This window comes from Pleurodeles waltl, chromosome 5 (assembly GCF_031143425.1).
Source record: "Pleurodeles waltl isolate 20211129_DDA chromosome 5, aPleWal1.hap1.20221129, whole genome shotgun sequence".
NCBI classification, from domain to species: Eukaryota; Metazoa; Chordata; class Amphibia; order Caudata; family Salamandridae; genus Pleurodeles; species Pleurodeles waltl.
The window spans coordinates 1,289,493,439-1,289,565,527 of NC_090444.1; the positions used below are offsets into that span (position 1 = coordinate 1,289,493,439).

At 43.9% G+C, this 72,089-nt stretch overlaps 1 protein-coding gene across 1 annotated transcript; it reads right to left on the reverse strand.

Moving 5' to 3' along the window:
• Nucleotides 1-11,754: 11,754 nt before the first annotated feature.
• On the reverse strand, nucleotides 11,755-56,192 carry LOC138296418 (cystatin-like). Its single transcript, XM_069235523.1, has 3 exons — nucleotides 55,896-56,192; nucleotides 18,532-18,645; nucleotides 11,755-12,008 (listed from the first exon to the last, which is right to left on the reverse strand). Exons 1-3 carry the CDS (start codon nucleotides 56,118-56,120, stop codon nucleotides 11,928-11,930), a joined length of 420 nt encoding a protein of 139 aa, XP_069091624.1. The 5' UTR covers nucleotides 56,121-56,192; the 3' UTR covers nucleotides 11,755-11,927.
• Between the last annotated feature and the right edge of the window lie 15,897 nt (nucleotides 56,193-72,089).

Consider the following 72,089-nt stretch of genomic DNA (forward strand, 5'->3'; position numbering starts at 1 on the left):
GTAAAAACAGCTTCAGAGCAATCAGCACGCAGCTGGACCTTTTAACAAGCCACCTCTACCACATGAAGAAGTTGGTACGCATAAGGACAGATTAGACCACCTGGAAAACCGGGTATCGGATGCAGACGACACTCAGGCTGATTCCAGGGAACACCTCCTGTGCATGGAAAAAATACTAGACCTTATCAAAGGTTTGGAAGTGCATTTGTGACAACCTCTGGATCACAGGAGTCCCGGAGTCTACTGTGGAGGGCTTTGTCGAGTCCATGCTTCACAAGTTATTTGGGAAGGCCCAATTCCTGGTCTTCATCATGGTGCTTGTTCATTGCTCTCTCTGGGTGCGTCCCCCCCCAGGTACCCCTGCTCAACCCATAGTTGCAAGACTCCTCAACTATAGAGACAGTAATCTCATCCTGTGCCAGGCCCAACAGCGCTGTACTGTCTACTACCAGGGTAACACACTTTCATTTTACCTGACTTTACCCTATCATTACAGGCCACTCGGCGAGAGTTTCTACCAGCCTAGAGACTCCTTCAGAAAGCCAAAATCTAATATGCGCTCTTCTCTCCTGTTAAGCTGCGTATCTATCATGAAGAAAACCTCACTACTTTTAAGGATGCCAAGGTCACTCTCAAATTTGCCAAACATCACTGCCAGAAAAGCATCACCCCGGCTATTGCTGTGGAGCCGAGAAGAAACACACCTCAGCGACAAGGACTAGCATAATGTACATCAGGAGTTGCCGTGGGACTAGTTTACTACCACATAACTCCCCCACCTGGTGGGAATAACCCTGGCAATCACACATGTTCACTTGCATCATTGCAACATTGCATGCACTAATGACTGCCATGACTTTTGTTCAACATGATGACAGAAGGGAGCCCCCTGTCAGTACCCGGGGAGCCATACGCCTCCTCGGCGACCTGGCGTCAACTTGTTGTAATCAAAACAAATACCTAAAGCATTTCCTTTAGAAACTGTAAAAATGGGAGGGTCTTATTGCCATAGAAATGATGGTTAGTGCTCTAAAAAACTAACACGAGGGCATATCTTCCGAGTTCTCAAATAACGACAAAGCACTTTTAAATCATTAGCCATCTTAATGTTTTTTTATCTAGTTGATCCCTTAATTATTTGTTACACTTAGGAGAGAGAGGGTGTGGTGTTAGAGCCAGAATTGCAGGTTTTGCAACAGGAGAACCAAGTTCCAGTTTCGCATCAGCTGAACATCCTGTGATTCTGGGCAAATCACTTAGTCTCCTAAAATCAAAATGAATGTGTCCTTGTGTAATGTAGCTGATACTCATGTACAGCACTCCAGTAGCTTCGGGTCAGGTATGCGCTATATAACACTGCAAAAAACACAACAAAACAATTAAATGTTTTCCACAGTTCTGTCATTGGGCTATACTTGGGCTACATTTGAGTGATGTGTGCTACAGCTGGACTTTTTGTTTTCTCTGGGGGCTATCTTGAAAGACCTATGTGTTATAAAGCTCCATACTTTCCTTATTTAATGCAGAATCCTCAGGAGAAAAGGGTTTCAGTTTTCCACTTCAATTCCATCAAGATGGCGTTCAGATGTGCCACATTTTAGGCATAAATTCAGAATGTTGGCACTCTACTTGCTCATTAGAACGCTGTGAGCTGATGATCACAATGAAGTTAACTGATAGTCTGCTGCTGGTGTTGAAAGTGCATGTTTCAGTCCATATGTCAGAATGTTTTAATGAAACAGAAGAGAAAGATACTGGAGTACTCACTTAAAACATGTCCTAATTGTTCTATCTACAGCACTAACCATCATTTCTATGACAAAATGAACCGCCTTGTGTGGTTCTTTCTAAATTAAATGTTTCACATTTTAGCAGTTTGAGTCAATCAAGATGGCTTCAGGTGTGCCACACTTTTGTCATAGTAAGACTGTTAGCACGTTAGTTGTTCTCTAGAACACTCTGGGAGGCAGCAGCAGAACACAAGGGAATCAACTGACAGGCTGCTCCTGTTAAAAGTACATGTTTTACTGAAGATGTCAGACTTCATTCTCAAATGGCCAAGAAAGACAGTATGAATTTATAGAAAATATGCTCTCATTCTAGATTCTCGGGCATCTTCCATCACCTCTATGGGCAAAATCATGAGAAAACAGTTTTCTTGCAAAAATGATTCATGAAATTCCAGCAGAAGGCTTTTTCACAGGGTAAAAATCACCTTAGAACACACTGCAGTTCCTAAAATTATTATGGTATCATCAACAAATGATTTATATTGTAACTAAAATCTGTTTTCCTTTATATGTTCTCCTTTTTGTGACCCTCAAACTCTGGCATTCAGTACAATGCATTTCAAAGGGTGCTATCATGTATAATGGTTCCAAGATGGCTGCCAGCACTTCCTGGTTGAAGTGCTGACAGCCAAACATATCACCACAAGATCTGTGCTTAGACTCTGCCCAGATATCCAAATTTGGGTTTCTTTAAATATCTCAAAAACTACTGAACGGATCTATACCAAATAACAAAAGAAAGGGCGCTTTGTGGACCAAGAGCTGCCTTTCTGCCAAATCTGATGTAATAACGTCCAGAGGTTCGGGCTCTAGCAGTGTCTAAAATATGTATGGGAAACACACTCTTTTTGAGCCCCTCCCCCCCACTTTCCCCTCCCTCGGCTCCCGCTTGACAGACCACCCCGAATCTTTCTATGCACAATAGGTCCCTAGAGGACATCTTTTTTTGGGAAAATGTAATTAACATAATTAACATTCACCAGAAAGGGTCAAAGATTATAGCAAAGTCAAAAAACGATGTTCCTATGGAAACTAGGTCCTAACTATAACTACCCAAGAGTGACTGCCAGGAGGTGTATGTATGTGTATGTATATACACATACACTTATATAATTAAGATAGAGAAACTGCTTTTGGCTAAGCTTGTGCTATCTCAGCTGCCCCTATAGGTGTTCTACATGGCAGTTGCAGAGCACTCCACTTTTCCTATTTGTAAACCTTTGAAGGAACTCTTAGTTTTCAACAGAAAGGTCAATATTCCAGATTTTCTGTTTTCAGTGGCACTTGTGTCTTTACTGCAGAACTTGAAGATCTAGTTCTGCCCACTGTTCATGTATAAATGGGCAGCGCATCGTCCCTGGGCCTGCCCTCAGCACCTGGCTCGTGTGTCTTTTGGCTTCAGGGTGGTGTGGGGTGGGACGGACCAGGAGACGGTCATTTGCAATATAACTGCACGTAGAGCCATTCATACAGCGCAGGTCACAGCTTAAACGCAAACACTGTTAAGTATGAGTAGGCTCAATTTTTTTTTCTTATTTAGTCTCCACTGTTTTTTCTGTAGGTGCAGGAGCCCTCAATGCGGCTCTTCACACTGCTCTTTCTATGTTCTGGGCCATGACTGGAGTGAGCATCAGAATTCAAAAAGGGTATTCCATTCTTTAAACATGACACAACAAATCGCTTCAGCTTAGTACATAAACTGAAACAATCCATCACGTTTAGAGAAATAAATATCCTCTTTAGAATTTTGAAGACTGCCACCACGTTAATAATAATGGGTCTGAGGTCTTCGCAATGGCATGTGGCTCTTCTTTTTGTGACCAGAGCAGGTGTCAGAATTCAAATAGCCTATGCAAGAGCTATTGGCTTGGTCAATGCTTTAGCCAAGTTGTGCACCAGCGTGGCTAAAAGTTAGTGGTGTTAAGGAGAGTGTCGTGGAGTACAGTGGAGTGTTATGTAGTGGTGCTGAATGGCGTGGAGTTCACTGGAGTGGAGTAGTGTTGTGGAGGGAGTAGAGTATCAGGGTGGAAGGGAGTAGAGTATCATGAATAGGAGTGGTGTAGAGGAGAATGGCATAGGTGGAGTAGAGTGGAATGGCAGAGTGGTGTAATGGCATAGAATACTGTTGTGTAAAGCACTGTAGAGTGGAGTAGTGTTGTGGAACAGCACAGAGGAATACAGTGAAGTAGAGTGTCAGATTGGAGTAGAGTTTAATAGAGTAGAGTGTCAGAGTGGAGTATTGTGTAGTGTAATGGAATGAAGTAGAGTGGGCTATCGTGAAGTGGCATAAAGTACAGAATGGATTGGTGTACAGCCCAGTGGCACAGAGTGCATTGGTTTTGTGTAAAGTGGTGTTGAGCCCATTGGCGTAGAGTGCAGTGACAGAGTAGAGTGCAGGGGCACAGAGTAGAGTGCAGAAGGGTGGAGTGGAGTGGCACACTGTTTGGTGGTGCAGCAAGGAGTAGAGTGGCAAAGAGTGCAGTGGCCCAGATTATATATTTTTCAGAGTAGAGTGAAATGTCGTGGAGTGGTGCAGGATTGAGCGCAGAGGTGTAGAGTGGTGTTAGTGAGTGGAGTAATGCAGAGCAGAGTGGTGTAGAGTGGAGAGGCATATAGCACACTGTTGTAGAGTAGAGTGGTGCAGTGGCAGAGTTCAGTGGGCAGAGTAGAGTGGCAGAGTTCAGTAGTAGAAAGTGCAGTCTTGCAGAGTAGTGTGTCAGAGTGCAGTGGTGTAGAGTGCTGCAGAGTGGAGTGGTGCAGCACAGATTTCAGAGCAGTGGCATGGCGCAGAGCAGGTTGTTTCAGAGTTGAGTAACACAGAGTGGATTGGTACCTAGTAGAGTGGAGAGGCATAGAGTGCAGATGTATTGAGTGCACTGGTGTAGAAATGGTTAGAGTGGCGTATAGTGGATTGCCATAGAGTGCACTGGCAAAGGATGGAGTGATAAGGAGCAGAGTGCAGTGGTGTTGAGAAGAGTGGTTCAGAGTGGAGTGGTGCAGAGCAAAGGCGCAGAGTACAGTGGTGCAGAGAAGAATGGAGTGGCACAGAGTGCAGTGACAATGCAATGGCGTAGAGTGGCATAGCGCTCAGAGGCATAGAGTGTTGTACAGTAGAGTGTAATGGTGCAGAGTAGTTAGCATAGAGTGCTGGGGTTTCGAATAGTGTAGAGTGCATTGGCAGAGAGTACCGTGATTTCAAGTGGCATAGAGCGCAGCGATGTAGAGTAGAATGGTGCAAAGTAGTGTAGAGTGGAGCAGCATAGAATGCAGTGGCATAAAGTGCAGTGGTACTGAGTAGTGGCATAGAATGCATTGGTGTAGAGTGCAGTGGCATAGAATGCCGTGTTGCAGAGTAGCATAGAGTGGCGTGGCGTGGAGTGATGAAAAGTGGAATGGCTTAGACTGGATTTACATAGAGTGCAGTGACCGAGTGCAGTGATGTAGAGAAGAATGGAGTGGCACAGAGTGCAGTGACAGTTCAATGGTGTAGAGTGGCATAGCGCGCAGTGGCGTAGAGTGTTGTAGTGTAGAGCACAGAGGTGCAGAGTAGTTGGCATAGAGTGCAGTGGTTTTGAGTAGTGTAGAGTGCATTGGCAGAGTACTGTGGTTTCGAGTAGAGTGGCATAGAGAGCAGTGATGCAGAGTAGAATGGTGCAAAGTAGTGTAGAGTGCAGTGGCATAAAGTGCAGTGGCACTGAGTAGTGGCATAGAATGACTCAGACTAGAATGCATTGGTGTAGAGTGCAGTGGCATAGAGTGCAGTGCTGCAGAGTAGCGTGGAGTGTCGTAAAGTGGAGTGATGAAGAATGCAATGGCTTAGACTGGATTTGTGTAGAGTGCAGTGGCAAAGAGTGCAGAGGTGTAGAGAAGAGTGGGGTAGAGTGCATTGGCAGAGTAAAGTGGTGCAGACTAGAGAGGTGTAGAGTGTAGTGGCATAGAGTGCAGTAGAGTGGTGCAGAGTAGAGAGCAGTGGCATTGAGTGCAGTGGCACAGATTAGAGTGGCACAGAGTTCAGTGGCAGCGAGAGCAGCGTAGAACGTCAGAGTAGAGTGGCGTAGAGAGCAGTGGCATAGGATACAGTGGTGCAGAGCAGAATAGAGTGATATAGAATGTAGTGTCAGAGTACAATGGTGTAGAGTGAGGTGCAGAATTACCCAAAAAAATTGCTTCATTAGTGCTTCTCTAATTTGATTATATTCTGAAATATGTACAGTTCATTTACCAATATTTACATTTTGTTGTGTGCTAGAAAAAATAACATCGTACAGCCTTCCATTCCGGAACATCCCCAGAAGCCAGCATGATTGTCACATAAATCCCCTCATTTTGAAGTGAGAGAAAGAAAAATAAACAGCAAGCTCCCTGGTGGGAAGACAGAGCCTTACATTAGACTCTGCCTATGAATGCACAGCAAATGTAACAAGATAAGAACAAGAATTAAAGGCCTGTTTACAGAAATCAAGCACTAGTGGAGGGATCCAGTAAATATGAATCGGACAATGAAAGGGACAAACTCAAGCTGGACAGACTGAAACAAATGGAGCCAGCAAATAGAAACCAAGCACATGCAAGTTACAAACCATAAAGCCAATGGTCAGAATTGATTCCCAGGTAAGTTTCTCAAAGGTCTCAAAGATGTGTTAGCAAACTAGACAGCTGTGCTGTTTGTAGGTCTTCGACCTAAAAAGGGTATTTCTTTCCTTAAACATGACACATGAATTGCTTCAACTTAGTACATATGTTGAAGCGAATTTGCCTTCTCATGTTTAAAGAAAGAAATACTATTTTTTTTTAATTTTGAAGACCGTTTAGTAGATCCTGCATGAATCAGCCTATGGGTTGACAGTTTTGGGCCCCTCACATTAGCTGTTCTTGTTTTAAAGATGGGGCCTTCGTTAGTGACCAGAGGGGGTGGCAAATTCAAACAAGCATTTGAAATGCATTGGGTCTCGCATTTGTTCGACTTTGAGCGATTAGCATTGTGAAGTCCTAACCAGATTTTTCTTGCCACATAAATTGAAAATGAAAAGTAATACAGTTTTACATTACTGAAACGATTTAAAGCGCCATGACTGTGAAGAAGCACACAAAAGGAAACAGATGATCGCTCGCAGTCAAACATATCGGCAGTTATGCAATTATTTATGGAACAGGGCCGATGTCACGCAAAGTGCTTGACAACTGCCCAGCGAGATGGTGCTGTGCAGGAAAGAAAAAGAAAAAGTAATCCAGAAGCCATGCGGAAAACATGAAGCATCGTATCTTTTCAGTAGTTCACCGGTGCTGTCGAGGAGGGCTAAACACTGGAACAGGCATGACGTATGCATGCCTTTCAGTAATTAAATCAAGCAAATTGTAAAAGACAAGCCCACTAACCAATAAAACTGATGGCCGTGACATGGGCATGGTTAAAAGCCCACAGAGAGATTACAATAGGGGCCAGAGCACTTGTGTGCTTGATCCTAAAAGGGTGATTTTTTTATTCTTTAAACAGGACACTTGGAACCGCTTCAACTTAATAACTAAGTGTCAGTGATTTTGCGTATCATGATTAAAGAAAGAAATGACACTTATATTTTGACCACATTTTGGTGGATTCAGAAGTCGCTAGTCCATGCTACTGATACAGCATGCCTCCTAGTAACTGTCTGGCATCATCACACAAGAGAACAGTTTAACAACCTCTCAGACTACCACTAAATACATTTCATGTTTACACCTAATGAGCAAAGTGCTAGTGTTTTACAAGGAATTGTGGTTAGAGTCCTTCTGTCTTACTTTGTGTGACTTGCATTTGAACGTTTTATCAACTTGATCTTTATGAAATTGTGCAAATATGGTGCCTGGCTATTTGGTTAAATATCAATGGTTTGATTCTCTGCGTTTAAAGCACCGGATGTCTGCCATTTAAACTAACACTGCAGAATATAAAGCGGAGACAAAAATATGCGGATTCAAATCTGCATTCCTTCCACGTGCAAATTGCACAGCTCCATGAGGCACCCATCTTGCAGAGCACTTCACTTATCCGCTCTATTTCTAGACCACTGGAGGGAGTTTTTGCTTTGAACATAAAGGTCAACACTGCAGATTTCCTGCTATCAGTGACAAAGTTGTCTCCACTGCAGAGCTCAAAGGTACTTAAAATCGAAGACAATGAACGTAAACTGAATACCTTCATGTTTTCCAAAAAGCAGCATGCCATCCAAAATACATTTTCATTCCGGTATCCCTCTCATTAGGTCATGGTCTGCTCCTCCACCTCTGGCTGGTCCTTCTAGCTCCTTTCACAACACCTGACCTTCGCCTTCAGGAGAAGAAACTGTCCGCCCAATTGATGGACTGCCCCTAGAACTTTCAATCTTTTTCTACACCAACTTCCCTCGATATAGTTCATCCTTCTATCAACTACCAGTGACTAAAGCGCAGGCTTGCTTCTCCCTGGGGAGAAGAAATGGAGTTAAGAGTCAGAGCCTCATTCTTAGGAATTGTATAATGGGACCTCCTTTGCGTCGGTTCAGCATAGTGTGATTCTGGACAAATCAATTTATACAGCATGTGATCTTGTGTAATGTAACTGGAGCTCATGTAAAGTGCGCCAGTACCTTTGCATCATGTTCACGCTAAATAAAACTGCAACAAAAACAAACAAAAAACGCCTGCATTGTTCCACTATGACTAGTATGCAGGTGTCGGTGTAAAATTTAGAATAATCTTCAGTCTCTCTAGCAAACCTTTAGTACAATGTTTTCCAATGAAGCCTTTGCCCTGACAGGCACATCAAATCTCATTCAAACTTGCTTTTTGAATAAAAATAAAAAAAGGTGGTGTGAAAGAGGCGCAACAACTGTATTTTACAATTATAATCAGAGCCGCTAGAATTAGGTGCTTTGTGCAGTATAGTTATAGGTTTGCAACATTTACCGCAGAATCCATTTGCAGCATATTCTGCAGATTTTAACCAAAAAAAGTTTCTATCTCAAACAGTTCAAAAAGAAACGCCCATAGCAAAGGTTGACTGGTCACCTTTCTGTCATTACTGTATTAGGGTATTAAACTGGTACTAATGAGCTGCAACCAATCCCAGATAAAAAAAAAAAGACAAAATAATGAAGTAATTTTATTACAAAATTTGCAGCATTGTGCAGCATAATTTGCTTTTTTTTGCAGCGTAATTTACTCAACCCTCCTGCAAGACTCTCCCCGCCGCATAATTCCAGTAGCCCTAATTATAGTGAATGGGTATGTCTCAAGAGAATCCACAAGAAAACATCTATAGATAGGAATCAACCACAATTTTACTTGCACCCTCCTACTGTCATTCACACTTTCTCAAACTTTGTAAATAAATGATGTGACGATACTTCAGATTTAATCTTTATTGAATTATTGGCCTTTTGGTTTCGATATCCAGTCATGTCTTTTTCAGATTATGATTCCCTGATCACTGGCAGGAGACATTTTTCCTGCCTTTAAGCATGAGGTATGTAGTTCTATACATTATATTGCCCTGTAATAGTATCTACAGATCACTCCATACCATTGATGATGCGCCAAATTATATTTCCCTATGGGTAACATGCGGCTCCGTTGGACTGCTATATATGGATAAATGTGTTTTAGTCACATAAGTTATAAGGGTATTGTATGATATTGAGTGAGAAGATCAGAGTTGTGGTCTTAAAATGTGTTTTATGCTGCTCTGTGCATGAATTTTCAGCTAAAAGGAGTGAGGCACAGGATACTCACGTGTTAAGAGATGCATAGAAGTATGTAAGTGCATTGTCGCCTAAAAGAGCAGTGTTTAGGTGTCCGGCGTGTATGGCAGAGAATCCTCGGTGTTGCAACAATCATTAGCTGCATCTAGGTCTTAAAGCTGGGGAAAGTGACACAAAACGCAGTAATGGATATTACACGTCCAGCTATGGTATTCATGGTTAGGATTAGCCTTGGGTAGCAAATTAGCATTTTAAGAAAAATAGGGATTTAGTGCCACTTCCCAAGGCCTGAAAGCTTTAAAGGATATTAGAACACTGGAATGTCGAATGCTCCATTGAAGACAATTGAGTAGCTCCAGGCTTCTAATGGCTGGTTAAATCCCAAAGCTCCAACATTCCAATGTTTGTCTTTCACATCTGTAGCTGTGAACAAAGGCCTCAATGAGCCCGAGGGGAATTCAACCCCGTTGGGCTCCTTGAGGCCATTGTTTTTCTAATTAGAACATTCTGCCCTGATGGGACAGAATGTTCCAATAGCTTCATAGCCCGCCGTAGCTGGGCTATACTGGCCATTAAAGGCCCGCTCCTTTGTTAAAGGCCTCCACCTTCAGCTAAGGGCTTGAACGTAGGAGCGGACCTTTAATGGCCAGTATAGCATGCTACAGTGGGCTGTAGTCTTGTACATCATGGAACAATGTAGATTACCCTACACTCAGGTGGATACTGTGACCCAAACATAGGTAGTGTAAGGGAATAGTTCAATTCAGGTGAATCTGCAGTTTTATTACAGCAGAGTACATTTATGATAGTACTGATGTTCACACAGACATGGGCACGACAGGAATATATTAATTTCAAGTGGGTCTTGATGTGCCCACCCAGGTGTAAGGTAGCTTGATCAGATCGGTGTAGATCTGTTGCACTGTTTATACAAACAAGGCCAGTTTAAGAACGCACACCAATTCACGTGAGCATCAAATGTATTAATATAGATACACATGACCTCAGCTACAGTCACATCTGGAGAGTTGTAAGGAGATTACATAACGTAATACATTTTATGCCACTAGTCCTATTTACACCAATGTGAGAATTCCTTTGAATTTGAGTTAGCCTAAAACTAGTTAAATACACATACATCTGAGGCTGAAGTAGATTTTAGCTCAGGGGGCTCGAAAGCAGATTAGCTATTGTGAGTCTAACACTATTGACTGCATTTTAATTTAAATAGGTCTTAAACAGATAAAATATTGAAATCAGCACCAAGGAACAACCTACACAGCAGTCCAAGAACACTTCAAAGTCAGATTGCTGTAACCAGTTGTCCTTTTGGCAGATTAGGTAGTCCAGTAGCACCTATGCATTACTTATATGTTATGCTAGTGGAGCAACAACATTTTTGATTGCTTTCAGTTCCAGTGTACCAAAGCGACATGACTGATACAGATGTTATATAGTATTCATGCATTCCACATATTTCCCATCAATCCCAATTCTAGTTCAGACTATAAATTGCTTTAGTTATTTTTCAGTGATAATTAGTTCCCGAGACAATAGGACCACTCCATGGAATTGGTCTGATTGCTGCCTTAGTTAACCCACCTGCTCTTGATAAGAAGAATACAAGTTGAATAGGTTATATTTTTCTCACCTTCATGTTGGAACTTAGAAGAATGTCTGTGCTTTTCCATAAAATAAGCACGAATTATAAAGACATTTTATTACCTGCTGGAGTTTTCAAAATATACAGAATTTTCTGGCAGTGTGACAAAGTGGTAAGTGGTCTGCCTGGATCTTATGAGAGAGGCCCCTCATTTTATTTTGCGGGGGAGATGGACATCTGGTTTCGTTACACCCCCTACCTGCAAGAGTTAAATAAAGGGCCAGGGAGTGTCTGGTAGGGAATACAGAGGCATCAGGTGGATTCTAGCCTTGGTATGCAGGGTGTCAATGTGTATTTGCACCTGCCGTGGGCCTCTCAGCAGAGCTTCGGGACAGCAGCAATCTTTCTCTTAGAAATTAAGCACTGCATGTAGTACGCTGGCTGCCTATGACAATCAAGTGCTAAAAAATACAAATATTATGTGGTATGTAAAAAAAAAAAAAAAAAAAAAAAAAAAGCATTAAGCATTACATTGACCACAAACAGCTGGAAATGACAATTACGTAAAAACAGATACTAGTTAGTGAGTCTTTAAGGGTATTTCAAAAAGGTGCATTACACACAGCTTGCACAAACAAAGCCATTTTGTTAACACTTTTTATTATGCTTAAAACAAGAGTCTCATTAAGGAGTTATTTGCAGAGAAATAAGTAATTTTGTAAAAACTAAAAATAAGTCAGGAAAAAGTATTGCTATTTTTTTTAATTATCATTGATGAAGCGTGTTTATTGCAGTGTGGCTCTGGAAAGAAGGCATCTACTCCTCACACTGGCGTTTCAGCAGTGTAGTCGTGCTTTTCCAAGGGATAGTGTAAATTTCAAAATTACACTTTACGGTCTGGTGAAGAAAACATGAAACATGGTTAGAATATGCAGTTTTATATTCTGTTTACTAGAAAATGAACACTACAACTAGATGTATACAGTAAAATATTAAACAAGTTTAACTATGCCAAATTATATTCACATTTGTAGTGCATTCGTTAACAGCTCATAGCCCAATCGGAAATTAAACATTCAAAAAGTCAACAGGCTTGGCATGGTCATTGAGGTAGTACTCTGTAATCCACAGAAGAAAACTCTGAATGACAAGAGAGACCAGTGGATGAAGAGAGCTGGATGGAAGTCCCTCCAAGTATGTATAACTCAGTATTGCAACATCTGATAGAATGAGTGTATAACACCAGGACCAGAAGTGGATGGGTGTAGGGGTAAGGCAATTGTGAGGAGCCATGTCAGGTTTCAAATTACCTCATGAATATTACAAATTCTGAAGTAGGTCAGATGACCCATTGTGATTTGATGATCACTAATTTCTTAAACATAATCCTGGCAAGTCAGAGATATTGCTGACTACTTTGGAGTAGTGAACACCTATATATACATATATAGGTCCTAAATCACTAGAGTAATGATCCACCTCTTCTCAAGTCAAGAACTTTGTTATCCTTGTGGATGGCGCCCTTTCCACTCACTCTTAGATCTCAGCAGTTACCAAGTGCTCCTTCCTTCAGATTTGGGAGGTCATCATATCAAATGCACTGTCTGCCTGTCCATGCTGTCACTCAAACGAGATGCTTCGTGCCTCAATAGGGCCACAAAACTACTGAAGGATCCTATCAAGTAGCAACTTTAAGCATGTCTTATGTAAAATTGATTGCCTCCCTATAAAGAATCACGCTTTAAATCACTTTTAATATTCTTCTGGCCTGTCAATGCAACAAGGACTTAGCAGTGATAACGGAAGTAGTGTTTCATTGAAGAGGAGGGGTTCAAGGAGCTAAATATCAGCACAAGACTAAATCAGTAAGGATCCTTACAATGCGGACAGTAAAAAGCAGAACAACAAACAAGTGTAAAGCCAAGTCTCAAGCAGTGTGCTGAAATGTAAGTGGGTAGTTGAAACCCTAAAAGGCATGAGTTCACTGTTCATTAATAAGGCAACCAACATGGAGGAGGCGTAGACCCCTTTCTGCTGCTACAGGGACCACAAGTGGTCTTTGGCAAGATTCATGAAGTTAAGTTATTTTCTCAAATGCCGTCCTACTCACCAGCTGATATGTACCACATGTCTCCCTACTTAAGACTCCGTTATGCTAGGCCGGAGCAAGTGGCATAGCTGCCTGCATCCTGGCGGTAAAACCTCTGGATTCACATATCACTATCTCTAAGTGACGAGCTTAGCCATCTTAAGGTTGGGACAACCTTAAATTAATGGCAATTTATGTTTAGGTTTAATAACCGGACTGCCTGCCCTGTTCTGTATTTAAGATACCATGAAACCCCCAAGGGTGTAAAAACACTGTACACACAGTTTACATACAACATGTATTTTGTGGCCCTCCACAATTGTACTGCTATTCTTGCTCCATCCCAGCAATAATTATTATTATTTTTTTTTTTTAAACAGTTGAGGCAGTTGGTACTTATGTAGGGAAAAAAAGAAATCGGTGATGATTTATTCTGTTATTATTTTGTCCCAGTGGCTGATCTACAAAAGTAATATACCGGATCATCTGACAGACTTGTCTGGTCACATGGATAGTCAGTGTCTGTTTGTTGTCCAAAAATACAGAATACCCAGGGCCATCAACTGAGCTGCAGCTTATAAAGATGTTTGATTGTGCACTGACCATGCATACATTTATAAGATAAAATCTAATAAATAAAATATGGGTATGAAATAAAGCTATTTAACAAAATATATTCTGAACTGATGCTTTAAGAGGTTGCATTTATTTACGATGGACAAATCCCTTCCATTTTGATGCATAGCACATATGTAAGGTTGTCTTATGTGCCTCTCGCAGGATTTGCATAAACTTCTCAGATACTTTAAAAAGTCGGTTGCCAAATTGCTGGAATCCTCTCCCTGAGGTCGAGGTGTCTGAGCTTACTCTGATGCTACAAGAGGAGTTCTGATCCGATGAGAAGTTTATCATGAGGGAGAACAGACATCTCCAGCAGCATTAAATACCATTGCTGCTTTGCCCACTTTGGCACCCTGAAGAGGAGAGTGATGGATGTTTGCCTCATTTTCCTGACTACATATTTTATGAGAGGTAGTGCAGGAAAAGCACAAGCAAATATTTTTAACCACCTCACTAAAACTGCACTGCCCATTAACTGTGGATGTTGAAACCTGCAGGTGAAGGCAGGGGTTGAGGCCCAATGGCAGGATGGACTGATCCTCACCTCATTCTATTTTTTATTCTTTACAATACCTAGTGTTTTGTCTACTTGGTCACCAAGGAGGACAGAATGTAAATACATTGCTCCAAACAGCCCCTAGGGGTAGACATTTGGGTTGCCTTCCGGGGATGGGAAGATGGCCAATGCCAGGTAGGAGCAGCACCCAGCCCATACTTTTATACAAAATGGTTATCCATGTTGCCCTTTCTGAAAAGAGGCAGGCTCTTGCTATTGGCCATGCTGGGTTGTGCTGCCCTCCCCCTTGAAGCCATCCTTGGTGGCTTCCTGCTCAGAGCCTCCTTTTCTTGCCAATCCTTGAACAGTGATCCTCTAGAAATGTGTGGACATTTTGCAGCAGGACAAACATGACAAACCGTTGACACCGGTGTTAGCCCCACAGTAATTGCCATTTCTTTTTTAGGGTCGAGCCTGCGTCGCATGTGCTGGCGCATGCGTATCGCTTGAGAGAAACAGTAGTAGTTAGAAAAGGGCTCGGAGCCCCGCCCATGTCACATCAGTGTCTTTCATTCGTTCGTGGGCTTGCCTTTTAAAATCTGCTTGCTTTCACTAGTGGAAGGCATGCATATGTCATGCCTTTTCCGGTGGTTAGCCCTCCTCGAGCCCAGCAACCAAGTACTGAAAACATACGAGGCTCGCTGTTTTCCGTCCAGTTTGTGGAGTACTTCTTTTGCAGAGCGATCTCATTTGTTTAGCAACGCGATCGCCCTAGTTTTTTTTCCATTTATCGAGGCAAGAAAAGTCCGGTTGGGAGTTTACAACGGCTAATAGCTCAAACTCTGAGAAATACGAGACCTGTTGCATTGCAAATGCTTGTTGTTTTTATGGGATGGTGTCCCCCATTCCCCTACTGCCCCTTACCTCAGGCATTTCGTCACCCACAGTTGCAGTGCTGTTTAAGCTCTGCAGTGCAGGCAACGAAGAAATGCACATCTAACGCGGGCTAAATTCTGCATACTCTAGAGAGAGACCCGACTGGAAAGGGGAGAGTCTCCCCTTTCCAACATTACCTCTCTTAGCCAGATCGGTGCTCGGGGAGCTTCGACACCTGGCTTGCCCTTTGCTACCCCAGGCACTGTCTTAGTGACCTCTGGCCTCAGAGGTGGCAAATTCAGTGGCAGGAACACAGGGACAGCTCGTCCTTATAGAAGCTGGTTGGGACTCCACTTTATTTGTTTTCTGTAAAGGTATTACACTAATAGTGAATAATAAAATATTATTCACTATTAGTGTAATACAAATTGAGTCAAATTACCTGGAATATGCCCTTTAATAGCAGCTGAGGTAAGTAAAGAATACTTTTAAATGTATGTTGTGTGGGTGCTTGCGGGTGAGAGTGTGTTTATGTGAGAGACTAAGTGTGAATTTATGTGTATGTAGAAGTATATGTGTGTGCGCGTGCGTGTGAGAGAGAGAGAGAGAGAGAGAGAGAGAGAAAGTGGAGGTCAAAGGGCATGTGATGTCACTTCCGCTACCCATGGCACTTCGGTGAATTGATGTCCATGGCTGTAACACGGAGTGCCGACCAAACTGAAAACAGCCGGAGGCATTAAGCTCCTGCTGCTTTCAATTTCAATTATGTCAGCTCAGCTCCCATGGCATTGCTGCGCGTCGGTGAAGTTAAAAGAAAATGTATCTCGAGCTGCAAGAAAAACGCTTTCCATGCACCCCAAGTGGAGGCATGAAAACCGAATTCATCTGCTGCAAGTACCAGAGGGGTTTCTGCCCTTAGTGTGAAGATGTAACGTTCTCTTCAATTCAGAGCTAGTGTGGAGGATGTAAATGTCAGGTGGCCTGACTTAAGGCACCAAGACAAATAAAGCTACAAAGAGTTTAAAAACTCATTGTCACTGCTTACATTTTGCTATGCACCTCAGTGACCAAGGTATCAAAAAAATGTTATTCCATTTCATCGCACGTACATTATCAAGGTCACATGACATCACCAATAGCATATATACAGGGAGTGCAGAATTATTAGGCAAGTTGTATTTTTGAGGATTAATTTTATTATTGAACAACAACCATGTTCTCAATGAACCCAAAAAACTCATTAATATCAAAGCTGAATATTTTTGGAAGTAGTTTTTAGTTTGTTTTTAGTTTTAGCTATGTTAGGGGGATATCTGTGTGTGCAGGTGACTATTACTGTGCATAATTATTAGGCAACTTAACAAAAAAAAATATATACCCATTTCAATTATTTATTATTACCAGTGAAACCAATATAACATCTCAACATTCACAAATATACATTTCTGACATTCAAAAACAAAACAAAAACAAATCAGTGACCAATATAGCCACCTTTCTTTGCAAGGACACTCAAAAGCCTGCCATCCATGGATTCTGTCAGTGTTTTGATCTGTTCACCATCAACATTGCGTGCAGCAGCAACCACAGCCTCCCAGACACTGTTCAGAGAGGTGTACTGTTTTCCCTCCTTGTAAATCTCACATTTGATGATGGACCACAGGTTCTCAATGGGGTTCAGATCAGGTGAACAAGGAGGCCATGTCATTAGATTTCCTTCTTTTATACCCTTTCTTGCCAGCCACGCTGTGGAGTACTTGGACGCGTGTGATGGAGCATTGTCCTGCATGAAAATCATGTTTTTCTTGAAGGATGCAGACTTCTTCCTGTACCACTGCTTGAAGAAGGTGTCTTCCAGGAACTGGCAGTAGGACTGGGAGTTGAGCTTGACTCCATCCTCAACCCGAAAAGGCCCCACAAGCTCATCTTTGATGATACCAGCCCAAACCAGTACTCCACCTCCACCTCCACCTTGCTGGCGTCTGAGTCGGACTGGAGCTCTCTGCCCTTTACCAATCCAGCCACGGGCCCATCCATCTGGCCCATCAAGACTCACTCTCATTTCATCAGTCCATACAACCTTATAAAAATCAGTCTTGAGATATTTCTTGGCCCAGTCTTGACGTTTCAGCTTGTGTGTCTTGTTCAGTGGTGGTCGTCTTTCAGCCTTTCTTACCTTGGCCATGTCTCTGAGTATTGCACACCTTGTGCTTTTGGGCACTCCAGTGATGTTGCAGCTCTGAAATATGGCCAAACTGGTGGCAAGTGGCATCGTGGCAGCTGCACGCTTGACTTTTCTCAGTTCATGGGCAGTTATTTTGCGCCTTGGTTTTTCCACACGCTTCTTGCGACCCTGTTGACTATTTTGAATGAAACGCTTGATTGTTCGATGATCACGCTTCAGAAGCTTTGCAATTTTAAGAGTGCTGCATCCCTCTGCAAGATATCTCACTATTTTTGACTTTTCTGAGCCTGTCAAGTCCTTCTTTTGACCCATTTTGCCAAAGGAAAGGAAGTTACCTAATAATTATGCACACCTGATATAGGGTGTTGATGTCATTAGATCACACCCCTTCTCATTACAGAGATGCACATCACCTAATATGCTTAATTGGTAGTAGGCTTTCGAGCCTATACAGCTTGGAGTAAGACAACATGCATAAAGAGGATGATGTGGTCAAAATACTCATTTGCCTAATAATTCTGCACTCCCTGTATATATATATATATATATATATATATATATATATATATATACATACACATACATATATATATATACACACACATACATATAAATAAATATTACACAGAATCGTTTCAGTACCTTCCAATATGTGCTATTTAACCCTACCCTTTAATATAAGCCTAATGTATTAAAGTGCATATGAAGATATAGAGCAGAAGCTTGACAACTTTATTCCTTTTTTTATTTTTGGTAACGGTCTACAAATAGCTGAAGTTTGATGACAAATGAAACTTCAGACCGCATATCTATGTATCCAATGCATGTACAAAATAGCATCAAGGGGCTGTTTTTTTCAATCCCTAAAATGTTAAGAACTGAGGGCTTGACTAATTTATAATGGATCAACTTCCCCGTTGCTGCATTCGTCTATTTAATAGGCGTAACCAGAAATTGCATGATTCCAAATATTAATCATTTTACTGATCATAAAGATCTAATGGAAGTTGAAAATGACATCAGGCAAGATGGCAGAGTATATTTATATTTTCCAAAAATAGGCTACAGCTTTATCAGAAGGTAATTCTTATCTGAGAACAGCGGGTTTCTTCAATGCATTACCAAGGTATCAAAACAAAAGCATGCACAGTACCTTCAGCAACTCAGGTTCTTTGTGAAGCTCACAGTTTTCAACCACAACATACGAGTTGGTGCAGGTTGTCCGTGCCATATTAACTGTGATAAAGTATTTGAGCCCATTCACAACCTTGAAAAAAGGGAAACAAAAAACATCAATTACGATGACTTTTGTTGTGCCATTGACTTTATACATATCGTCTACTCTCCTCTGCGAGGTGGTTAGAAATGTTCACCCTGCCGGAAGGACAAATTCCATGTGTGCAGCATTGCTACTCACATCAAAACACGTTACACACAATCTTCGACATACTCGTTTAACCAGCAAGAAATCGAAGGAGTAGCAGCATGAATCGTATCTCAGACGACAGAAATGGGATTGGTTCGAGTGCTTTGCACACGTTAAGGTTTTTGAAGAAGGTAAAGCAAAGTTGCGTTTTCTGATTTCAAGGTGTATAAGGACCTCCAGGAGAAAGAATATCTGACCTAAATTGGCAATGGCTTGCACATGTTGAATACAGACACGGCACTTCAATTATATCTTTCCAATCAATGTAAAGTATATTTTTAAATTCTAAGGAGTTTCTACTGGCGAGACAAGAGAACAATCAACCTTTCACTACCTTGAAATACACCTCAATAGATGTATCTATCGAAACGAGCTAGTTATTGCAGGTGTTATGTGGATTCTGAGAAATGTGTTATCACACCATGTACTAATGCAATAAGAGTAGCACCCTCTACAATAACAAATGTGAGCTTATCCAGATAATAAAAGAAGGAGACAAAGAAAATTAGACAAGCAAGCAAAAACCGAGAAAGAAAACAGGATAAGGAGGGGGCAAGGAAGGAATTAAGGATAAGGTGCAGAATTTAAAAAAAAAACGCCGGGCCTGTTTTTGGTGTAGGGTAATGTTTACAGAGGGTTGATATTTTAGGTAAATGTCTAATTTTGATCTTAATAAATGAGAAGATTTGGTACTGAATTTACTGTTGTGTATAACGTTTTGCATGCTTCTGACAAATACCCACGGCCACTAGGAGTGATAGGAGATGTGGTTTTTAATTCAAGCGAGCAAGCTCTTTTCAACCTGTTGTAAGTATTCTGTGGCCTTTTAACCATGCCCATCACTTTCACTTGTTTATGGGCTTGCCTTTCAAAAATCCCTTCATGTCATTGGTAAAGGCTTTACATTTGTCCCCTGTGGGGCGGTTTTGTTACCGCCTTGCAAACTTACCCTGTTATATGGATTATTGCACGATTGCAGATATACTTCAGTGTGGGAGAACTATTTTTTCTTTTGTCGCTTCCCTTCATGCTCCATGGAGGCCATGGCGCTCACAGCGCAAACTCCATCGGAGGTATTGATGTGCTGGTCACATTGTTACCTAATCAGACTAATTTCTTTTGGATCTCCCCTTCACGTTCCATAGCTTTCACAAAAAGACTTGTAATTTATAAACGCTTTACGTAAAAAACATGTAAATCCTCGAAGTGGCTCTCCAGACGAAGCAGGAGAGACGATACTACAATATTCACTACACTCTGGAAACTCACCCCATAATGCTTTGCAAGGCATTACTTTTACAAACCACTTTTGCTCATAACTCAGCCTGTGGTGGTCCTGGGACAATGGTTCCACCACCAAAACAGTCACAACGTTCCCGGTCTACATCATCTCTGGGACCTCACACTAGGTTAGTGGGGACCCCAAAATAATAACCCCTCCCAATACAGTGTCTTTTTAAGCTCTCTCATGGCTGGAACTTTTGTCTTGCAACTGGGAGCAGTTTGTGATTTAAGGGCCCAGTTTGTAATAACATTGAAGTAGGCCTGTTACGCCTGAAACAATGTGTAATGCACTATGCCCTCCAAGGCCTAAATATATGGATACACTGCATTACTTTTCAGCCATTTTCTTTTCATGTGGTTATGCCCTCCAGGAGCTAACTGTATGATTACATGACCATGTTTCTTACAAATGTTATTTTTATTGTGGTGTCCTCTAGCATTATAATCTAGGCATTATAATCAACATAGAACAATATTCGGAGCAAGTAACTCGCCCCATAATGCTTTGCAAGGCATAACTCAGACTGGGGTGGTGCTAGGACAATGGAACAACCTTCAAAACATTCACCATGACATGCTCTGTTTACTTCATCTCTGGGCCCCACCTTCAAAACATTCACCATGACATTCTCTGTTTATGTCATCTCTGGGCCCCATACTTGGGCAACCTGAACAATATGTTTTACAAAGACTCAGAGACCTGATCCCTGTGTCCCACAAATTAAAAAATATTTAAGTGGGCAGGGTGACCACACCCAGACCCCAAAGGTCATATATGGTGGTCCCAAATGGACCCCCCACTGTCTGCCCATAACATGGACAACATGCTGTGGCATGGTCCCTACTGAAATGTGTGGTACTGAATGTAAGGTTTTTATAGTCACAAACAGGAGAATGTATAAAGGGTGGTAACAGATTATTTTAGTTACAGTATAAATCATTTGTTGATGATACCGTACTACTTTTAGGAATTGTGGTCTGTTCTAAGGTGATATTACCCTGTGCAAAAGCCTTCTGGTGGGATTTCATGAATCATGTTTGAGAGAAAAACAGTTTTCCTGTGATCTTGCCCATAGAGGTCATGGAATGTGCTCCAGAACCTAAAACAAGAGCATATTTTCTGTAAATTTACACTATCTTTCTCAACCATATCAGAATGAAGTCTCACATGTACTTCCAACAGGAGCAGCCTGTCAGTGGACTTCCTTGTGTTCTACTACAACTTCCCAGAGCGTTCTAAAGAGCAACTGGAGCACTAACATATTTACTTATGACAAATGTGTAGCAGACCTGAAGCCATCTTGATTGAATCAAACTGGTAAAACTTGAAACATTTCATTTAAAAAGGAACAGAATGAGGGAGTTCATTTTTTCATAGAAACTATGGTTAGAAAATTTAGGACACATTTTAAGACAGTTCTCAAATATCTTTCTAAGCTATTTCATTAAAACATTCTGACATGCAGACAGAGATGCACTTTTTACAACAGCAGCAGACTGCCAGTTAACTCCGTGGTAATCAGCAGCTTTACTACAATGCTCTAATAGCAACTAGAGTGCAAACATTCTGAATTTATTCAGAAAGTGTGGCACATCGGAAAGCCATCTTGATGGAATAAAAGTGGAAAATTGAAATCAGTTTCTACTGAGGACACTGCAGTAAATAAGGAAAGAAATCAGGGAGCATCATAACAAATAAGCCTCCGAAGATGGCCACAGGAGAAAACAAGAGGCCAAAAGTAGAATAAATATCAGTATAGCCCAATGACAGAAGTGAGAAAACACTTTGTTTTTTGTAATCCTATATAGTGCAGACTTGACCTGGTGGTATTGGAGTGCTTTACATGAGCATCAGTTACATTACACAAGGACACATTCATTTTAGTTTTAGGCATGGGGGAGGGAGTAAGTGATTTGCCCAGAAACACAGGATGTCGAAATGACGCCGAAACTCAAACCAGGGTGCCCAGTTGCAAAGTCTACAGCTCTGGCCGGAACGTCACATCCCCTCCCCTAAGTGTAATATAAAATCAAAGGAAAAAACGAAAAAATAAAAAGTAAAATACCAAACCTTTTAAAAGTGCTTTGGCGCTGAGAACTCAAAAACTATGTACTCATTTTAGTTTTTAGAGCACTAACCATAATTTCTAAAGGAAATGCTTTAGGTATTACAGTTTCAAATACATCAAGATGACATCGGGTGTGCCACACTTTTGTAATAAATATAGAATGTCAGCAATCTAGTTGTTCATTAGAATACTATGAGGAGGCAGAAGTCAGGGGTAAGGACTCGGATAAATGAGGGCAAGGATGAGGGTGCAGAGGGGACAAGTTGAGCACACTGGGCAGGCGGGTGGTGCAGTTGCAGCACAATGTACCATGGAGGGCAGGGGAAAGGAGGTAGAGACAACAAACCAACAATGCAGGACAGGAAAGAGAGGCTGTGGTAGTATAACAGACCACTGAGCGTATAAGAAAAAGGCAGTGGCAGTACAAGAATACATGCCAATAGATGTGATTCAGGCAGGAGACTCCCAATGTGTTCAAGCCCAACACAGCTTTATTTTATCTGTTTCCTGTCCAAAATCTCCTCTTTTTCCATGTACGTCAATGAGGAAAATCAATTCCCCAGGTTTCTTTTTTCAAAATCTCCCTCTAACCGAGTTCAAAATATGGGCAACTATGCTACATTGGATCACGCAGGGCAAGAGGAAAGGGGTAGAGGGATGGACTCTGATATCAGGGCGCAGGAGGGAGATGGGCAGGTGCACCTAACTGACCTGACAGGCGTTGGGGGTTGCAGCAGCACAATACACCACACAGGGGAAGCGGGATTGCAGTGCAGCACAACAGACCATTGAAAGTAATAATAGGAAGGGGACACGGCCATGCAGCACATGGACAACAGAGAGCGGAGGGTGAAGAGACAAAGGCAGCAAGGGAGCAAGCTGACCAGGCCAGACAGACAGGAGGGATAGTTGTAGCATAACGGACTATGAAAGTCAGGAGGGAGGGGTATGGGCACAACAACGGACCACACAAACCAGGAGGAAAGGGATGGAGGACAGCACATGGAAATACAGAGGGCAAGGGCAGCAAACAGGCCATGGAGGGCAGGCAGGATGGACACTGGAAGCACAACACACCATGGAAGACAACAGTGAGACTCTAATGGCATTCACAGACAATGGAGGGAAGGTGGGAGAGGGTTAGGAGCAGAAAGCTGATCACACAGGGCAGGGGAGAGGGGCTGTGGCAGCACAGAAGACCAGGCATAGCAGGCAAGTGGGTTAGTGGCAGCACAACGGCCAAGGTGGGAAAGAGGGAGGGGCAGAGTTATGCACAAAGGACGATGGAGGACAGGTGGGAGGAGTAGGGGTTCAACACAGACAAAAGAAGGCAGGGAAGGGGCTTCACAACAGACCATACAGGGCAGGCAGCAGGAGCAGTTGCAGCGCAATAGAGAATGGAGGGCAGGAGGGAGTGGCAGAAAAATGGACCATGGGACAGGATGGAGGGGATAGGAGCATAGAACGCAGACAGGCAGGGTAAAGGTGGCAAGGACAGGCAGCAGTCATTTGGCTGTGTTCAGTAGGCCGCAGAGGCAGTGACAGATCAGCAGAACACTCAGAGTAGATAGGATGGGCAGTGGCAAGTCCATGGTGGGCAAAAAGGAGGAAGCAGGAGCATGCACACAGACAATGGAGGGCTGGGGGAAGGAGGGTAGGAGCAGTAAGCTAAACACAGAGGCTAAGGAGGACAATAATGGCATATAGAATTGGGCAACAGAGGGCAGGAGTGGGCTGGAACATCAAGCTAAATGGAGGGCAGTGGCAGCACATGCAGGGCAGGAGGGAGGATGTCTGGTGCATGCACTCGGACAACAGAGGGTAGGGATGAGGCGGATGGGGCAGCATGCTAACAGTCAAGGGCAGGCGGGAAGAGCAATAGCGGAACAATGGTCACACAGGGCTGTATATGAGGGAGCAGGAGCATGGACCTGGACAATGAATAGCAAGGAGGAGGGGAGGCAGGAGCAGCAAGCTTGGGTTGGAGCAGCACAATGCCAGGCCTGAGTCCAACCCCCCACTCCCTTCCCCTCCCACCGTGCATTGAGATGGGCATCTTACTTAACATTTTTTTTTTTTTAAACGAGAAATTCACTGAGAAAATACAAAGGTTACAGGGATGTTATAGGTAGGAAATAGAATAAAACAAAAACCTTACAAATTCACCAAAAAAAAAAAAAAAAAGAAGGTTACAGGGGGGTTATAGTTAGGTTCAGATTTTACACACACAAAACCATAGAAATTCAGCTTCTACAGTTGAGTTATTTCATGTAACTATAATTTGTGACCTAAGAAAACTATAACTCGCACCCTTGCCATGCACTGCTAGTTATTCCATAAATTACATCACTCATGACATCTCCTATGACATCATTGATAATATCTCTAACATTTGAAGTAAAATTATTGATGAGAAAACTGTCCATGGTGAGGGCAACATGCCTCTCCACATGTTTAGCACTCCAGCCTGTACTTCTATGGGTGGACACCGCCATCTTGGTTTCACTCCACTTATTTATGTTTTTTAAATGGGGAATCCCTCAGTAACTACCACTACCCATCCTCTTCACCTTGTCCTTAGCTACACCAGTATCATCTTTGGTCTGTTGTACACACACACACAACCAATCACCACTACCCTTTCTCTTTCCCTGGTGCCCAGCTACACCCATGTTGTCTTTGCACCGGTTGTACACACGAAGCTTTTCATTCCCACTGTACAGTAGCACGTCACTCTTCTGCTTTGACTTGGTACAGCATTGCTAAGCTTTAGAATGATTGTTTAACCTTGCTGCTGCTGAATTTAACCTCTTTTTGAACTAAACAATGAAATATAAATCTTGTTCAAAGCTCTTTTTAAGAATGATTTTATAGTTAGTAGTTAAAATATTCTAAAATCACTGTTCTGCAAATAAAACGAAATGTACACTGTTGAAAAAAACTGCAATGGCACCACAGACTCAATCAGAACATAAATAGTGCTCCAAACTTTATGTGAAAGCTCAGCAATATACATTGGGTCAGAATCACAAAGGGGTCTACAGAGAAAGAATAAAAAGGGAGGAAACTGAACTAGAGTGGAAAAAAACACAAGCATTGGCAAAGCCAATAGGTTTGGGTCATGAAATCTATTGACTTTGCCAATAATTTTGTTTTATGGTGCATGTCTACAGTGAATGAACGTGACTACAAGGCGACCATCTTTGACCTGAATTTTTAGAAATAAGATGAATTGCACTCAAAGATGGCCACCATTAATCAGTCATTTCTGAATGGGATTTGCAAACAAAAAACAACTGAAAGACGCCAGTCAATCTTGCATGCACATGTGTACACATGGGCAACCATTTTGAAAGAAGCTCAAAGCCAATTAAATAAACTTCTCACTGCTAGTGGGGTGAGGAGACAAAACTTAACAAGGGGATGGGGCAAAGATGGGTCTGGGGGAAAGAGGACACTGAACTGGGGGCAGGAAAAGGGAGAGGGTCAATTAGAGAGAGAGAAGAAGGCATGGACAGAGAACAAGAAAGACAAAAAAAGTACCACAAATGCAATACAAAGTCTGATGTCAGCAGTACAAGGGTTTAGTAACCAACAAACGCCAAGTCTAAAATGGTCCTGGGTGGACAAGCACAAGGAGTTAAGCCACTGAATCAGGAGCAGGGAAGTAAGATACACAACAAAGCCATGCTATCATGAACAATGAGTCAAATCCCACTCTAAATATATATAATGTATTGGAAATAGTCGGTCTCCATACAGGTAGCTTAAGCTATCTTTATTTAAGACCCAAAAAGGTTTAGAGAGACATGGGTCCAGAAACTTAAATTCAAGATACTGAATTCAACACTCGTACATAGTAACAGCAAAAGTAAAGTGAGTGGTAACAAATTCATGCTAACCTTTAGGCCTCAGTCCCCAAAAGTTTTAGGTGTGTGTATGGTTAGCAACGGTGCTTGTCTGGTGAACTGATCTAGCACTCAGTTGTCTGATGAACCAAGTAGACAGGCAAAGGAATGCTTCTCTTTCAGCTGGCTACACACAAAACTGATGCCAACTTGGATTTAGAGACAGAAAAAGGAAGCTCTACAGAGGAACTTTAAGTTCACCACTAAAATAGCATAATCAGACCTGAAAATATGGGTTAGTCTGCATTAAAAACATCTAGTGTCTGGATTAGGCAATAAAAAATTGATGCCTAAGAAAGTTGACAATCACTCAAAGAATTTGTATTTACTTAAATCCCCCCCTCCAAAAGTACCTTCATGTAACTTCCTCTTGCTTAATCTTCTTTACCCCCTAAAATAATTTCAAAAACTAAATTCTTGGATACATGCAACTCTCTCAGCCCTCTTTCGGCCACATCAAAATTAAATGAAAATAGTTGGCATTCTCCATCCAAAACTATGTTCCACCTCACACTCTGAGGGACGATCTATCTGCTCTCAATAACAAAACAGAAAGGTGATACCATAGCGACAGAGCCACTGTAAACACAAAGAAAAGTCAACTGTCTGCCATGTTCTGCATTGAACAAGACGTCAGCATAAGAGAATCAATTGTAGTTACCCCTTTGTCCCCCTCGCTTACTTTCATTACTACATCAGGCAGTCATGCTTCCAGACACCACCAATCAGCATAACTTTTTCACCTTAAAAGGCCTGTTCCTTCCTTTTCACGTCCAGTTTGTCAAGTCTTTCTGGGTCAGACAACCCAGAATTTAGCCTTGCGTTGCATTGACTACGACTTCTGGAACATCCCCTGCACGGTGGGCAGCTGTATGCTTCAGTCCAGGTCCAGCAGAGAAGGGAGCAGCAGAGCACTCCTGTTAATGCTCCGACCAGCAACTTACTAGAGCATTTGAAGAGTGGGAAACAGTCACTTGTTAACTCCTTAGATTCTCACCCTGAAAGGTTAAGGATGCTTTTACATGAGGAAGAGCCCTATTTCTTCTGTAACTGGTCAATCTGGGGGAAAAAGGCAAAGTCTTTTGAAAATGAGAGAACATCAAAGAAAGTCAAGAGGTGGGATATCAGATTCCCAATCTCATTGGGATAATTCTTCAGGCCCTGACTCAGAGACCCCCTGAGCACCTCTTACACTGACAAATATGTGAGGAGGGAGAAGATTCCTCAGATACTGGTACATAAAAAGGGAGGATCTGGGTGTGATCCCATGCCTGTATCAGAAAATGCTGAGGGTCTCGCATAGGCAGAGTATGTGTTGTGTCTTCAAGACACTTGGTTTACAATTAGTGAGCTACAACCCGCCCATAGCTTACCATTGGTTAGTTTCAGCATTGCTCTCCTTTGCTTCCTTTCTATCTGCCAGAGCACGCATGCGCCATGTCGTCTCTTGAGTTTGTGCCACTCCTGGAGCATTGGCCAAGTACTTGTGGTCTTCCACTGCTCCCATTTTTAGAGCTATTTTTGTTTTTGTTTTCAAGCACTCCCTGTGAGTGCTTGTGTTTCCTAGCCCATCTGTTACTCTCCACCCCCTACCCGACCCAGTCCCTGTTTCATCTCTCTCGACCCCGCCCTCAGGTCTGTTTTCCTCTCCCCCATCTGCTCGTCCCAGTTTCATGCACGTGTCTCCGCCACACCTTGGCAAGTGGGAGATATTTCAGGGACAGCATATTGCATGAACACACAAGACATGTGCGAAATACAACCCAAATAAGGCTCAAACCCACAATCCCCCAGCTCTGGAGGCTGATGTCTTATCCATTTATGTAGTATGCATTCAACAAAATCGCATTCCATGCCTTTTGCAGATGGGGAGGGGGGTGAAGACAGTCTGTGTCTATAATGTTTAATAAGCTCCTTCTAAAAGTGTTTTGAGCGTTTCAAGCTGTGCTTTCTTGGCACAAGGTCTATGCATCTAAATACAAACAGTAAAAAAATATATCAAACCGGTCATAGCAGCTAGCTGCTTCCTGACTCGTAGCGACTAACCTGGTGCCCATTTTGAACAAGAGCAATTCTAGTTCCCACCACAGTTTTCCAATCATGGTGATTATTATAACTGCTATGATAAACTAGTGATTATTAAAGATGGGCATTACGCATAATGCAGCAAGCTCAATGAAACAGCAGTAAAAGTAAAACTGGAAGTGATCAGAATTGTCTTCATCATGTACGTCAAATACGAACATGTGCGATTAGTTCTTGGTTATAAACATTAAAATTAACCTTAAACATTAAGAACATTAAAAATAACCTTGCAGCACAAGTTGATCTAGGAAACTGCTTTGTTCCCGCAGTTGAACAGACCACCTTTTGGAACAGAAGGTTTACGAATTATATTACTTAGCAAATTAATCTGTGTTACATGCAAACTGCACAGAATACTCATCTATCTTTTTATGTCTGTGAACTGTAAATAAGACCACACCCTAAACATCCAGTTAGTTAGAAATGCCAGATGCGAGGAATCTTCTCCCCACAGCTGTGAGTTACTTTCACAAATTCCACGCCGCTGAATACAGGGCACAGGACATTGATGTATTCAAAATAAAATACTCATTTGTTATTTATGAAGAGTTATTTTCCTCGAGTACTCTTCCCATCTGGGAGCTGCCCAGGATCATCCTTAAAATAACATTGCATGTACTTCTGTTTTGTTCGCATTGATAGCCCTACTTCAAACTCAATAGGATTCCAGTGCCTCTGTACTAGATCACTTATCTTGGAATCAGTCTACATGGTTGTAATGTTATGTGAAAAAGATTTGGTCTTATTTACAAGAGCTGTCAAAATACGTTGTACCACAATCTCTTTTAAGAGTCCCAAACATGCCTATTGCTGAGTAGCCACAAAACTGGACAACATTAAAGTAAAGTAGCTAGTAAAGTAAACAGTGAGTTATTAGTCAATACAATAGTTTAATAGGCTTGAAGGTCACATATTTGAATCCCAATATGGTTAGCTCAACTTTTAGTACTTTGAATAACTTTTATAGCATTTTTAATATAACTTTTGGTCATGTTGCACAGCAACCGTGCTACTCTACAACATTGTTAAAAGACATTAGCAAAAGCAAATAGCTCTTGCATGGGCTTATTGGCTTTGCTGCCAATGCTTGTTCTGAAGTGTGAAAGGCTACCCTCAATCGAAATGCATATTCATAACAAGCATTGGAAATGCATGAAGGTCTGGTTTTGAAAGGTATGTTGCATTGTAATGTGAAGCATTACCAGTAAATATTATGGGAATGGATATGTATGGAAGCAAAGTACTGTAAAAAAATATTACTGTAGGTTAAATGTTAGGTGGCAGTGGTACTGTCAATCCAGACATAAAACTATGTAGGTTAATGCCCGACAACCATAAATTATAATTATCTAAGACACTTTTCTAGCATTTCAAAGTTATGTCTGTGCTCCTGAAAGATCGGGTGAGGCAGCTGGATAAATAAACAAAATGGCCACAGCTGTGTAGTGGGCAAGAATTATTTTGTTTAAACACACTACACAAAACATGTACTCCAGGGTCCCAACATTTGGGGGGAGTCAAAGACCTTATCTACTGATACTCACCTACCATAAGATAGCTGTGCTGTCAAGTCAGACCATACAAAGTACAAATATTTTACCAGAAAATGTATTCCTTAGAGAATTAGGAGGAGACTCTTCCTCTTAATGTTGATGCTATACTATCTCCCTTAATTGGCTGCACATAATTGAACCTGGAAAACTGAACCCCAGTTGATACAGTGGACAGGAAGGTGGATGGTGGTTTGAAGAAAAATAGTTTGCAGCCAATATTCTGGCCCTCCAAGCAGCAACTTATTTTGAACGTTACCCAAGAGGGTATGAATTGTTCTGATCTCCGTGTACAGGTGGAACAGATAGCTAAATTCTTGGCTGATGTATCAGACATTTTCAGCTCGGAGGCTATTGCTGGGGACCTAGCCTGAAGAAACTTAAGATAAGAAATTGTAAAACTGACTGCTCAGAGAAATGTACCTCATTGAAGATTCCTATTTGGGCCATCATGAAGCTTATGAGAAAGATTCTAAACCCTGATCTTCATGCCGTAAGAAATTTTAGCCGAAAAAAAGTCTTCAAAAGTTCCATACACTGTAAACCAGTCAAGCAATTCTAAGTAAAAATCATGATTATTGCTAATCTCCTTCTGATCCAGAAATGGTAGGGGGGAGGCGCATGGACTTGTATGATGTATGACAAAAACATTTCAGTCTGTTGGATTTTAATTACTATCATGACAAGCTATCAGATAGACTTTGGTTATTGGCCTTCAGACTCATGATTCAATCCTGCTCCCATTCCTAGTACCGAAGGCCTCAGGATATTCCAGGCCAGCACTGCATATAAAGAAAGTCAACTCGTACATAAAGACAAAGCACTTCAGGATAACCACATGACAGAATATAATTCCAATGATCTCCAACAGGAATTTTCTATCCACCTTCGTCTTGCAGGACTCATATCTATACATTCCAATTCATGCAAAGCATCAGATGTTTGTATACTTTGCCAGAGGAGATCTTTAGTTTCAGATCAGGGTCCTCCCCCTCAGACTGAAGTATGGTACAGGAGTTTTCACTTAGGTCCTGGCTCCTCTGGTGGTGCTGCTTCATCAGGCGAGGATGTTGTTTAAATCCCATCTAGAGAACTGGCTGATTAATTAATCTCTAAGGGTTCAAACGGGTTCTCATAGAGAATGAGTGTGGTCAGTACTAAATTAACATGAGTTTCTGTTATGTTAGCGTTTTTCGTAAAATCAACACAAAGATATGCCCCTTAAACATTACACACAGACATTGATGGGTTAAGTAGTCCCACTTGTCGGTCTTAAAATTAATTCAAAGATTTAAAAATAATGAGTAAACGAAGAAATTATGAAGAAAGCAACTAAATACAAAACAGTCTTTTTAGGTCGAACCTAGGCAGTACATGTACGGTCTTATCAAGACATGCTGTATTCAGTGTGTGGGATTACAGCCCACCCACAGGCTTGCTATTTCCTGGTTGCATTGTCACTCTTGTATTCTTTCTTCCGATTAGTTTATGGCATGCATTTGTCATGCCTCTTTTATTGTTTATCCCTCCCAGACAGCGGACTAAGTACAATATCACTCCACTAGTTACCATTATAGCATGTGTTTTTGGGACTTTTTTTGGGTTGAAAAGGAATGAATACGATCGGTCCTTCTTAGGGTTGAGCGCACGCAAGAGCTCTGGACCAAGTTGTAATCTCGCTGTGGGCTTCTAACCACGCCCATGTCATGCCCGTCACTTTCATTAGTTTATGGGCTTGCCTTTTAAAAACTGATTGATTCCATTTGTGAAAGGCATGCATAGGTCATTCCTTTTACACTGTTTAGCCCTCCTCAAGCGCACCAGTAAACTACTGAAAACATACAGGGTTCTGTGTTTTCAGCTGGTTTCTAGACTACTTTATCTTTTCATTTCATGCAAAGAGTGATCTCGCTGGGCAGAAGTCAAGCGCTTTACATGACATCCTCCCTGTTACATGGATAATTACACTTTTGCCAGTAACATAGATAATTGCACTTTTGCCAATAAATTTCACTGCGAGCGAACTTCTGTTTCCTTTTCTGTGTCTCCTTCAAGCTCATGGCGACCATTGGCTCGCATATGTGAAACTGTTTTACTTTTCATTATTATTTTATGTGGCAAGAAAATTAAGGTTAGGACTTTACATTGCTAATGGCTCTAATGCGAGCAAACGTGAGACCCATTGTATTGCAAATGCTTGTTTCTTTTGAAGTTGCATTCTTTTTTTCCTTTTGAAATTGCGTTATTGCCTTTTAGAAAAGTTTTTTGGGAATCAATTTTTTTGTGTGTTTACATCAGAACTGGAGCATGTTGGCATATTGTTCCGAAAATGAGTTTGAGTTGGCTGTTCGCAGTCCTCCATTGATTTTTTGTAAGGCACTTGGACATTAGTGTTTTGCCCAGAATCACAGGATGTTGAGCCGAAGTCGAGATTCAAACCCGGTTCTCCTTTACTGCCATCTGAAAAGCAGTGGGGCTTTCCTCTTCTTTTTAGATGTAGGTATTGGAGTGCTGTGCACGAGCCAGCTGCATTACAGACAGACATGCCTGCACCTGTGCTACACATATTTAAGCACTCACGTTATGCTGCTTTGAAAGTACATGCAACATTAAAATATTTGATCTAGTTTATGTTGTAAAACACTTGATTTAATGCAAATTTGTTCCAAAATTGGTCCCCTCATACAAGTAATATTTTGCTCAAAGTCAAATGTGTGCCACCTTGTTTTGGGGGCCCGGGCTGGACCTGTGTTTGCTCTCAGTCCGGCCCTGGTTTCCCCTGTAGGTGGGATACTCCCTCCTGGGATATTTCCACGTGCAGCGGGCACATTCTGAGAGGATTCCCAAATGCCCCTAATGGCCCCACCCCCCCCGTAAAAAAAAAAAAAAGAGCATTCCTGTACTCTAACCACGGACCAGCGATGCAAGGAGCGGGCCGATGCCATTAAATATTCCGCAATAAAACGGTGGGAGCGTGTTTTCATTATAGTGCTGTGTCGATTTTAAATCTTATTCGACCTATTGCCACACACGCTGCCAGTTACGATCACATGCAAAGGAGCTGGAACCATCATTTCCAGTAATAAGACATCAAACTACCCTAGTGCAAGTTGTAAAATGCTGATGTATATGCCAAGAAAAAAAAACGCTTCTAAACATGTTTAAATATTTTACTCTAAGAGCACAAGGAGCAACACTGCGATTTTATGCAGTTTTTATGTAATGCAAACTCTATGGTATTGTTCCCTTTGCACGAGCACCAGCTACAGCACAAAAAGCACACATTTGTTTTTTAGTAAAGACAGGGGCATTGAGTGTTTTAGCCCAGAACCCCGGGATGTGGAGCCGAAGCTGAGATTAAAACCCAGTTCCAAAGTCGGCAGCTCTGATTGTTATGCCACGTCCTCTCTTTGTGATGCAGGAGAGTTTTTCAGAAAATACAGTGGTAATAGATCCAAAAATCATTTTATTCCAGTGTAAACAAGCATTTGCAATGCAATGGTCTCGCATTTGCTTGAGTTAGAGCTATTAGCGGTGTAAACTCCTAACTAGACTTTTCTTGCCTCATAAACTGAAAATGAAAAGTAATACAGTTTCACATAAGCGAGCCGAAATCCTCCATGAGCGTGAAGGAGACACGCAAAAGGAAACATAAGTTCACTCGTAGTCAAACGTATCAGCTAAAGTGCAATTATCCATTTAACCGGCAAAAGTGCAATTATCCATCTAAAAGGGTCAATATCATGGAAAGCGCTCGACTACTGCCCAGGGAGATCATGCTGCCTACGAAATAAAAAGAAAAAGTAGTCCAGAAGCCATGCAGAAAACACAGAGCCTCATATGTTTTCACTAGTTTACCAGTGCACTTGAGGAGGGATAAACACCAGAAAAGGCATGACGTATGCATTCTTTTCACAAATGAAATCTAGCGAATTTTAAAAGCCAAGCCCACGAACCAACCAAACTGATGGGCGTGACATGGGTGTGGTTAAAAGCCCACAGAGATATTACAACAGGGGCCAGAGAACTTGCACGCAGGACCCTAAAAATAATCATCTATTGGTTCATGTGTTCGGAAGAGCTGGAGCATGATAATCAAACAGGACTCTATAAAAACACCCATATTCCTTTGTACCATGGCTTTTCTGATTTTGTTTTTTTTAACTATAAGTCTTGGAGAATGAAGGCAGCTTTAGAACACATTTTAAAGTGCTTTTGCCGTTTACTGTTTAAACTACATACAGATCAAATGAAAAAATACCGGCTTTATGTAATTTCTTTCATTTTCATACGGGCCAGGACATAAAAATACCATTTAAGCTGGTAAAATAACCGCACAGGTGGCGACCCTAGCCGGAACAGATGTTGTGGTCACTTAATTTCAACTTGCCTTTCAGACCAAAATGCAGTTCTTATACTTATGACCAATGTTACTGACTATAAGCTTTAAAATGTTTAACTACCAAACATTTCTAAAAAAATGTGTCAAATGAGAGGAACCAAATGGTGTTTCACGGAAGGGCACGATCCAGGAATGTGAGCCAATTTTTTGGGGATGTCGGGCGTAATTGTGATCCCAATCCGACCGTGGCTATTACTAGGGCACTAATTTAGGAGTTTACTTAGTAGGGGTGTGAGAAGTAAACGTCACCCTTCAGGAGGGCTGGTGACGTGTTTTCTGAATTCGCCCGAGGTGAATGAAGCCAGCCACCTTGACATTTCACGCTCCATAATTTACGTTTTAGGCCTTTATCACAAGTGTCCTGGTAATTCCGATGGGCCTGGGAATTAAAGTTGTTGTCCTACATATGACGAGAGTCAAAATCTCAGTGTGAAAAAACAGAAAAAACATGCTGGAGTTAGTGTAGATACACCAGTTTCTCCTAGAAATACTATGATTTCCGTTCCTTTCCTGCCTCAGAATCACAAGGTATTCCCTCTAATGGTAGTTCTGGAGCTCCAAACATTGGAATTGGGGGCCGGTTTGAATCTGGGCGTCAGCTCAACATCCTCTGATTCTGGGCTGCTGGGCAAATCACTTAATCCCCCCACCACCTTAAAAAGTGTGACCTTTTGCAGTGGACCTGGACTAATGCTCATGTGAGAATACCTTTGGTCTATCTCGCGCTATGTAAAACTGTGTAAATGTAAACGAAGGAAATCATTCCAAGGCACTTGTAATGAAAGCCTCAAAGCTAAACAAATGAAAAAAAATCTAAACTGTCCCAATATCATGCGTGTAGTGTTCCTGAAAGTGTGCTCAGAGACAGGTCACCACGTTCTCTCTCGTTCGACAGTGCATCGAGAAAGAACATTAGATTGAGAAACACTTTTTATGTGACAAGCGATGTTTGTCTATGTTGAATTTCCGTAAGACACATTTTATTTCTGTTGTGCTGTCACTTCAGCACCTAGAAGCCGTCCTTTGCTGCGCACGAGGAGCGCAGCCATCTTGGCTCCTTGACCAGGTGTGCCAATGAGGATTCAATGCGGCTCCACGGGTGTCCCAAGAAGTGCAGGGTACTACAGTACCAAGGACCGAAGTCAACGGTTGCGTTTAGGCATTAAATGGGGCGATGCTTAAAACAGCGCCTTAGTTTCTCGTGTCATACTGATAATAGTGTGTTCCTTCCTGCTTGTGTGAAAATGTTCCCTCCCAGTGCCTCCTCAGCTCAGAGCCATAAGAGAAGCTAAAACAGAACTCTCATTAACTGAGTTAGAGTAATATTTGCAACAGATTATGTCATTAAAGTTAACGGGTGGCCCAGAGTTAACGGCTTGGTGTTAGCATCTGTGCGTGACCCTCCAGTCACACGTTCGATTTACGTCAGGGCCCACTCAAACCTTCATCCTTCCCCGGCCAATGAGTAGCACTGATTAATTTGGGAAATAATTTGATCTGTTTCTCTGAGCGCTTAAGAACTGCCACACTGCGGTGGAAGACGCTACATACGTTATTTTTAATTTGTCAAAAATCGGAAATAATTACAGTGGAAAACTAGCACTTTGGGAAGGATGCCCTGCTTTTTCCTTAACTGCAAAGTAGTTTAGAAATAGATTTTTTTCAGGTGTTTTGAAAATAAGCTGTTACTCTGGGTGTGAACTCATTTTATGATGATGCTTTTAATTATTTACACGTTTTGATAAATATCAAATTTTAACAGAAAATGTGCTTAGAAATTACAACTATTGGCATAATTTGTGTTTTTAAAAAAATAGCTGTTTATTTCACAAACTCCACTCGAGTATATTTTTTCACTCAAAAGTTGCTTAAATGAATGTTTTTTATTGCTTCCAAACGTTTTCGGGACATTCAGAAAAGCAAGCGATTTTAATACGAAATGTTTTGAATTTAAAAATAAAAATGTTGCCAAGTCCGCTGAGGTTTTGCTGCTAAACGAAAATTTAAGGCAAATTTGCAAAGAATGAAAGTGCAGTTTAAACATTTGACTTTTTTGTCTGTCTGCTTGTCTTCGATGTGATCCCCGTGTAGATTTCTTTTTCTCGGCCCTCTCCATTTTTTCCTTCATGCCATATCTTCAAGTAACACTTATCCAGGAAAAAAGACAGGCAAAACTTTACACTAATATGATAAAGCTGAAGAAATAAAACTCCCAGAAAATTTAATTTTGCGTTACATTTTCTCCTGTGAGAAAAAAAAAAAAAAATCACGATTGTGGGAAATTTTAAAACCAGGCAACGTTGTGTGAAAGTTACAAACTGCGCAGCTTCAGGATGGTGGAACATTTGCCAGCTTTGCTAAACGTGGCCTAGGAAACACAAGCGAAGACACACAAGCATATTAATACCTTTCACAACAAAAAAGAAGTTCCACAAATACATGCTATTCTTCTAACCAGTGGAGGGATAGTGTACTAGGTCGCTGCGCTCGGGGAGGAATAAACACTAAAGGAGGCATGCCACATGCATGCCATAAACAAATAAAAAGCAAGATAGCGAGAGTGACAATGGAACCCAGCAATCACAAGTGTATGGGCAAGGTTTAAGCTCCTGTACTGATTACACCATGTCTCACCGAGACAGCGCATGCGCTGCCTAGGCTCGACCTAAAAAGCATACCACGTTTCATTGAAAGCATAGTTTCAACGAGAATTTTTTTAATAATTGGCAAAGAGTTTCCCCTTCAGCACAGCCCAGGAAGAGAACGCTATAGATGCCATTTATGTGCATTACTGTGCAATGAAAGGCTGTGCTCATTATTATTTATGTATTTAGGTTTGTAAAAGTGCTTAACTGACATCGGCACAAATGTTACTTTAGCAAGGGCATAAACACAACACTACACACCACTCCATAACATACCACACAACCCAACTCAGCACCACTCCACAACACTACATTCTACTCAAATTCTCAATACTTTTCTCAACACCAAAAACTTTTAGCCATAATAAGTAGCAACTACACTAATATACAACATAACTACAACATACTGGCAAAGCCATCAGTGAGACGCATTGGCTGTGCCAATGCTGGTTTTATTTTCTATACATAAAAGAAACAACATCAAAGTAATACAGAAAAAAAAACACTATTTGCTCCCTCACAAAGAGTCGCCGAAATCCTACCACACATCCACTCTAAAACACATAAATACACTAAACCTATCACAATTTTTTTTTTTTTTAAAGGAAAACCAAAAGAAGGGAAATAACTCGAAGACCTGAGGGTCCAACAAAGGAGGTGAAATACCCTTCTTAATATGAGAGTAATGACGCTTTCTATTTTGCTAACAGAATGCCCTGCAGAACTTTCAATCTATCGACATTTTGGTCCCACTCATTTAATTTCTAAGTACTTTTTTCAGGACAATGATGAGGGTTATACATTCATAGTGACTTCTTCAAAAACCCACAACTGCTTAAATGTGGTCTGTTAGAAATGGGGTCTCTAGTTGGAAATCGGTTTGGACCCTGTCCAAATAGGGACTCTCACTCTAGTCAGGATAAGGGAGATACCCGCTCTGATAACCCCTGCTCACCCCCTTGGTAGCTTGGCACAAGCAGTCAGCCTTATCTCAGAAGCAATGTGTAAAGCATTTGCACATAACACACAGTAACAGAGTGAAAACACTACAAAAGGACATCACACCAGTTTTAGAAAAATAGCCAATATTTATCTATTTAAAACAAGACCAAATATGATAAAAACCCAACATACAGTAACAAAAATATGAATTCTAAAAGATTTACTCAAAAATACAGTTCCTTGAAGTCAATAGCTCCACCTAGGGCTATCACAGCATTGTGAGCAACAAAACCAACAGCTCAGGCTGGCCGTGGCGTCATGGGCCAGCTACGGTGTTGGGAAGGCCCCCAAACAGTACCTTGGATTTGCAGGGCATCGTGATCCTCGCGGTGAGCTCCGGAGAGCGGAGTCACTGACGTCACGTTGTCGGTTCCGGAATCGGTGCGGGAGTCGCTGGGCCCTTGAAGTTCACACACGTTGCGGATCGAACTCCGGGCTGATTAAGTCAGGTGCGCAGGCATGGATGGAGTCGGGGCTGCGGTGTGAAGCGGGATGATGCGACGTATGGTGCCCACAGGTCACGGTGCAGGCAGCGGCTAGGTGACAGCATCCAGCGGCGTCGGTGAGATCAGGGCTGCGGTGTGAGGCGGTGAGATGTGCGGTGTCCACAGGTCACGGTGCAGGCAGCGTCGTCATCGTTGCTGAAGCGCTGTTGCCGGTAGGCCCAAGCCAGCGGTGCGGGATGGGACGGTGCTTTGTGTACCTCACAAGCGGTGTCCACAGGGCATGGCGCAGGCAGCGGTGCCGGTGTAAGCAGGAGCGGCGGGGATGCCCAGGCTTTGGTGTGAGCAGGCGATGCCAGAGTGTGGGGCCCACAGGTCGCAGTGCGAGCAGTGGCTCAGTGAAGTCGTCCGATGATGGCATCGGGGAAACCAGGGTCACGGTGTGAAGCGGGGCAATGCGACTCCACGTGGCATCGGCAGGTCAAGATGCAGGCCAGTGGCATCGGCAGGTCAAGGTGCAGGCCAGTGGCATCATTGGCGGCGTTGCAGTGGCTTCTCCTCCTGAACAGCACAGAACACACAGTTCCCAGTGCTGCAGGTCGAGGAAACTGAAGTCTTTGGGGTCCCTGAGACTTCCAACAGGAGGCAAGCTCTACTCCAAGCCCTTGGAGAATTTTCTCAAGCAGGACACACAGCAAAGTTCAACCTTTGCACTCTTTTCAGGCAGAAGCAGCAACTGCAGGACAGTCTAGCAAAGCAGTGCAGCAAAGCGACAGTACTCCTCCTTCAGCTCTTCTCCTTGCAGAGGTTCATCTTGATTCCAAAAAGATTCTAAAAGTCTGGGGTTTTCGGTCTTCTTATACCCGGTTCTGCCTTTGAAGCTGGCAAACTTCAAAGCAAAGTCTCAAGTGTTTGCAAGATCCTTACTTGTCTAGGCCATTCCCCAGACGCACACCAGGGGGTCGGAGACTGCACTGTGTGAGGAAGGCACAGTCCTTTCAGGTGTGAACGACCACTCCTCCCTCCTCTCTAGCTCAGATGGCTCATCAGGATATGCAGGCTACACCCCGTACCCTTTTGTGTCACTGTCTAGAGAGGTGCAAAACAGCCCAACTGTCAAATTGACCCAGACAGACAATCCACAAACAGGCAGAGTCGCAGAATGGTTTAGCAAGAAAATGCCTACTTTCTAAAAGTGGCATTTTCAAACAGACAATTTAAAAACCAATTTCCCTAAAAGATGTATTTTTAAATTGTGATTTCAGAGACCCGAAACTCCAACTTGTTATCTGCTCTCAAAGGGAATCTGTGCTTTAAGGATATTTAAAGGCAGCCCCCATGTTAACTTATGAGAGAGATAGGCCTTACACAGTGAAAACCGAATTTGGCAGTATTTCACCATTAGGACATATAAAACACACTAGTATATGTCCTACCTTAAATATACACTGCACCCTGCCCATGGGGCTACCTAGGGCCTACCTTAGGGGTGCTTCACATTTAGTAAAAGGGAAGGTTTAGGCCTCGCAAGTGGGTACACTCGCCAAGTCGAATTTGCAGTTTAAAAATGCACACCCATACACTGCAGTGGCAAGTTTGAGCCATGTTTACAGGGCTACGACTGTGGGTGGCACAACAAGTACTGGAGGCCCACTAGTAGCATTTGATTACAGGCCCTGTGCACCTCTAGTGCACTTTACTAGGGACTTACCAGTAAATCAAATATGCCAATCATGGATAAACTAATCAACAGTCTGCATCCTACGCCACTGGCGATCGGCTGTCTCCCCAACCCCGGAAGAATGGATCATAGCTATGACAAGTATCGCCATGCATGAAAGATTCATCTATAACCTACAAGACCAAGACCAATTATTCAACCAAGTATGGGCCCCCTTCCTTACTGGGGGAAGACAGTAGGCCGTCCTGAAACCACCTACCATTCCCACTTCCCCCCCAACTTTCACTCCCCCCCCTCCCATCCCCCACCCTCCTTCTCTCTTTTTTCCTTTAATGGATCACCCTTCTCCCCCTTCCCTTATTAGCTTTTCTTTTTTCCCTCTTTTTTCTTCTCTTTTCTTTTTTTTCTTTGTCTTCCTCTCCCTCAGTTCCATCAGGGGCACGATCCAGGTCTCTTCTACTCTTATCAGCAAGCTTCGGTTGTAGACCCATACATCTGAGTCGGCATAAGAGCACTAAGTAACAAGCATGAACTGTGCCGAGAGAAGCTAAAGAACTTAGACCCTGATATCCAGATTGATCTGCTATCTCGGCAACTCACTACCCAGGCATATACTACCACTCCGATAGCCCACCTTCCAACGTAAAGATATCCAACCTCAACTCTATATCACACTGTCTACAAGCACTGCGACGTGCTTACAATCCGGATACCGATACAGTGAGGAGTGAACTCTCCACTCCCGGGAGGCTAGACGACACTGTATTCCAGCTCCCACCACCCTATTAAATTGTCTACCCCTCCTATTCTCTTCCGCTCCCCTGTACAAAGGCGTCCCATAGCACGATGTTCTGCTTATCCTCCATCCCTGACCTTTATTTCCCTTTTATTCTCCGTTCCTTTGTTGTTTTTTCTGATTATTGCGATTATTATGGTACAGTTTCAAAGAACAATTAACAATGTCCCAAAGCTCCATTTATTGCCTATATACTTTGATTTATTATGTATTATTGTTTGTATATGTTGGGACCTCGGTCCCTCTTGGGTTTTATATCATTTTGCAGTGCTTATAATAAAAATATTTACAAAAAATAAAATAACAACTACAGTACATTTTACACAGAGAGCATGTGCATTTAGCACTGGTTATCATTGGTAAAGTGCCCAGAGACCTAAAGCCAACACAAACAGGTCAGACAAAATAGGAGGAAGGAGGCAAAAAGACTGGGGATGACCCTGTAAAAAGGGCCATTTCCAACATGCTCCATGCCAGAAAACATCCTACATTGTCATCAGGGCAATGTTCTGTTCTAGCAGCCTCTACTCAGAATCATATTCTCTACTGTATCAAACCATCTTCGCATTTGGAAAACAATCCCCAATTCAGTGGTGTATTATAGGTGTGATTGTGTGACCCCACCATGTAATACATTCCTGATACTGACCAGGGTTCAGTCAAGCTCATTTTTTAAACCTTAGTGCAACCCTCGGTAGCTGAATTTTTGAGCAGTCAGGCTTAAACAAAGGAAAAAGTATAACGCATTTAGAAGCACCAAAAACAATTAAAACGTCACACAACACACAAGAAATCCAACACCAATTTATAAAAATAAATCTTATTTTTATGAATTTTTAGATACCAAAATCGGCTGTAGGTTTTCAGAGATACAGACTTTTAATTACATTGTGAATCACTGTTCTGTGTGCAAAAATCCAACAAGTCTTGGTAAGCAGAAAGTTTAGAACTGTGTAATACCTTTATAAAAGGTGTGTTTGGCTATTCTGACCTGCTTTAGCTGACCACCTCTGACAGGGAGGAAATCAAGGGGTTGGCAAGGAGGAGTTGTGGGAGAGTTACCATGGCACCAATGCAGTCTCAGGTCAAGTTCCAGGCTCTATGGGTGAACCGCCATAGACTTCCGAGTGGTCGCGATGCAAGGGATACAGAATACTATGCAGTTGCAGTTGATGGGGGGCTTCCTGGGGCTACTCCTCAGTCCATGGTCCAGATGAGGCCACTTTGTCTATAGGATTCGTGCCCCTCAAAGTCCTCTTCGATCCAGCAAAAATCCAGCTGCCACCAAACTACTGGTCTCCTGACACACTGAAACCAGTGGTTCTTTTTGGTGAAGGCTAGTGTCTGCATTGGGCAACCAAACTGCACTATGATGCCTCTCACAGGTCCCACAGACTTGTGGGCAGGTTTTCAGTGTCAGGACCTGTTCTTACTGGCTGCACATGGGCAGTCAGTAGTGATCAGGGAATTGTGGCTACTGACTTGCCAGGCTTCTTTGGCTTTTGTGGCGCTGGTGCATTAACAAAAAGTCCGCCAACTGACTTTTGGAGTTCACCTCTTTTGTTTGGAGCAACTTCTCTATGAGCCAGGCACCAAAGGCACAGTCCTCTCTTTGTCAGCCCAATGATCAGCAGGTGCAGACCAAGCAGCTGGTGCAGCCTTTCTTTCCACTTCTAGAGAACTGATGGGTAGTCCTTCAGTCCTCTCTTTAGTCCAGATGTGATCTGAGGTCTGGTTGCCAGGGGTGCCATATTAACGCCCAGAAAGTGCCCTCAAGATGCAGCGGTTACTAGCCAAATGAGCTACTAGGACCTTCCCCGTGTGATGGAGACTTCCTGCAATGTGTGGCATCTAGCTATCCCACGGTGAATAATTCAGCCCAAACCCAAGATGGCAGAACCCTCCTCTTGTTGTGTGGAGCTTGGTAGCCCACCCTAGAGGTCTGGCTACCAGAGGGCTACAAACCCACAGAAAAAGCAGTTAGGCAACTGCTCTCCTCTCTCCGTCCCAAACGCCTATGCGTCTACCTGAACAAAAGAGCAGCCCCTCCATTTGTGTCCACAATTTACCCTGCAAAGGCGGCTTTCAAACTCTAGCTAAAAGCACACACTTTCCTTACATTTCAGTGATGGAAAACATCCGGATTCATGAAAAATCCACAAAATACCTACCACCTATGTTCCCCCACCCAGAGGCACACTCCCTCCCTGCCTTCCGTGGAAGACAAAATACCGATTTATTCCCTTTGAGGTGGGAATATGGCCTCATGTCAGAGACCGACACCTGCACCGCTTTCTTTTGCCCCAAATGCAAAATGCCTGGTGTCCAGTGGGTTGTCTACCCCCTGGGGAACAGATTTGTGGCAACCTCCCCAACTAGGAGGAACTTTCTATCTGCCCCAGGGAGCAGAGGACACTGTTGCCCCATCCAGGGTGGTGGTATGGCTCAATGCCTGGGTAGGCCGCCACCTCCATTTTTATGTTTTGCCACCATTTTTTATTGCCTGGTGTCTAGGAGGGCTTTCTGACCCCAAATAGGTGCAAATTTGGGGCAGAACCCTCGGGGAGGGAATAGGAAGATTGGTTTGTCCCTTTTGGGGTGGAGGTATGGCCAATATGTTATGATTTGCCATTATCGACAAGCATGTAAAATATCTTAATGAATCTGAATCCCAGCTACAGATACGTCAGTTTGCTATCTTCTGTTTGTACAATCACCTGCCTGTAATAAACCTCAAATAATTTCTGTCCAGGTAATGTGATCCAAAAAAACAGGACAAAGTAGGCTGTATTCACTCTGTGGAACAGGAACCAGAGTCACCATCTACCCACAAATTTGGAAATTGCTGCTAAATGTGAAATTGTCAGATTGTTGAATCTGTGCCTGACTTTTCATCCATCAGTAACACAGCAACAGTATAACCAAACTTTACCTTATCAAAGTGGTGTTCAAAACAGACAGAAAGAACACCCACCACATAAAGTTCCCTGCAGCTTCTTTAATTGATTGAGGGGAACATGAAAGTTTAAATTGGACCTTGAGTTATCAGATGTAATAATGGAACATATTTTCTTAGTATGCAAAGTACCATAATTCCTGCCTCATAAATAATATATACCGAAGGTTAGGAACAAAATTATTGATGGTATTACCCTTGTTTCTTTGAACAGTATATTTAGTAATTTTCTGTGCATGAAATATTTTACAAAATGGAAACGTAAGCTTACAACTGATTAGATATTTTGTTTCGGTTTCGTTTGTCTGCTTTTTTTAGGAAATGTATATTATTAAACAATGGTGGCAGCGACCATTTTACAGTGGACGTTTTTCTTCATCCAACTACAAATCTAAGAATTTGACATCCACGAGGCCCTGTGCACAAAATATATTCCGCTACTGCTGGAGAAGCTGAGAAAATTCCAGATCAACAAGATGATTTATGAAAATTTGGGGACAGGAAAGCTAATATATATATTGTAATGTAGTAGAATTGGTAGTTTAACACTCAATGAATTACAAAAATTGGATTGTTGCAAAGAATTTCAGAAAATGAAGTAATCAATAGTTTGGTTCAGAGTGTTCAACTTAAAAAAGAGGGGGGGAAACAGTGAATAAAAAAAAAATTACAAATGTTTCATCAATGTAGAGCTGAAGGAGAACTGAAAGAATATGAAAGCGAGAAATCAAAGTGCAAAAAGTGTACCAGAGAGAAAGATTAGTCCACAAAAGATAAAAATGAGACCTAATGTTTAAGGTACTTTGAATGGGGACTCAAGACGGTTTTAAATGCTGGCTTAAATTTACAGTCATAATCAGTCACTTTCTGAATGCGCTATTTCAAAGTCCACATAGATTACATCTATAGCTTCTGTATATAGTCGCCATGAACCATAGACTTTAATGCCACATGTACTGGATTAGAAATGCTAAAATTTGATGAACCTTGAAGTTACCATATGTTTGCTGAAACTTAGCAGGATGGGCAAAGAGGTGGGCCTCTGTCCCCTGACCACGCTGCTGTTTGCGTGTTCGAGGCCCTCCTCCACCCGCAGGCATCCTCCTGCGCCTCATCCCTGGGGTCTAGTGGGCTCTGACTAGCTTCACTTGACCCGTGTGCCGCTTTCCGCCGTCACGTAAGTGTTTTTCGTTTTTTTCGCTTTTTTCAGCGCCTCGCCGCCGGCGCTTCTGCCCCCTTTGTGCCCCCGATTGCTGTCTCCCCGATCGTATATTGTGCCATTATTGTTTTTCTGATTGTGTGCTTTTCTTATTGTAACTGCTTGTATTTTGCTCGTTTTCAGTGTTTTGCCCCTTGTGCGCTCCCCGTTCCCTGCCGCTGCCTCCCTGCGGCCCCGCCCCCATTTGCCGCTCCCTCCCGCCTCCCAGCTGCTCCTCCCTCCCCCCTCCCTTCTTAATGGCTGGCGCTGCGCGTCGCGAGTGAGCGACCTCTGACCTGTTTCAGGTCCTGAGCTCGCCCCCCACGACCGCAGCACCAACCTGCTGCCTCCTGCCTCTGTCCCCTGACCACGCTGCTGTTTGCGTGTTCGAGGCCCTCCTCCACCCGCAGGCATCCTCCTGCGCCTCATCCCTGGGGTCTAGTGGGCTCTGACTAGCTTCACTTGACCCGTGTGCCGCTTTCCGCCGTCCCGTAAGTGTTTTTCGTTTTTTTCGCTTTTTTCAGCACCTCGCCGCCGGCGCTTCTGCCCCCTTTGTGCCCCCCTGATTGCTGTCTCCCCGATCGTATATTGTGCCATTATTGTTTTTCTGATTGTGTGCTTTTCTTATTATAACTGCTTGTATTTTGCTCGTTTTCAGTGTTTTGCCCCTTGTGCGCTCCCAGTTCCATGCCGCTGCCTCCCTGCGGCCCCGCCCCCCTCGCGCCCCCATTTGCCACTCCCTCCCGCCTCCCAGCTGCTCCTCCCTCCCCCCTCCCTTCTTAATGGCTGGCGCTGCGCGTCCGCGCAGCGGAGGCGCGCCAGAGGCAAGCCCGTCTGCGCCCGTCCGCGCCTGGACCGCGCCCAGCGCCACACCCCCTGGCCCTCGCGCCCCCCGCATCTGCTACTCGATCAACGAACTCCGCGCCTTCAACCCCGGCCCCTCCACTGAATGCTACCGGGCATCCCCGAAGCACACTAAAGGACCTTTTTCCTGCCGTACCTGCAACTTCTCCTGCATCAGAACGACCAATCCAACTACGAAAACATCCAACCCCAACCACCTGAACTGCATCCTCATCAACACCCGCTCCGCACGAAAACACGCCATCGAGCTCTGGGATTTGCTCGACACCACTGCTCCTGACGTGGCTTTCCTGACCGAAACCTGGTGGAACGACTCCTCGTCTCCGGACATCGCCATCGCCATCGCCATACCGGACGGCTACAAAATCAGCAGAAGAGATCGAACCAACGGAATCGGCGGCGGAATAGCCATCGCTCACAAAGCTACCCTCAAAATCCACACCCACTCGGACGACACCCTCAGGACAGCCGAACACCTCCACTTCCAGATCCACACGGACCCCAACACGACCCTCAGAGGAACCCTCATTTACCGCCCTCCAGGACCAAGAGCCCCCTTCAACGACACCATCGCCGACCTTGCAAGCACCCACGCCCTCGCTTCCCCGGATTACATCCTCCTGGGAGATCTGAACTACCATCTGGAAAATGCCAACGACGTCAACACCGCGTCACTGACCTCCAACCTCCTCAACCTCGGTCTCCGCCAGCTAGTCAACACACCTACCCACATCGCCGGTCACACCCTTGACCCCCTCTTCACCTCTAGCAACCACATTTCCTTCAGCCACACCTCCGAACTCCACTGGACTGACCATCACTGTGTCCATTTCACCTATAAGAAAACCACAGAGCAACACCGCATCCAGCTACCTCCCCACCGCCGCTGGGGCAAAGTCACCCAAGAACAACTGACCAGCACCCTCATCAACAACCTTCCACCCGACGCAATCGACCCGAGCACAGCCGCCAACAACCTCCATCAATGGATCCTCGACTGCGCCAACACCCTTGCCCCTCTCAAGAAACCCACCACCATCCAAGGAAAGAAAAAACCAGCCTGGTTCACAGACGATCTCACCACCTCCAAAAGCAACTGCCAGAAGCTCAAAAAGAAATGGATCCAAGAACGCACACCCGACAACCTCGCCGCCCTCAAAAACGCCAACCACGAACACCACCAACGGATCCGCACCGCCAAGCGCGCCCACTTCACCGAACGCATCAACAACAACGCCCATGACTGCAAAGAACTCTTCGGCATCGTGAAGGAACTCTCCAATCCGAAAGCCAACTCCAACGACATCCCGCCCTCCCAGAAACTCTGCGACGACCTCTCCACCTTCTTCCACCAGAAAATCACCACCATCCACGACAGCTTCATCACCGGTCCACCGCCAGACCCCACCCCCGACGTCTCCTCCCGCGACTGCCGCCTCACCGCCTGGACCCACGTGGACGAGGCAGAAACCATAGCAACCATGAACACCATCCACTCAGGCTCCCCCACGGACCCCTGCCCCCATCATGTTTTCAACTCAGCCAACGCCACCATCGCCCCTGAACTCCGCAAGATCATCAACCTCTCCTTTACTTCTGCCACCTTCCCGGACAGCTGGAAACACGCAGAAATCCAACCCCTCCTCAAAAAACCCAAGGCTGACCCCAACGACCTCAAAAACTTCCGTCCGATCTCTCTCCTCCCTTTTCCAGCGAAAGTCATCGAGAAGATCGTCAACACTCAGCTCACCCACTTCCTCGAATACAATTCCATCCTGGACCCCTCACAATCCGGATTCAGACGAAACCACAGCACTGAGACCGCCCTCCTCGCCGCCACAGATGACATCAGACATCAAATGGACAACGGCGAAACCTCAGCCCTCATCCTCCTCAACCTATCAGCCGCTTTTGACACCGTCTGCCACCGCACCCTACTGACCCGCCTCCAGGAAGCCGGCATCCAAGATAAAGCCCTCCACTGGATCTCATCCTTCCTCTCCGACAGAACGCAGAGAGTCCGTCTCTCCCCTTTCCGCTCCAAAGCCACCAACCTCATCTGCGGCGTCCCCCAAGGATCCTCCCTCAGCCCCACGTTGTTCAACGTCTACATGGCCCCCCTCGCTCAACTGGCCCGCCAACATCATCTCAGCATCATCTCCTACGCCGACGATACCCAGCTCGTCCTCTCCCTGACCAAAGACCCGCTCACCGCCAAAACAAACCTCCACGAGGGACTAAAATCCATCGCTGATTGGATGAACAACAGTCGCCTGAAACTCAACTCCGACAAGACGGAAGTCCTCATCCTCGGACGCACTCCCTCGGCCTGGAACGACTCATGGTGGCCCTCCGTCCTCGGACCCCCACCCACCCCTGCCAGCCACGCAAGAAACCTCGGCTTCATCCTGGACTCCGCCCTCACCATGTCCAAACAGGTCAGCGCCGTCTCCTCCTCCTGTTTCAACACCCTTCGAATGCTCCGCAGAATCTTCAAGTGGATTCCAACAGAAACCAGAAAGACGGTGACCCAGGCCCTCGTCAGCAGCAGACTTGACTACGGCAACGCACTCTACACAGGCATCCCAACCAAAGACATCAAACGCCTCTAACGTATCCAAAATGCCTCCGCCCGACTGATCCTCAACATACCCCGCCGAAGTCACATCTCCCCTCACCTAAAGGAACTCCACTGGCTCCCGGTAGACAAGAGGATCACCTTCAAACTCCTGACCCACGCTCACAAGGCACTTCACAACACCGGACCCTCCTACCTCAACACCAGACTCAACTTCTACACTCCAACACGTCAACTCCGATCCGCAAACCTCGCCCTCGCCATCGTACCCCGAATCCAGCGCAAGACATCCGGCGGCAGATCCTTCTCCTTCCTCGCCGCCAAGACCTGGAACTCTCTCCCCACATCTCTTCGCCAGACCCAGGACCTCCTCGCATTCAGAAGGCTCCTCAAGACCTGGCTCTTCGACCGCTAAGCCAGCAGCGCTCCCCCCCCCCCCCCCCCCCTCAGCGCCTCGAAACCCTGACGGGTACATAGCGCGCTTTATAAATACTATGATTGATTGATTGATTGATTGATTGGGCCCAGACAATTTACCAGCCTCAATCTCCAAAATCTATAATCCATATAGCATAGCTGAGTTAACAGTAGCTGGTAAAGCTCAGGTTTCCTGGATTATCTGTGATTAAACCAGTCTTTAAAAAAAAAGTGACCATAAAAAGCTTTTCGAATCTCCTTTCAAATCTTTGATAGATTCCATTGCCAAGGTATATATAAAGCTGTTTTGGCCCGCCTAAATAATTGGGCTGCCGCTCCAAAAATTGTTCCGTTTGAAAAAGACAATTTGACTACTGACCACTATTGTGTTTTGAGGGAGGTTCTCCAGAGGTCAAAGTTATTTAGGCGTTCTTTGCAATGCAGCCTTCGCTTCAGTGGACCAACTGGTAATGTACATGAATCTACGTATGTAGAACATACATAAGGGTTTCTAAGCTGAGCTCTGGTGAAGGCAGATGAAGAGGGGCATTTAACGAGGAAAATAACCTTTATGAAATGGTCTCAATCAGACATGAATAATCACCTCAGCAATGTTCCGCTTATTCTTATCAGTTCTGGCAACAGCAATTGTGTCATCTTGCTCATTTTCTACTAAATTAGGTTTCACACGGAATCATTATTGCAAGCAGATAAATTGGCCATGCTAGATTATACATTGATAGTGATAAAAAACAACAACAACAAAAAATGCTCTCCAACGTAAATGCACTGAGAATGTGATCATGATAAACACTGAAAAAAATCATATTAAAAGAAGGGGAAAATTGGATAAAGCTTAGGTGGTATCTGTCCAATAGTAGGCTTAGGTGGTATCTGTCCAATTGTAGGCTAGGTGACATACAACTTAATAAAAATGTCGGTATGTGGTTCTAAAGCAATATGTACTGGGACAATACTAAGGGCCATATGAAATCTTGTACCTTGTAAACTTAGGAAGCATAGCAACAGTGGATGGACAAATTGGTGTTTTTTTTCTTATACGCCACTCCTTGGGGCTTACGCCAAAACATTCCTCTATACTACAGCTACATGGCACTGAACGTGGAACTACTTACTCTCAACAGTAGAGTGAATTTTAATTTGCTCCAGGAAAAATGTCTGAAGTGGGGGCCCCACCTCCCTCAGTCATCTATGTTTCAGGCTTTAATTGTGAAGTGCAGTCACTGCTCTCAGACATTTGTTTAAGAAAAGTAAAGGCTCTACAGCTTTTTTCGCAGCATAGGCAACGATGAGTTTGAAAAACATTCTTCTTTGTGCTGGTGTTTATGGAGAAAACCAAATTTGTAAGTCAGACGTCCTCTTGGCAGGATTAGAATGTCTTGAGAGGCAGTTTAAATGTGTAGGCATTCCCTTAGGTTTGTGGGTATAGGGTGCTCTAAAACATGTAAAAGGCCATAGGATGCAAAGGACAGCTGATGCTGCTTATCTGTCCTCAAAGAACTAGATGATGTCCTAAATACAAGAATTATGGAGGGGTTCTTAAGGTCCTGACTATGTAAGGAGGATACCAGATCCAAAATTACAGGCAGCAATTGTTAAATATTTCCCGAAGATAAACCACGGATGGCAGAGTATGACCTCCAAGAAAACAAGCATTTGCAATGCAATAGGTCTCGCATTTGCTTGAGCTAGAGCTATTGGTGCTGTAAATGTATAACTGGACTTTTATTGCCACCTAAATTGGTCAACCCTGTCACACAATTAGGTCCTCACGGCCACATAATTCCAGTGGCCCTGCATATAGCTAAAGTATTTCATTTTCCTTCTTCCTCTATCTGCAGCAAAAAAAAAAAATTAAAATATAGCCATTATTTATTACATTTTTTATATTATTATTTTGCGGTTCCCCCTCATCCTAGTGTGGGGACCCAGAGATGACCTTGACAGAAAGAGCATGTTGTGCAGTCAGTTATGGGCAAAAATGTTTTGTAAAAGGAATGCCCCCCAAAGCATTATGGGGTGAGTTTCCGAGTGCAGCGAATATTGTGGTATCTTGACTGTAATGCTCAGAACAGGCCAGGAAGGCACCTCTATAAACATAGCATTTCTAGGAAACATGGTCATGTAACCATATAGTCAGCCCCTAGAGAGCATAACCACATTAAAACAGAATGATAGAATGTAATGCAGTTTAACCATATATTTAGCCCCTAGAGGGCGTAGTGCATTACACATTTTCAGACCACGCAGGCCTGCTCGAATAATATTACAAACAAGGACCTTAAAACACAAACTACTTTCAGCTGTAAAACAAAAGCTCCAGCCATGAGAGAACTTAAAAAGACACTGGCTGGTGGGAGGGCTTATTATTTTGGGGTCCCCCAACCTAGTGGAGTGATCAAGAGATGCTCTAGGCAGCAAGAATGTGTTGTTCTGAACATTTTAATGGTGGTCCCATTGTCTTAGGACCACCACACAATGAGTTATGGGCAAAGATGTTTTGTAAAATGAATGTCCCACTAAGCATTATAGGGCAATTTTCAGAGTGCAGCGAATATTGTAGTATTTTGACTGTAAAGCTCAGAACAGCCCCTAGAGGACACCATAATAAAAATAGCACTTGTAAAAAACATGGTCATGTAACCATACAGTCGGCCCCTAGAGGGCATAACGACATGAAAACAGAATGGCAGAAAGTAATGCAATGTAGCCATATGTGTAGCTTCTAGAGGGTGTAGTGCCTTATACATTTACAGGCCTACTGCAATAATATTACCAACAAGGCCCTTAAAACACAAACTACTCCCAGCTGTTAAACAAAAGTTCAGCCATGAGAAAGCTTAAAAAGACATTAGGACGGTCATTATGACCCTGGTGGCCAGCGGTACACTGGCGGTCATAATCCCCAACCGCCAGCCTGTCCATGGCGGTAAACACTGCCATGGAAAGGCTGACGGTAAGGGGGACTGCGGGTGCCCCCTGCACTGCCCATGCACTTAGCATGGGCAGTGCAGGGGACCCCAGGCACAGCCCCATCTCACTGCCCGAATTTCGGGCAGTGAAATGCACGATGGGTGCACCTGCACATCAACATTGCTTCTGGCTATTATGAGACGGCTTCAATGTTGATGTGACTTTTCCGTTGGCCCAGCGGAAATGTCTAAATAGGGTGCCAGCAATACCGCCAGCACTGGCGGTATTGTGGCGCCCGCAGCTTCGGCGGTCTTTTTTCAAGACCGCCTGAAGTCGTAATGAGGGCCTAAATGTTGAGAGAGGCTACTATTTTGGGGTCCAAACCATCCCAGGTTAGTGAGCCAGAGATGACCTAGAAAGAAAGAGTGAGTTGTGCTGAACAGTTTGGTGGGGGTCCCGTTGTCATGGGAACAACATAGGTGGAGTTATGGGCAAAAATAATTTTTAAAAAAGAAATATCCCGCAAAGCATTATGAGGCGAGTTTCCAGAGTGCAGTGAATACTGTATTTTTTTCTGTTTTAAAAGCTCCATTTTTATTTTTCAACTGCTAAACTTGTACGTAACTCAGACTGAGGTTGAGCTATATGAAACTTCAAGTCCTCATGTAAAGCGCTGCTTTTAAAAAAAAAAAAAAGTAGAAGATTAAATAAATATAAAAGAACCCGTCCACACCTCCTCCAGCTTGCAGCCTTTTTGCGCAGACACCACAAAGAAAGAGCAGCATGCCCAAAACAAGAAAAAGGAAGAAACAGCATATGGCCATGCAGCGCGAAGCAAAAGAAAAAAGTAGTGTGCCACACTAATAAAGGACAAATGAAAGTGATGGGTATGAGATGGGCGTGAAGCAAGCCCACAAATGCAAATTACAACATGTCAAGAGACAAGAGGCTTGCAGGCTGCCTAGGAGCCACCTAAAAATAAAAGCTAATGAGAGAAGATTTATTTCTGAAGTTAATGTATCATTCCCTGCCAGACTGCCCAATGTTTATGACATTAGATGCAACTATCTATGACATTTGGTTTTACAATAATGCACATTGAAACCATCTAGCCGCCTTAAAATTAATAGTTAAAACTGAATCTTTGGCCTCGGTGGCAGAATTGGCTCAATTTTAATATATGTAAAAGACATTTTACGGTGTTGAATTATGAAATTATTCTTTATAATTGTGTAATATTTGATGTGCTTTGGGTAAACAAACGAATATGATTTACTTATAAAAATAGGGAAAAAAAAAAAACATCTATTGATGTTGAACAGTCATATCCATGTGACTCCAGCGGCACCAAGACACCAAAAATAGAAAAACCAGGGGGCTACTTTGAGAGCACAGGCAAGACCACACTTCCTCCCATTTAGTTCCTGTTCACCCCATGCATTACTTCCCCACTCCGAATTTCCACCACGTCCGGGCTGCTGTTTGTTCTTTCCAAAGCGAAACCATTACTAGCATGAAACAAGGCGAGCCAGAGGGCACAGAATACAAATTGCACAGCGAGTGGCTTAAAAAGGAAGTGGAGCTGGAAATGCCCGAACCCTCTGGAGGCTGGAACCAAAGACTGGGTGACTCAAAGGTAAGCAGTGGCGTCAAGACACTTCTCCCCCCTTTAGCAGCCGCGGTGGGGCCCGCCACTGAAACGCTGGTAATTTATAGCCCTCTTCTGCCTACAGATATAACCAAATATTAATGAAACATAAGGAGGGGTAACCATAAAGGGTGAAAGGGAAGAAACGGGCGGCTGGGAGGTGGCAATAAATATGATGAAATGAAGGAAGGGCAAAAGAGGACGAGGATAGATGAAGGTGGAATGGATGGACGAATGGAAGAGCGCAAGTAAGGGTATTAGGATGAATAGAAGGTTAACAGGATGGAACAAGGGTTAAAGAACCAATGGGTGTAAAGATGGGTGCCTCAAAGGATAAATAGAGGGGGAAGGAAGGATGAGTTTAAGAGTGAAAATCTGAATGGATGGATGGAAAGACGATACGTGGTTGGATGGAAGGATAACGTTTAGTCTTCATTTGTCATTAGAGGTGGGGCTTAAAGTGTTTTTGATTGTTCTGGCTTCTCCCTTGAAGTGGACAATGAGAATGGAGAAATTGCTAAGGTGTTTTGAGCGCTGTCACTTTTTCCCTGCCTGGTCTCGCAGCTGGACTCAAACTCCTAAGCGTAACAAAACAATTCATACACTGGTTACAAGAGGTTATCTTGATCTTACTCTGTAAGGTCTTTCACAGCTACTCTTGTTTATTTCAGCTTCTGGTAACATTAAAGGCAGAGATTTAGGGAAAGAGGCAAAATGTGTTTTCACACTGACTTGCCTTGGATCAATTAGGGAAAGAATAAATCAAAAGTGAGAAGTATGATCAACAGCTTCTTGGAAAAATCATACTAATCTTATTTTCTTCACATAGAGAGAGGGAGCATTTATGTTATGCTATGCCAGCCCCCGGGAATCAAACGGGGCAAAGCCTACAGGTTCACTTTGTCAAGAGGATGGATATCTCAAGATGTGGTCTGGAATTTGTAGTCCTCAATTTATACTGTAAAAGACAAACTTACAAGTGCAGAATGTACACACAAAATGAACCGGTGAACATAACTTGACATCTCTAAGATTACTATAACTGCAATACGTCTCTCACATAAAATTAGAATAAAGTGCTCTTAGTTTAAGTCCAGTTTCTCTCCTGAAGCCAGGTGCTCAACAAAGCACCCTTATTAAGCGAATGAGCCCTTATTTTACAAAGATTGCTTGGCTTTATTTTGTTATCCATCAGTCTAATAATCAGATGTCATAGCAGGTAGGAGCTATTGTGAATGACGCTGCCAAACTTTTTAAAACGTTGCCAAACTAGTTCCTGTACTGTTTAGTTCTTGTCTATCGGACAGCACAACCTGCACGGCTGTAAAAGGTCTTTTGTGGGTTCACAAAAAAACTTTGTGTGTTTATGCCCACCCAATGCTTACCAGTGGTTTGCCTTTATTGTCACTCTCATTTGATTGCTTCTTATTTGATGGTTTGCCTCCCCTTTCTTATGTTTGTTCCTCCGCCGGAGCACAGCCTCTTTACCGTCCTTTTGACTGGCCGATATGCATCTTTCCACAACTCACATTTAGGGAACTACCTTTTTCTTTTTGTTTCAGCATTACATGCGTTTTCCAGCTTCCCCCTGTGTGCTTCTCCCCCACCAACTCCCTGAAGCTCTCTCCCTCATGTGCCTCTCCCACGTCCCTGTACTGATCCCTCCCTCCTGTGCTGCTCTAACCTCCCCCTTCATTCCCTCTCCTTCTTGCATCTGCAAATAATTTAAAGAAAAAAAATGACTGAGCCATTTTATGGGTGCATGCATGCAGACGTATGTGAAATGACAACTGCATCATAGCGCCCTTTTTTGGCAGATGCTGCATAGCATTAAAAAAAAAAATGCCAATGCTGCACAGCATTGACAAAGCCAATATATCCAACAGGCAAGACCTGTTGACTTTGTCAATGCTTATTGCTGAAAAGCAAATGGTCCTGAACGGTTAATGTCGTCTTGATTTGCCTCAGGTTGAAAAGGAAGGAGGGGTCGACTGCACTGGGAGTAGAGGGACAGAAAAGCTAAAGAACAAAAAAAGTCTCTCCAGGGTGCTTGCTATCTGAAAGATAAAGTTAAATGTTTTCCGTTGGATAATCAGCTTGGAAGCCACTGCAGACTTTAATTGATTGAGCTATTTGAAACTTCATAGTGTGAAAGTTATTCCATCCAGGTTTATTGTAAGAGTTACCAGTTCTGCAATGCGTCCTTTTGTTGGAGATTAAAAAATCAAAGGTAAGCAATTGTACAGTCAGATTGCTTTTACTGAAGCACTCGAACACAATCTTTTTTGCACATTTTGCAACAACCTTACATTCATACAATCGCATACTGTAACTCTATAAAAGACTTAAAATATTCCCAATGCTCTAAGAGGCTGTGAAGTAAAGCGCTATTCATAAACATATAAACATCTCACTAATGCCCAGTAAACAATCAATGTTCAGCTCAGTGACCCTCGCTTAGATACGCAGACATCTGAAATGACCGAATGAACCAACTGAGAGAACAGTGCGTGTCACACAGATTTAACTTGTATCTACTTTTCATTTTAGGTGTGTGCGTTATCACCCCCTCCACCCCCCTCCACAACTTCCCATTCCTATCTCAGAAATTGAGTTGTTTGACCCACTGACCTGCTTCTTGACATCGAGTACTTTGGAGACTTTGAAGGCGAACTTGTCGTTGCTGGCTTTGTTGTACTCTTTTATTGCGAAATTCAGTGCTTTCTGCACACCGCGATCTACGGTCGCAACCTCAGGAGCCCCCACAAGCGGCCACGATTTACGTTCGCTGTCCGCCATTACCGCGGCAAAGACAGCCGCGAAGACCAGCACCGGTATCTGCCACGAAGCAGCCATGTTTGTCCACTCGCAAGTGATTTACAGCTTCCCTCTGTCCGAGCTACGAACGACCCTCCCTCTCCTCGTGATTCCAAGCTACGTAGGCTCACTGTGTCACCATCCGGCCCAATGACTGTGTGTCTCTCTCGCTCACCTCCTGATCAGGGGGCTCCAAAGATCTTTAGGAAAGCAGAAGCATTACGCTCTGCTCCTCACATGCCAACATTCAGTGCTTAATTTGTGCCTGTGGTTTCGGGTGCGAGGCACCGCCACTTATTTTTTAGGGTCAGCACTTATTTTTCTGCCCCAAGCATTTACTGCGAGCGAAAGACACATATGGAAAAGACGGAGGAAGAGAAAAGCGAAAAAGCTTCGCAAAGGTAGAAAGCTGCAGGAGTGAGCTGAAAGGGCAGGGAGATGCTGTAAAATGATTTAGAGAGACCAAAGATTACTTCAGGATTATGCTGCCTCAGTATTTCCGTGCTCGCACATTTAATTGCATCAATCGCGTGTTTCAGAGGAGAGCTTCGGGCACTGGGACATTTTTATTTACAAATTAATCACTGTCAACGTTGTTACCCAAAAGGAGATTTTGAGAAAAAACGAGGCAAGATGAGGAGTAACAGGACTATTCATTTGTTTCCTCGAGAAGCTATTGTCTATTTAAGAATGCAAAATGTCCAATGTAATTAAGTCAAGAAGACATTGATTTTATTATAAACTGCTACCTATTCATGTTTCATTTAAATCTTCGATTTATGAGTGTGACTGCAAAGGGAGTACATTTTAACGTTTCCATTTTATTAATAGTTGCTTCCACAAAAGAGAGAGTGACATCAGAAAGCATATGGTGTTTTCCTTAACCCAACTACTGTATTTATCACCTTTTTAAATTTCCTTAATTATTTATTTTATGTATTTCCAACCTGTTAAGTACAAATAAGGCATATTACTCAAAGATGGAATAGTGGACGCCAATTCCTCAAATTTCCCGGGGTAGCGAAAGTGATATCACACACCCTATGATCCTAATGGAGTCACTGAAGTAACATCATATGGTTTATAATTCCAAATTTTCCAAGGAAGTGATGAGTCATGACCATAACCCTAATGACTTTAATTGGCATTGCTGAAGTGCAAAAATAACTGCACGATTATAACAACACAAAAGAAATGGATGTCTACATTAGGGACCACCTATATTAAGGTGATCATTGAAAGTGTTTAGGCATAATAGTTGCCTTAAAATGTAGAGAATGTGGAAATCAAGGGATTTTTTTTGGGAAGGGGTGTTCTCCAAGCCCCCTCCCCCCACCCCTCCTGATAGCATTTTTTTTTAAATGAGGTCAAGTGAATATTAAAGTACACTTTTTCACATACATTTAATAAGGAAAACAATAGGTTCTAAAAAGGCACTCTAACATTTCAAGACTTTTTTTAGGGTGCTTCTTGCTAATGAAATCTGACTCCCTAGGATTGAATCCTACTTTTTCAAAATGTTATATGGGTACCCCCGTATGTCAACAATTGCCTCGATTTCGCCAGGGATAGCATTTTGTCATGGGGATCCCGTCCTTTGCCATTGGTGCCCCTCCTGCGAAAAATAGATACAGTGTGCCAATTCCAGATTTTTGTCGTCCCTACACAATGGGAGCCCCTTATTTATTTATTTTATTTATTTATTTAATGCGTTTTTATATAGCACGGACTTTACCCGAAGGTGTCAGAGCGCTTCACAATAGGCAAAGTAAAGATACAAGAGGAGAAAAATTACAAGTGAGTCTGTTACAAAAACAAGCGTTACATTACAAGAGGCAATCGTGATAATTGTGCACGTATCAAGAGCAAAAAATAAACGAGGTAGCAAACGATACGTTATGAGAGGAAAAAGTGACGTGTGCAGGTTACAAGAGTAAATAAAGTACGAATAGAGGTAAAAAAAGTTGCAATCAATGGTAGACACTCAAAACACTAAAACAATAGTTACGTTACATGAGGCAGTGGTGGCCGTTGTGCATGTATCAAAAGCAAACAAGATATAAGAGGTAGCAAATGATATGTTGAAAAGGAAAGGTGCAGTGTGCATGTTACAAACGAGTACAAGATACAGGTAGAGGTAAAATACTGCACTAAATGGCAGACACTCAAAACACAAAAACACCCTGGGAAGGCACTTCTATAGGCATGGAGAACAGAATATCCTATAATGGAAGGACTTCCTTCTGAAAACAGAGGGCTTGAATTAACTTTGGAAGTGTCTTTGAAGGAGGAGAGCTTTGAGGTCAGTTTTGAAGGCCTGGGAAGAGGTGGTGGTCCGAAGCTGAGGCGGAAGTGAGTTCCAGATTCTCACCGCGTTGCCTGAAAAGGATTGGGCCATCAATCTTTCCTTCTTGAAAATGGGAGGTTCAAGCAATAACTTTTCTGCATTACGTGATGGTCTGGAGCCCCCAGAGAGTTTCAGTTTATTCACCAGGTAGCGAGGGGAGGAGGAGTGCAAGGCTTTGTGGGTGATACATGCAGTTTTGTAGATAGATCTTGCCTCTATGGGAAGCCAACGGAGGGTGGATAAAATGGGTGTGATGTGGTCGCTTCTTTTGGCCCCATATAGGAAACGAGCTGCTGAATGGAGAATAGACTTCAGGGGGGAAAGGTGGGATTTGGGAAGGCCAGTAAGAAGAGAGTTGCAGTAGTCCAATCTGGAGAGAACCAGCGCTTGGACCAGGGTTTTAAGGTCGTACTCCGGGAAGAAGCGACGAATCCCCCAAAGAAGGCGCAGTTGGTGTCGAGCAGACTTTGCAATGGAGTTAATGTGGGAGAGTAGATTACGTTTTTTGTCGAGAATGACACCAAGGGATTTTGCGCTCTCGACAATGATGGGCTTATTGTTCATTAGATTGATCTGATCCATCCATGTTTGCACTGGGGGATGAGAAAGGGAGGAGGAAAGGAGGAGGAATTCTGTTTTGGAGGGATTCAGGATCAGTTGATGAGTTACCATCCAGTTTTGAATGGAGTCGAGGGTAGAGCTAAGGAAGGAGAGATCGTGATTGGAGGCCACCTTAAGGTAAATCTGAGTGTCATCCGCATATAGATGATAGTGGATCCCGGATTTACTCAGCAGATTTCCCAACGGTTCTAAATAGAGATTGAACAGTGTGGGTGCAAGTATGGAGCCTTGGGGAACACCTTGACTGACTGCTACAGGAGCTGAAAGACTGTTCGCTATTTTGATCATTTGGGATCTATCAGAGAGGAAGGAGGCAAACCATTTGAGCACAGTGCCCTCCATGCCCATTCTCTGTTGAAGAGTGTTAAGGAGAGTGTTGTGATTGACAGTGTCAAAGGCTGCAGAAAGGTCAAGAAGAATTAGAAGACAAGACTCCCCTGAATCGAGTATCCGCAGCGCGTCATCAATCACTAGCAGCAGGGCTGTTTCAGTGCTGCGGTTTTGAATGAAGCCAGACTGGAAATTGTCAAGAAGATCATTTTCCTTGATATGGCGAGAGAGTTGTTTCGCTACACATTTTTCTGTGATTTTCGCAAGAAAGGGTAGGTTAGTGATGGGACGGTAGTTGTTGAGGTCGTTCGCATCAGCAGTGTTTTTTTTTAGCAGAGGGGTGACCTGCCCAGTTTTGAAGGACACAGGAAGGGAGCCTTGACTGAGGGAGAGGTTGACCAGAGTGGTCCAGTAGGAAAGATAATTAGTATAGAAGTCAATGGCAATGGCACTAGGGATGGGGTCAAGAGAATGGTTAGAGGGCTTTGTATCGAGGATGCATTTAAGGAGAGCATCGTCAGAGATGGGGTCAACGTTTTGCCAAATGGTTAAGGATTTGCACTCCTCTGTGGGGGTAGGATGAATGACCTGATCTACAAGTGATTTTACCTTTTCGTCAAAGAATATAGCGAATTCCGCTGCTTTCTTTGTGGAATCTTCCAATTTGGAGGTTGGGGGAGAGCTGTTAGGGTTCTTGATGAGGTCGAATAGTTTTTTGGGTCTATTTTTGGCTGAGTCAAGGAGGGATTTGTAGTGCGACGCTTTTCCAAGGAAGATGAGATTGTGGTACTTGGATCTTGCTGAACGAAGTGTGGCCAAATTTTCAGTGGAGGGTGCTTGTCTCCATTGTTTCTCAAGGGCTCTTATGAACTTCCTTTCTTCATAGAGGGATTTGTTGAACCAAGGTGCTGAGGGAGTGGGCCTTTTCTTTTTGCTTTGGAGAGGAGCGACATTATTGATTTCGACTGCAAGGACTGTGAGGCATTGGGAGGTGAGTTCGTTGACATCTAGTTCCGGGTCTAGCCTTGGAAGTGATAGCAAGGCAGAATTACAGAGGGTACTGAGGTCAATATTTTTAGTGTCACGGAACCAGGAAGTAGCCCTCTTAGGCTGGCCCAGAGTTATAGAGTGTGATAGGTGAAGAGAGAATGGGATGAGGAGGTGGTCCGACCAGTCTACATGAATAGGGTTAGCGATAGTCAGCAAGCCTGCTTTAGAAATGACAAGGTCTAGGATTGATCCTTTAGAGTGTGTTGTTTCTGTGCAGTGTTGGATAAGATCGTTTGCAGAGAGGAAGGTGGCCAGCAAATTCGCATTTGTGTCTTGAGGCGAGCCCCAGTGGACATTGAAGTCACCCACGAAGATCTGATTGTCACTTTGCGTGAATTGGTCGCTGATGCAGTCCGTGAGTTCCTCCATAAACGAAGGGCTGCTACCAGGCGGGTGGTAAATAGCATGGAATCTGAGAGGTGCGCGGTGGTGCAATTGAAGCTCAAGTGATAGGCATTCAAAAGTGTGGCAGGAGCTGTTAGGAAGAGCCTTAAGTTGAAGGGAGTTTCTAAAGATGACCGCAACACCTCCCCCCACTTTGTCAATTCTGTCATTTCTAAGTATAGAATAGCCTGTGGGTACAAGGAGATCAAACATAAAGTGAGAGGTATCGTTGAACCAGGTCTCTGTGAGGAAGATCATGTCAATATTGTGCTGGTTGATGGTATCGGAGATTTCAAGTTTGTGTTTTATTGCAGATCTGCAGTTGTGGAGCAGACAGCGCAGCTCTGACGCAACTGTTTTGATGACGGGGGCACTTGGGCTATGAGGGGTGATAGGGATATTGTGCTTATATGAGGGCGCTCGGGAGGATTTAGGTGGGCGAGTGGTTCTGACAGAGGAGATGGTCGGAATAGTGTAGATTACAGGGTTACTGGGAAGTGGAAGTGAAGGAAGGGTGGCGTTCGAGTGCTTGTGTGGATTTGCAGACGACTGGCTATGTTTAGCTATAGTGGGGTGTGGTGGTGAGGTGCATCTCGTGGAAGGGTGAGTGTTAGCCAAAGGAATTGAGGTGTGTGGAAAAGTCGAGATCTTGGAGCTTAAAACTAAAATGGTAGCTTCAAGTTGGGAGATGGCGGTGATTAGAGAGCCTAGCTTTTTTTCCAGAGAGAGTAAGGAAGAGCACGGCGTAATGGGTGGCTCGATGGAAACAGGAGGGGGTGCACTAGGCAGTGTACGGCAGGAAGAGGTGGGGGAACGGGAGGGGAGTAGGGGTATAGGGTTCAGAGGTGGGGAAAGGTTTAGGGTGAGAGCAGGAGTTGGTGCACCAGGGGTGAGAGGAGAGTTGTCGTTGTTGGCGTTGCAAGAAGGATAGGAATTAAGGGCAGAACTAGGGGGCGATAGTAGAGGAGTGGGGCGATAGGAGAGGGGAGGAGTGTGAGGAGTCATAGGGATTAGGGAGGTATGAAAGGAAGGGGGGGGAGTTGGATAGAGTTGGATAGGTCCTGGCAGCTAAGTGAGGTGGCTGTGATGGAGCGGGTATCGGGCAGAATGGGGGGGATTGGGAGAAAGGGAAGTTGAAGAAAGGAAGTGATTCTGCTCGGTCCGAGGGAGGGAAGGGGTTACCAGGGGAGGAAAGGGGGTAGCACAGCAGTGCTGGAGGAGAGTGGGGAGGGAGAGAGATGGAATGTATTTGCGGGGAAATCGGGGTACATAGTGAGGGGAGGAGTGGGCGGAAAAGAAGAGCGGAGGAGGGAACAAGGGGAGCGTAGGGAACATAGACAGGGGGAGAGGGCTGGAGGAGAGGTGGTCTAAGGAGGGGGGTGGCCGGAAGCGATAGGGGGGAGGAGATGAGAATGGAGTGCCGGGACGGTGCGGAATGGACGAGGAACGTGTTAGCTAGAGGTAAGGCTGAAGTGAAAAGGGGAGGGGCAAACTGTGAGGGAGGTCCGAGGGGAGAGAAGAGGGTCGACCTGTGCCTCCCCAGGGTGCAGCCTGTTGGAGAGTGGGGGGGTCAGGGGAGGAGAAAGGGAGTAATTGGTGGAGCTAGATGGAGAGTCAAGGGATAGCCCGGTAGCAGGGGGGGGGAGTAGGTAAGGGAAGAGGCGGTCAAAGAGAGAGAGACAGGTGTCTTTGGCTTGGATCATAACAGTACCGTTGTTATAGAGTGAGATAGTGAGGGAGCCGTTAAAACACGCAGAGGGGGAAATTTTTAGCTGTTTCCCATGGGGGATAGAGGAGGAGGAGGTGACGTTAAAGAAATTGTAAAAGCTGGTAGACCAAGAGGGTATGTCGTGCGTGAAAAAAATTAGATCGTTTTTGAGCCTCCCATATCGACCATTGTAAAACTGATCGACAAAAAGGGAATCGGGGAAATATTCAATGGTGTTATGCTTGAAACGTTTTGTTGCAGCTTTAGACAGGTTAGAAGGGTAGATGATTTTGTAGCAATTAATTCCAGACTTAATTCGAGCGGTGTCCATGTTGGGAAATTGTGGAGGAGGAGGGTGGTGGGGAAAAGGGAAGGGTGTTACTAGGACGGTGGTGGTGAGGAGAAGTATGAGGGCAAGAAGGGGGCACGTAATCCAGACATCGGGTGAAGGAACCTGAGTTATTGTGGAGACAGGAAAGTGAGGCGATTAGGGATAGGTTGTTACTTCAGAACAGGGCTGATTCAACAAGATAGGATAGGAGATGGAGTGGTGTAAGAGGAAAATCACTGTACTTATCATCCTGAGATATAAACCACATAAAGCACAGCATCACAATAGGTATCAAAGACATTGTACGCCCCAAATCTCAACAGTCTAATTTTAGATACTTATCTCCTAAGTATCGGCATCATTATGGGCAAAAAGCACAGGGTGGAACATAATTTCACTAGCATAACCCAAAGTATGCCAGAACCTCAAAATCATAAAACACAATTTAGAGGTAGCCAGAACAGGGTCTGAAAATCAAACTACCAGAAATACATTTCCTAGCACCACAAATACACAATGGGGCCTGGCGCCCTACAAACCACCAGGAACCCCTAGTCAGCTGGCCAACCCAAAGGGGCTCAAATGCCCTGTGTCCAGAATGTTGGGGCTGCTGCCAATACAGCGAAAGACCAGCGTGCGTACTTGCGCAAACCTAAACGTTGCAACTGGCACTAAGTGCTGCACAGCTGTGAAGAAATGGTGCAAGGAGTGCATCTCACTCCTACCTCAGACAGAACTACCTCCAAATGCCCTAAGAGTCTAGAGGACTGTACTGCACGGCGTTGGCCCGCTTTACCCATTTTGCGGTGATGTGCATGTGCCAAATGTAGGTGGTTTCCCTACAGATCATTGTAGTTTGCTCGAGTGATGGGGCAAGGTGTGGAGTTACTCTCAGAGCCCACAATCCATAGTTGGGGTCAGAAAGAAACTGGGTGGATCGCTTTTACTCTTGCTTTGGTCTTGAAGCCTCCCTCTTAGTGCAGAGTCTTGGAAATAGTCCCTGCTGGGATCTGGTTCAATTCAACTCGCCAGGTGATTCCCAGGACCAGGGGTGTTTCCATTATATTCCCAGAGGCTCTCACCTTAATGCTGCGTTTGTACAATCTTGTCTTCAGGTGCCCCCAGTGGTGCTGTGTCGGACCTCCGAGTAGGGGTCTCTAGAGTTAGTTTTCCAGGGGCCCCAAGTCAAAGGGCCTCGCCAGTTTTGTTCCTTGACCCCGATCAGGTCACCGGTGTTCCGCTTTCCTTCTCTCCGCAGGGTGTCAGAGGCAAGCACGGCTCAGCTCAGCGGAGTGGGGCCAGCCGCTTCGGGTCCTCCCTGGGGACTCGTCTATTTTACGGGCTCCGTAGTCCCCGGGATGGCGCAGTCGTCACAGAAGACGGGGTACGTCCTTATCCAAGATGGCGCAGTCGTCACAAAAGACGGGGTACGTCCTTATCCAAGATGGCGCAGTCCTACAGAAGACGGGGTACGTCCTTATCCAAGATGGCGCAGTCCTCACAGAAGACGGAGTACGTCCTTTTCCAAGATGGCGCAGTCTTCACTCTAGACGGAGTACGTCCTTATCTAAGATGGCGCAGTCTTCACTCTAGACGGAGTACGTCCTTATCCAAGATGGCGCAGTCTTCACTCTAGACGGAGTTCGTCCTTTTCCAAGACGGCCGCCTCGTACGTATAGATACGGATTGCCCCTAATGCAGATGTCTCCACTGGAGAGGGAGCGTGTCATCACCAAGATGGCGTACGACCTCACTGGCGACGGTTGTGACCCTGTGGGAAAATGGCTTCTACGGTTACCCGTTCAGACGCCAGGTACGGAGTGGGCACGTTCGCTGCTCCCTCATCTAAAATGGCGGCTTTCACTGCAGGGCACAGCTGACGTCCCGACTCAATATGGCGCAGATCCTTACCCAAGATGGCCGCCTCCGAGCTAGTATTCGCGCAACGCGAAAGAAACAAAGAGCCGCGGCCGAGGCGGAGGGAGAGACGGCGGCGGCGGGGCCGGGGCGCAGGTGAGAGGGTGCCGGGCGGGGAGGAGCGGAGCTGACAGTCGGGGATAGGAGCCGGACACCCGCAGGGCTCACGCACCTCTGGTTAGCGCCTCCCGGGTGAGCGAGTGCGGGTCCGCTGCGAGGTAAGTGAAAAATTACCTATAATATGTCAGGGCCAACATTTTTTTCATGGTTGCCCCCTCCCACGTGGCACTGTTATCCACCTTTATGACCTTGGTACTGACAACCATGGTTGCAAAGGCAGTGCCACGGATCGCAAAGGGCAGCCCAGGGATGGCCGCTGCGATTTACGGCGTATCCTAAATTATGACGGTAGCTGCTGGAATGTGACTGGGAAAATAATTTGAGGAGGCTCAAGAAGCACACGTTTATTTTTCAGTTCAGTCGCAAAAATGTACTTAAGATTTGATAAGTAGGTGTAATGGAATGTTTATACTATGTAAGCTGACTTTTATCTGTGATGTTGAACTGTTACTCTGTTAAAGGTATTCTTGGGTCTGGCTGGGAAGAACATGAGATCCCTAAATTACTTTCCGATTCATTTTCCCTTTGTGTTAACTTGGGGCCTGCACATAATACTCCCATACGGACTAAAGTCACTACTTTTATATGGTGTATAATATTAAGAAGCATTGGCAAAGCCAATATAACTGTGAGTGGCCTTTTATTTTTGTTCAAACCATTTTTATTGAAAAAACTGAGCAGCTGCAGAACAGACAGTAAAGGCACATTACATGTTACATTGTAAAAGCATATCAGACCTCATATGTAAGAGTATAGATACAGGATTCAGAAGATACAGCGTAATGTTAGAATCACTATTTATGCCTTTACCATGTAAGGCAGCTTGATGAAGTTCATGTCTAGGGAGGTAAAGACCTATGGTTGAGGTCACTGTGAAGGTAATTGTTGAGGTCCCTGAATTTGTGCACGGTGAATGAACCAGGTCGAGGAAAACAGAAAAGAAATGGAAAAGGAGGGGTGGGGAGAAAGGAGAAGAAGGAAGTAGGAAATGAGATGGGGAAGATCAACGGTGGTTACAGTGAAGGCAAATCTGGTAATCAACTGATAATGTATAATGTTAATATGTGCCAGGTGTGTTGAGCCTGGAGGTCTGACTGGGCAGGGGGATTGCTGGGTTCGTGGTGGGTATATTTTTTGTAAGTAATGGTCAGGTTTGTTCCATAGGCCGCCTGTGTGTGATGTGTTATGCAGTTTCTTGTACATGATGTTGTCTGCACTTCTGGTGGCGCACTGGGAGTTCCACAATTTGTTAAAGAGTGTGACAGTAGTCGATTTCCATTCTGATAAGACCGTTTTGAACCCACAGCAAGAATTAGGTCCAATAGAAGAGAGTCATGTAAAGGAAGATCTGTACTAGCTGGGTGTGCTACAAAGCCCAAGCCCAAGCATGAGAATAGGAGGGATAGTGTGATTCTGATTTTGAAAATGTCATAGATTGGAGGATTTTGGTCCAGAACAGAGTTACCATTTTGCATGAGAGAAAAATATGTTCTAGTGTTCCAGGGAGGTCACCATAGCGACAGCAGATATCTGATTGTATTATTCCTAGTTTGTGTAGTCTAGTGGGAGTCCAATGAGTTTTGTGTATCATCCAGAATCTAGACTGCACAATTGCAGGTGTGATTTTAGCCAGACTCTATTCCAGATAGGTCAGTGAAGTGTGGTGTGAGATTCTCTGGTATGAGTGGGGGCCATTTCTTTTTCAGATTATGTGTGAGGTGTGTTTTGGGACGCTCAAGCAGTTTGTAAATGCGTTCTGCTGTGTGACTGAGTTTTTTGAGGTTCCCTAGGAGGCCGGGTACGTCCGCAGTGTGTGGTTTAGGCAATAGTCTGATGGCCCTTTTAAGTTTCAGAAAGTTGTACAATTTTGGGGGGGAGAGATCGTAACAGGAGCTTAGTTCGGCAAAGGTAGAAGGGTACGGGGAGAGCCTAGATCACCAAGAAGGTGTAAACCTCTGTTAGACCACTGTTCCCTGAACAAGGTTTTTCCATCTAGTTTATTTTATGGGTGTGCCAGAGGAAGGATAGGGTGGAATTGGCAAGGCACTTTTTCAGAGTTTTTCGAACTGCAGTAGTGCAGCGGTTGTGTCAGCTATTAAGGTGAGAGAGTGGGCCACAGGGAGTTTCCAGAGCTCTCTAATGGCTCTAGGTGGGACTAATTTTGAGCCACAAAGGGGAGAGCCATCCTTCTCTCTGAACCACCAGGTGGCATGAGCTGCTAGGAAGGCCTGTTGATATCTGTAAAAGTTAGGCATGTTTAGCCATCCCCTGTTCTTCAGCTTAAGGGAAGGTCCAGCTATCCTGGATCTTCTCCCTTTTCACAGGAAATCCGAGACAAGTCTTTCCACAGTTTTGAAGAAGGAGGTGGTAAGATTTATGGGTAGCACACTTCAGAGGAAATTAATTAGTGGGGCCACCATAATGTTCGAGTTTTCTGGTCTGCCCCACCAAGTTAGATGTTTGGGGCACAACAAGCTTAGGAGGTCTTTGAATTTTGTTAGTGTCTTATTTTTGGTAATTGCTAGGGAGGTCTGAATGTTCTTTCTGAACCAGATACCAAGGTATTTAAAGGCAACGGTTTGCCATTTTAGGCAAGAGGTGCCCAGGATCGCAGGTGTAAACAGTATATTCATGGGAAAATCCTCTGTTTTCGATTGATTCAGTGTGTAACTAGAGACCCAGGAGTATTTCTTGATCTTGGCCATGATGTGGGGAATTGCAGGGTCTGTATCTTCTGTAAAGATTAGCACATCATCGGAGTAAACCGCAACTAATGGCCAGATTGGAAGTTAATGCCTTTGATGTTATCGTTTTGTGTCAATGAGGAGAAAAAGGGTTCAATTACAAAGAGGGATAAAAGCGGGGAAAGTGGACATCCTTGTCTCATGCACTGTTTCAGTGGGAATTAGTCAGAAAGGTTGCCGTTGATTCTGACCTTAGTTGTTAATCGCGAGTAAGGCCATAACCATGTGAGTGAATAACTTGCCTCAGCAGAATTTGTTTAGCACCTTTCGCAAAAAAAAATCCAAGAGACCTTGTCAAAGGCCTTTCCCACATCAAATGCAGTCACTGCAGTTTGGGTTTGAGAGTATTTGACCTTGTCCAGTGCATGGCAAAAGACCCGGATATTATCTTCTGCCTTTCAAAAAGCCAGTTTGGTGAGGGGCAATGAGTTTTGGGATCACCTTTTTAAGTCTTTGAGCTAGAACCTTAGCATATATTTTACAGTTGGTATTAATTAGTGATATCGGCCGATAATTTTTAACATGCATGGTATCCTTGTCCTTTTTCGGTATGACGACTATAGTAGGTTAGGAGCCCGTGCCGGTGACACAGCCTGTAGAGATATATGATTGAAAGAGGGCAAGGAGTGGTTCAGCAAGGAGGTCGGGAAACCTTTTGTAAAACTTTGCAGAGTAACCGTCCGGGCCTGTGGCCTTGACTACTGGGAGGGATTTTATAGCTTGGCAGATTTAATTTATCGTGAGTGGGGTGTTAAGGAGGGATCTATCCTCTGGGCATGCCATTGGTGGAGGGCAGGAGTTCAAATATGATAGACAATCTTCTGAGTTTATTGTTGAACCCGGTGAGTATAAGTCAGAATAGAAAGAGTGAAAAACCTTCAAGATGTCTTGTGTGGAAGTAAGGGTGGTGCCTGCAGAGTTTTTGATTGAGGAGATAGTGGACCTGCTTTTCGAATATTTCATGTAATTAGCTGAGGCCTTCCTAGCTTTATTTTTGTTGGACATTTTTTCTGCATTCGAGATTGACACCCATTTTTGCGCCTTTCTGTTTAATATTCGGTTGTGCTCAAATTGTAATTTACATAGTTGTTGGAGGACTTGGGAACCCGTGGAGTGTCTTATGGCTTCGTTCAGGGACTTCATCTATGGTTCTAATGAGTTGAGACATTCGTTTAAGGTTTTATTTCTAACTGTTGCAATGTTCAGCAGAGTGCTTCTAAGCATGCTTTCAGGGTATCCCATCTGATCGAATCAGATGTGTCTCCTGATTTGTTGTCTGCTAGAAATTAACGTATTGCCATAGTGATCTTGGGCCCGGAGGACTCGTTTTCCAAAAGTGCATCGTTGAGGCGCCATAGTTTCGGGAGGGCCTGAGCCGTGGTGAGTTTGAGGTCTAAGGTAATGCACGCACCGTCGCTAATTGTAATGGTTTTGATTTTTGAGTTTTGTGAGAAGGGGATGAATGATTTGTCAATTTATATGTAGTGGCTACCCGAGAATCTCCGGGTATCAAATAGATTGTTGTTTTTGCAGAATAAGTTAATTTGAGCATGGAATCTACTGCCAAAGCATTTGTGAGAAGAAATCCTGTCTACATTCCCATCCATTGGGATGTTAAAGTCGCCCCCTACTATAATGCTGCTATTCTCTGGGATTTCAGAGATTCGTTTGTCTAATTCCTTCAAAAAGTCCACTGAATTATCGTCTGGTACATAGATGTTTACAATGACCAGTTCTTTGTTTTTACTTGAGATTCTGGTGATCAACCAGCATCCCTGATGGTCGTGGGTATGTGATAGTATTTTTGATTCAGAACTTCCGGAGAACAGAGTGATGACTGTTCTTTTTATGAAATACTGGAGAGAGTAAGGAGGAGTAAAATCTGGCATCTATGATAGACTTTATGTGAGTCTCTTGGAGCATGATTATGTCCTCCTATAGTTTTTTGCAGCGGTCGGCAATTTTTCCCATTTGACTGGGTGTTGTATAACCTTTGTATTTAAAGAGATAATTCTAAGGTTAGCCATTTTTCAGCAGTGCATTGTGTGGGTTTGTGTGTGGTTTTGTAAGTGAGCAGGTTGTGTGAGGGAGCTGTGGTGTGATAGCGGTTTGTGTTGTAATGCAAAGTGTACGTACTGGGTGCGATTTATACACATGATGTTGGGCCTTGTCACTGAATCCCTTGGGGATGTAGGAAGCAAAAAACTTGACAGGTGAAAAGGCACGTTGGTCGCCTGTGTGAAGAGAGTAAGATAGTTGAGATATAAGAAGCAGAAATGCCTTGTTTGCACAGGGAAAGCAGAAGAAAGGGGAAGTAACGGAGATAACGGATAGGAAAATACAAAAGCGAAACAACTTAAAAATCTTATGAACAACCCACCCTCCACCCCTACCTGTAATGTGGGAGAACCACACTACCCCACCCAGATTACAGTGAGAGAGAGGAAGGCCACAAGAGGCCAAACCTCATCTGCAGAGATCACAATTTCATCTTGTAGACAGTATCAGAGTCCCAACATCGAATATTGTCAAAGGTCAGAGTGTAGATCGCTGAATAGATGATGCACAAGGAAGCAAATTAACCAGTATAACTTGAACAGATGACGGCTACTGACGTGATGCCGCTGATGAGAACTTAAGTGTCCTATTTAATCATTCTTTGAGGGCTATGGTCTTATGAAGAAAATGCATATCGACGGTTATTGAAAGACCATGACAGTTAAGTAGAAGACTCTCAGGCCTCCATTCCTGTTTGGGTAGAGGTATCCATGAATGCTTGGAGGTCAGCCGGGGAAGTGAAGAAAATTCCTATGCCTCTGTAGAAAATGCAAACTTTGGCTGGAACAGTGAATTAGAATGGGATATTTCAATCTCTCAGAGCTTGGCGGAGTGCCAGGAAACCTTTCCTTGTTCAGACGGTTTCTTTGCAGTAATCTTGAGATATAGAAATGTGTGATCCATTCCAATGAATTTGTTGTACTTTCTGCATATTAGCGAGAATTAGATAGGTGTGGTGATGCCGCAATGGAAGCAAGATCATTGTGCATGGGTAGTAGTGTTACCATTCAACAAGCTTGGGATTTGCCGGATGGGATTCGGTGGGCCTGTTTGATTTCAAAGTCTCTCGAAAGTAAGGCCCAAGTTGCAGGGAATCCATGTTTCCAGAAACTAGGCACAAGAATTGGCGTCATTTTCAACATTTTCAGGAAGATCGAAAATGCGCAAATTCTCTCTGCGGTAGCGGTCTTCAAGTTCTGAGATCTCTCTTCTCATTTGATTTGTTGATTGGTATGAGTAGTCCAAGAGTTTTTGAGTTGAAGAGTTAGAGTTTTCTAGTGAGCTAATCCTAGACTCTGCTTCTGTGAGTCTAGCAGAAGGCCCGTCCGGTCATCTGGTATGGCTTGGATGTTGTGGTGCATAACCTCAGTGTTAGCTTTGGTGTCTTGGGCTTGGTCACGGAGTGCATCGAGATGTTGTTAGATGACTTCAATGTTCTGGTAAGATATCACCTTTGGATTTGATAGGAGAGTCTGGCACAGGGGGCTCAGGTTGTGGGTGTTTATGCAAGGGTTTACTGTCCTTCTGGTCTTTATGTTCTTTGTTTCCCTTGTGATCAGCCATGCTGAAACGTAAGTAGATGAGTACCACTAGAGACGTGGGTGGTAATGGCAGGTCAGTGACCAGTGCTATGGTGTTGTTGTGCATCCTAGGTGAGAGTAGTCGTGGCCAGGAGAAGTTCGATCACTGGGAGATTAGAGACGCAAGTAAGCGGAAGCAGGAGAAGGTAGAGCCCCTTCAGTGGTGGTCTATGGGCACCTATGCATCTGTGAGAGTGCACTGTGCCGCGAGGATGGATCCAGGTGTTGGATATCAGATCAGGGAGGTGTGCGTTACCTTGGTTTCTTTAAATTTCATGCTTGAGCTGAGGTTAAGCCACAGACCTGCCAGCTTCACCGGTAGTGGAAGGTTAATGGGGTTTGTTCTCTTAACAGGGTGAATTTGGATTTCAGTCAGCAAATCACACTTAGGTGCAAAGAGCTCTGTGTGTGTAGCATATGATGGGTGATATTCAATGGTTCCCCTTCTTTGTTGTGCCAGGGACTTGAAAACAGAGTGAGTTTTCTGCAGATTTGTGGTCTCTGGTGAGTTTTTCAAGGACCGGCAGTTGGCTGGCACAGGATTCTGCTCATAAGCCTAGGGTATGGTAATGGCGGCAAGTAGTAGAGCAGAGGCGGTCACCATCTTAAGGGCAGGCATTAAGCATGTTACAGTCAGTAGCAAAGTGAGGACAGTGTTGGCCCCACGGTCCCAAATAAGTTCCAGGCTGCACTAAAGAGAGGAGCAGATAGCTTGAGGTGAACACTCATTGGGCTCAGAGGATTCTCAATGTCACTAGTTCAGTGCTGCTAGTTTGGCTTGTGGGAGGAAGGCCTGGTGGTAGGAGGCCCCCTTGATT

What these genes read in the sequence shown, in the direction of transcription:
- LOC138296418 (XM_069235523.1), bottom strand. Translation starts at nt 56,120, where the DNA reads ATGGCTGCTTCGTGGCAGATACCGGTGCTGGTCTTCGCGGCTGTCTTT. An exon ending in TACTCGATGTCAAGAAGCAG is followed by an intron (nt 18,646 to 55,895) that starts GTCAGTGGGTCA and finishes CCTTTTTTCAAG; the next exon opens with GTTGTGAATGGGCTCAAATA. An exon ending in AAGAACCTGAGTTGCTGAAG is followed by an intron (nt 12,009 to 18,531) that starts GTACTGTGCATG and finishes TTTCTTCACCAG; the next exon opens with ACCGTAAAGTGTAATTTTGA.